The 72,089-nt window shown below is 38.3% G+C and overlaps 3 protein-coding genes across 3 annotated transcripts in view; all 3 read right to left on the bottom strand.

Annotated features, from left to right (window-relative positions):
• Positions 1-103, bottom strand: part of c13h10orf71 (chromosome 13 C10orf71 homolog) — a 10,344-nt gene extending 10,241 nt beyond the window's left edge. The window contains exon 1 of the mRNA XM_088352020.1: positions 1-103. This exon is cut by the window's left edge and continues 10,241 nt beyond it. Coding sequence (XP_088208146.1) covers positions 1-103 — 103 coding nt within the window.
• Positions 104-17,505: 17,402 nt separating this feature from the next.
• drgx (dorsal root ganglia homeobox) lies at positions 17,506-28,288 on the bottom strand. Its single transcript, XM_088351082.1, has 6 exons — positions 28,174-28,288; positions 27,612-27,712; positions 25,779-25,880; positions 21,904-22,079; positions 20,631-20,743; positions 17,506-18,019 (listed from the first exon to the last, which is right to left on the bottom strand). The coding sequence occupies exons 1-6, from the start codon at positions 28,229-28,231 to the stop codon at positions 17,697-17,699; spliced, it is 873 nt and encodes a 290-aa protein (XP_088207208.1). The 5' UTR covers positions 28,232-28,288; the 3' UTR covers positions 17,506-17,696.
• Positions 28,289-42,939: 14,651 nt separating this feature from the next.
• Positions 42,940-68,859, bottom strand: ercc6 (excision repair cross-complementation group 6). Its single transcript, XM_088351524.1, has 22 exons — positions 68,791-68,859; positions 67,473-67,654; positions 67,165-67,393; positions 66,633-66,753; positions 66,453-66,567; positions 65,677-66,379; positions 62,707-62,838; positions 61,279-61,437; positions 60,431-60,566; positions 60,101-60,271; positions 59,813-59,989; positions 57,480-57,596; positions 56,036-56,131; positions 51,833-52,051; positions 50,369-50,479; positions 49,080-49,199; positions 48,901-48,995; positions 47,494-47,639; positions 45,885-46,289; positions 45,646-45,814; positions 45,498-45,576; positions 42,940-43,998 (listed from the first exon to the last, which is right to left on the bottom strand). The coding sequence occupies exons 2-22, from the start codon at positions 67,642-67,644 to the stop codon at positions 43,558-43,560; spliced, it is 4,113 nt and encodes a 1,370-aa protein (XP_088207650.1). The 5' UTR covers positions 67,645-67,654; positions 68,791-68,859; the 3' UTR covers positions 42,940-43,557.
• Positions 68,860-72,089: the final 3,230 nt, after the last annotated feature.

Here is a 72,089-nt window from a genome sequence, read left to right as displayed (position 1 = left end):
CCAGATAGGATCCGCCGCTTGAGGTGTCACTAAAACCTGCATCGCTTTGTTTACGATGTCCGCCGTTTTTTCGGGTCGAGCGGCGTTTCTTCAGAGATGCCATGGTGCAGTCTCGCCTACAGTGAGCTTAGTCATTCAATGAAATAGTCACATCAATGTTTCATTGTACATCCCAAGAACCCGGAGTTTAGGGCCCGAGCTACTATAGAGTCGTCCATCTCAGTTCTTGGAAAGTTCTTGAAAATCTGCAACATTACCTGCAAAATACAAGAAGTAGAAATTACCGTCCTATCCTTTTGGGGTGATTTTTTTCTATCAAGTGTATGGTGCATTTTGAACTCATGGAGCCTTATTATTGAACATAAAAGTTTTTTTTTGTTTTTTTTCAATCTTTAACAATGTCTTTGATTTAAAACAAAAATGATTTGCTAGTACAATGCAATAGGGCAAAACGGCATTTGACTCGTTTCCAGGAACAGACAGGATGACAGTGGAGCTAAAACCGAGCCTTAAAATAAACCTCAGCACATGCTTGAGGTACGTGCACACATGGTCAAGCAGGGCCAACAAGACACACGCCAAAACAACCCGATCCAAGTCGTAAATCACGAAGTGAAATTACTATCACAGCATACACCAAGTCCAAAAATCCTCAAATAAACAGTATAATTGGGAGATGTGCTTCTTTTCGTGCTGCTTTAAGGACAAATAGCAATGTCTTCGTTACAAATCCTGCGTTGTACAGTATAGGATTCCTAAAACAGTCTTGTAAATCCCTGCTCTCAATGAATCTGACCTTGCCGAGTGTGTTTGTGAAAATATTCAACGTTGCCATGTGCACTAAAGACAAACTCACGTGAGTTGGTTTGGGAAATCCAGTTGTTCGTGCCAGCCTTCTACCCTTAAATGACCCAAAGTATACTTTGATTGTCTTCATTCGTATATTTTTTGTTATGTTCTAGGGCAGTGGTCACCAAGCTGAGAACAACTTTTTTTTGGGTTATAATAAAGCTAGGTGCTACCAGTTTTTATATGAATTTTCAAAATAAGTATTGTCATTACTGTTTTGTTACCATGTCATTATATTTTTTCCAGGTTGTAATGATTAAAAGTAGGGTTAAAATTGGCTTTATGAACCATTATGACATCTGCTTTGTATATGGGAACTGATTGATTTACATATATCAATTATAGGCTCATTTTAAAAAACTTATTGGAAAAAGATTCTATATTTAAAGACAATGATCATGTCAACAATTTCGCATGGTAGTCGGAAATCGTTTTTTCTTGAAAATGGTAATGACCCATTCCCGATGAGTTATTTTCACCACCATTATTGGGTAACAGTACCAACGATGTAAACAGTGCATAGTAGTCAAAACAACAAACAATTGTGAGGAATTATGGTCAAAGTAATGAATGAACTGGCATCCCATGCAGTCTCCTTTGCAGGGGCCCAGTATTAAAACAGAAACGAGCAGAATAAACTTATCAATGATTGTAATGGTTTAAACTAGCTTAAGGAATCATTAAAATGATCAATACTAATAGAGCAGCACGGTGGCGCAGTGGCTACCACGTGTGCAACACAGTTCTGAGGTCATGAGATCGAACCTCCTGTGTGGAGTTTACATGTTCTCCCCGTGCTTGCGTGCGTTTCCTCCGGGCATTCCGTTTTTCTCCCACATTCCAAAAACATGCATGTCAGGTTAATTGGCCGTTCCAAATTGTCCCTAGGTGTGAATAAGCGAGCGAGTTGTCTGTCCCTGTGTGCCCTGCGACTGGCTGGCAACCAGTTCAGGGTGTCCCCTGCCCAGTGCCCAAAGATAGCTGGAATGGGCTCCAGCACCCCCACGACCCTACTGGAGATAAGCGGTGCAGATAATGGATGGATGGATCAATACATATTATTTTTAGAGTTTTTTGTGTAATTTCCCAGAGCCTCTTTTCAAGAAAGATTTTTTTGGGTGGTTGACTGGCCCTTTTTAGCCCCACTTCTAATAATTAAAACCTAGTAGTAACATACAGTGCACCCGTAAAGTATTCACAGCGCTTCACTTTTTCCACATTTTGTTATGTTACAGCCTCATTCCAAATTGTATTAATTTAATCTCTTATCTCAAAATTCTAGTTTTCTTGTTGTGTTCGGGTCAAAATGACCTGCCACTGTGTTGTTCTGAACCCAGAAACATCCCCTTAACTTAATGTTTAAACTTTGAATCTGATGACTTTTCCTCAATTGGACCCCACATTAGCAAAATGTCTTAGTTTTTTATTTTTAATAAATTCAAAAAAAAGTAAAAAAAAAAAAAACCTTTTCACATTGTCATAATGGAGTATTTTGTGTAGAATTTTGAGATAAGAGATTAAATTAATACAATTTGGAATGAGGCTGTAACATAACAAAATGTGAAAAAAGTGAAGCGCTGTGAATACTTTCCGGATGCACTGTAGATACATAAAAACAGCATAGTAATAACATGCTAACAGTTACTTCAGGAATGTATATCAAACTAGTTGCCCTTTGCACTAATTGGCTACAAAATAAGTAAGTAGATATTTGATTCAAAAGCTTAGTGATCCCTGATTTAGAAGGTGCAATGACCATTAGTTCCTTAATGTCACATAGGGTACTGTTGAGCTAAATCTCTCTACGTTTCTATGACAAATCTTTGGCATCCCATTTTCAGCAAATGACTTGATAAGTCAATACTTAGTTGTGAAGTGTCAATAATCACTTGTGTAAGATTAAAAATCGGGCGTTTCTTCTTTGATAAATGCTGTACATTCAGTCGCAGCTATCGAGTTTTACTTTCGCTGCCAAACTGGGGGAGAATCACCAGGTTCATTTATATCTTCTTACCTGGAAGCCCACCAGAAGTATTTCAAGCTCATCTAAGCTCTACGTCCCCGCTGCCATGGTGCACCTACATCACAAAGTAGATTTCAGTATTGTTCATGTCCAATCAAATAAATTCAATGGAAACATTCAGTGTAGATATTGATAGTGAGATTTTTTTGGGGGGTTAAATTAGCATACAGAATTATACAGTTCTCCACTTGATTAAGTGTGTTTCAATGATTTCTGACTGTAATCAATCTGTTTACGGCAATTTGCCAATTTGTGTATTAACTTTAGCCGTATATTGATTCTTAACCCTCCTGTTGTCTTCATTTTAAAGGACATCTTTTTTTTTTTCATACAGCTTAAATGCAAATGTGAATGAAAGCATTTGTTTTTTTTCTAATGTGGGGTCCAATTGAGGAAAAGTCATCAGATTCAAAGTTTAAACATTAAGTTAAGGGGATGTTTCTGGGTTCGGAACAACACAGTGGCAGGTCATTTTGACCCGAACACAACAAGAGGGTTAAGTCAAAAAGTGGATTGTCCAAAGAAACACATCAGCACAAGGAGTGGGCTTTCAAAAAATACCTGATAGCAAGTTAAAGATCAAATCATGAAAAACAACCCAGAACTTGCAACAGGGAATAAATACGACCTCAGAAAAGGTATAAAAAGCTTGCTTCACATATCACTTGCCCACCATTGCCAGAATGTAGCCTTTGTCTATACCCCAATGGTGTCCAAAATATCCGGCCATTAAAAATCGTCTCGAGGAGTAGTTCATCTTTAGCCTCGGATTTTAATAACATTCTCGCCACCTTAATTTACATGAACATGCTAAAGAAAATAAATCTCCTGTCTTTCAACAATCGACTATGAATAAGTAAGGATGTTTTCATCTTTAATTGAAAAAAACATCAGAAAAACCTTCTTGGTATTCTTACCTTACTCGATTTTAGTCCATTTTTGCACCATTTAGTGATCCTAAACTCCCCCTCCCAGAAAAGGCCTGATTGATGGGAGGGGGTCCGCTTTATCCACTCACAGTCTTCACCTTTTCTAGCCCACTACAAAGTCCTTTTGGACCCAACCTAGCAAACACGTCCTGGGCCGCCGCACAAACAGAAATAGAGGATCAGTCCCAAAGAGAGTTTCCATCACAGGGGGACAAAACTGGGGGCCCGGAGCTGACCGGTCTACGAGATCGGGGGGTGTCGAGTATCACGTGGATGAAACAAACAGCCCGGCCAGACTATTTTTAAATGAGGACAGCTCGCTCAGGAATGAGCTTTAGGCAGACTGGGAAATATTCACTGTGGATACGTTTATGGGATCTTGTGGTTATTTCTTGGGTGATAGTTCAGAAGGGTTCTAATGTTGTAACCAGTGCTGAAATGCATGATGTCTAGGCGAGTTGCTAGAAATCCGTAAATGCAACTCAATGAGAGCTTCACATTTTCCTGCTTTTTCATTTAATTTTTCCAGTTATCGCTTGCCAATCTAGCTTTCCCACCCCCCCGGCGCTCAGAAGGCCTCGAGGGAGGGAATAAGGTGGGCGTGCTTGTGCCCTCCCACTGCATGCTGCTATAATAGGAGATAGCAGCAGCGGATTGTTCCAAGGGATTTCTTGGCGGGGGCTCGGCGTGATGGACATGCACACATGTGGCCGGGCCACATGAAATCTCTGAACACTTACTCGACCGTTCAAAAGTTTGGGGTCGCTTGGAAATGTCCTTATTTTTTAAGGAAAAGCGCAGTTTTTTTCCAATGAAGTTGACACCAAACTAATAAGATATACACGCCGCACATTGTTAACGTGGTAAATGATAATTTTAGCTTCAAATGTCTGTTTTAATTGCGATATCTGCATAGGTGTATAGAGGCCATTTTCAGGAACCAATTGTGTTCTAATTGTACATTATGTATGCTAATTGCGATAGAAGACTAATGGATGATTAAAATAAAACCTTGTGCAATGATGTTAGCACAGCTGAAAACTGTTTTGCTGGTTACAAAGGCTAAAAAAATCTGACCTTCTGCAGTTTGACATTGACATCCATGTCCTTTGGTTTTTCTTATTATATTATTGATATATGTGTGTAGTGTGTGTTTATATATATATATATATATATATATATATATATATATATGTATATATATGTGAATATATATGTATATATATATGTGTATATATATGTATATACAGTATATGTATCCCCGCGACCCTACTGAGGATAAGCGGTGCAGCTGATGAGATGAGATATATACGTATAATATATATATATATATATATATAAAATCAGTGTCTAAAATAATGTATGCCCGGGGCGTGCATCTTTTACGTCGCGTGTACAACTTACAAAACGTCTCCACCCGGGTAGACAACTTTTTCAAGAAAAAAAAGAAAATCTTTCTTTTTTTTAATTTTTTTTTTCCAAATCAAACGTTTGCTTTATTCCAAAAGCATGCATGTCAATTAATTGGCCGGTCCAAATTGTCCCTAGGTGCGAATGAGAGAGTGAGTTGTCTGCCCCTGTGTGCCCTTCGACTGGCTGGCAACCAGTTCACTCTACTTTTGAACGGTAGAGTGAATTTTGAGAAAAAAATGATTCTTAAAAATGAAAATAATTATATTAAAAAATGTGATATTCTTTTCTATATTGATAATTTAGTATTAGAATAAATATGTCTTTCCCTGGACTCACTCACAAGCAGATAATTTGTATATATAGAGAGAGAGAAATACTAATCTGCTGTAGACTGATACCCAAGATATGCTTTAACGTGTTTGGCAGGAGCTGGGATTACCGACTTGACGTATGCCGTGTCTCAGGCGGTGCGCATATTGAACATTTGTGAAATCGTTCACAAAATCCACATTTGAGTTTCTCGTTTAAAATTGGAAGAATAAATGTGATCATCTTCAACATTCATACTTTTTCAATTTAACTTGCTTTCATCGTGTAATCCCAATTTTGTTGTCACAATATGTTAACCCATTTTTGAAGGTATATTCTATTCTAATCTATTCTAATTTCTTTGATATTTAAATCTCAAAGGATATCATTTTTTTAAACATACTGTATAGTAAAATCTGTCTAATATTACAATATCATAAAAGTTATAGAACTGAATGAAACAAATAAATACACATTAAAATTGTGAAATTAAAATATGAAATTAAGACCCATAAATTCAAATGGAATATATTTTAAAACTATATTCAAGAATTTACCCTATTTATTCATTTTTTTTTGTTTGTTTTAAAAAATAAATACCGTAAATTCCGGACTATAGAGCGCACCTGATTATAAGCCGCACCCACCACATTTTAAGATGTAAACCGATTTTGTACTTACACAAGCCACACCTGAATATAAGCCGCATGCGCCCACATTAAAAAAATGTAACACAAACACAAAATTAACCCAAACCCGACTTTAAGTCCCGCGATTGAAACTAAATGTCCTTCATTAAAGTACTCAGTCCAAAAATCACAGCCGGCAAAATGAACTGAAAATGATACCGGTACTTAAGGTTTAATGCAGACCTGCAGAGTCCAGGTCCCGTTGAAAGTAATCTAAGGAAAAAAGTGTATATTTCCAAAGGTAAGGGTGGGAAGAATACGTATTGTCCGCCGCGTCCACAAACAGGTCTCACCTTTACCCCACTTCCCGTCACCCCGCGTTTGTTCCGCCCCTTCTTTTTCATTCGCCCGTGCAAAACATATCAGAATAAGTGTCTAAAATAAATACATCACCAAAATATACAGTTGCAAATACATATTATACATGGTTACACATATTTACAACGAAAGACGGTAAACTGAGAGAGTGTTCAAAGCTTTAATAATAATAATATACTTTTCATCCCAAACTGTGCCTGTGACAGGGCAGTTAATGGTAGCAACACGCTAGCAACACGCTCGCAACACAGTAAACGGGTCTGTTAAAAAAACATACCGTACTTGTAAAAATCACAGTAAACTGTCCTCATCTTCCTCCTTAGAACTGAAGCCATCAAAGTCGTCTTCCTCAGTGTCGGAAAGAAACTTTGTCATATAGACGTCGTCCCACGCTCCCGCATCCTCACTCGCGCTGTCACTGTCGCTGGAACTCTCATCCACTCCTGATTACGTGCAGTAGCTCTGTTTCCTTCTTTATCGGACTGCTCGATTGCTTTTAGCTTGGAAGCTGCGTCATGTGCCTTTCTTTTTGCATTTTGCATGATGATGGTATCTCATCTCATCTCATCAGCCGTACCGCTTATCCTCATTAGGGTCGCGGGGGGGCTGGAGCCCATCCCAGCCATCTCCGGGCAGTGGGCAGGGGACACCCTGAACTGTTTGCCAGCCAATCGCAGGGCACACAGGGACAGACAACTCATTCACACCTAGGGACAATTTGGACCGGCCAATTAACCTGAAATGCATGTTTTTGGAACGTGGGAGGAAACCGGAGTGCCCGGAGGAAACCCACGCAAGCACGGGGAGAACATACAAACTCCGCACAGGAAGTCCGGAGCTGGATTTGAACTCACGACAGGTTCCCATGACATTAACTGTGCCGCACAAGCGCTAACCACTGCGCCGCCGTGCTGCTTGATGATGGTATGTTTACGCTAATTTATGCACAAGCCAAGAAGTTGCAGTCTTCCTCAGCGCATATATTCCACCGGTCTAAATCTTACCATTTGTATTCGAGCGCCGCTGGCGGCCGTTAGAGAAATTACATAAATTGGCCGCATCACTGAATAAGCCGCAGGGTTGAAAGTTTGGGAAAAAAGTAGCGGCTTATAGTCTGGAATTTACGGTAAAACGGTCTTGGAGGTAAGTCCTTTATTAAGGTAGCTGATACTAAAAATACCTGTTAAAATGATAATATAAGAAATGTGAAAAAATAATTCTAACTTTTATGATATTTCGAATATTAAGTATAATACAAATTTAAACACAAATGAATATGAATTAAAACTGTACAATTTTAATATAAACAAAAGCCCCATAAATTTGAATGGAATGCATCTCTTTAAAATCATAACAAATAATGCTAATTTCTCAATAAATTTTCCATTTGTTTATAACATTGATATTTTGCAAAAAACTTCCCCACATTTCCCCACTCAAAACGGAATTGCTCCATGCTTTCAGTTCCTGATCATTAGGACTCAAGCAAAGCTGTTGATACTAATAACAATATGCGAATATTGATACTTTAAAATATAATGTTAATATTAACAGAAAAAAAAATGTTTTAATCGAATATGAAATCAAATTTTTACACTTCGGTTATGTTGGTTCAAAGGTTTCAAATACTTCCTTAAGTCCACTTAATGTATATTAATTTATATTTAAAAAAGAAAAAGCTGTCTGTTTTTTTAAGTTATTTTAACAACTTGATGGCATTTCATTTTTTTTAGTTTAATTTTAATGCTTATTTTGCAGCTGAATATCAGCTTGATATTTTAGTTTCCTTGACAACTGATTGTCAGTATCAGCTATGCTATAAAATAAACACATTTATTTCTCTATTACTGCAGATTTGAGCTCAAGAATTGCAGAATTGCATAAGTCATGACGCTTAAAGTTGCTCAGTAAAGGGAAGGAAGAATCTTGCACACTAGTTCCCTCTGGTGGAAGTATTACAATCAAAGATCCTCAATTCAAGTGTACAATAGTTCATATCAGTGGTCTCGCCAGACATGAGTCTCAGGGGGCATATCATATGCAAGGTGGGGGGGTAGAACTCTAATTACCCTAAAATATCTTTGCACAGCATCGATGCACGTTACACATACTCAAGAGCACACCCAGCAACAGCTTACCTCAGGCTTCATTATTTAACCAGACGCCTTTTATCCTCTTGTGATTGGTCAATATGCATTTTTCCTTGGATTCTGTATTGTTGACTTTCCATTTGTTGACTATTTAAAAGGGGAATGATTGGGGTTGTTCATCTTTTCTTATCGGTAAACATTTGAATTATGTTTGCTAGTGTTTTTAGGGATGTGTTTATCCATTACCTTTTAAAAAAATTGTAGTTTTTTTCTTGTATTTCGTTGTTTGTTCGTTGTTGCACTGAAGTCGATATTTTAAATTGGCATTATGTTGTGTCATGGCATGGATTCCAGTTGCTTTATTTTAAAGTTGGTTAATATGAAAACAATGAAGGATTAAATAATTAAAAAAGTCACTGGATTGTGAAAAAATAAATGCTATTATAGTTTAGTTGTATGATTTAAAAAAAAAACATTTTATTCGCAACATCAGATAATCATTAGTAGTATACTGACCAAAACACTGCGGTTTTTCTTGCTTTTTCGCTATTTGTTCCTAACTTTTTAGTTGTTTGTATTCTCTTTTTTTCCTTTTGTCTCCTGATTTTCTAGCTTTTCACTTTGTTCCTTGTTTTTTTTCGTCTTTTGTTCTCCATTTTCCTTTTTTGTTTTAGTTTTTCTTCTTTTGTTTATTTTTTTATAGCTTTTTACTTCTTTATTGTTGCTTTAAAAAAATCATTTTCTTATTTTAATTTCTGTATTTTGTTTACTTTTCCTAGCCTTTTACTTATTTTTTACTGCTTCATTATGTTTTTCTCCTACCTAGCTTTTTACATTTTTTGCATGCTATCAAGCTAAGATTTGAATTTATTTCTTACTATTTTAGCTAGTTATCTAGCTCCAATTTAGTTTTTTACCTGAGTATGAACTTTACAATATTATTATACACTTAATTCTTTTCATATTTTGCTGAACATATTTTATGTAACTGATGTTATATTTTACTACTTATTTTGTGGTTTTGCTCTGTACAGCCCTTTGAGACTTTTTGTGATAAAGGGCTATACAAATAATTATGACTTGACTTGACATAATAATTGGTAATATATGAATTAAAGCAACAAAAACAATCTGAAAAGCCGCTTGAGAGCCAAAAGAGACGGATGTTTTTAGTCGGCTCAGTCAAGTCATGTTTATTTGTATAGCCTTTAATTACAAGAGCCGCTTCTCTAAAAAGAGATGGAACTTCCATCACTGCGACAAATGGTTTATGCTGAGAGTGGTTTCTCCGTGATCCACACAGTGTTTTGCAAGGGGCAGGATAGCCCACACTAGTGTCCACTGACATAAACAATATTGCATAAATAGGATAGCATACGCGCTGCCCTCACTGCCATCAGTACTACATCCACTTTTCTTTGGATTGGCAGAGCGTGTCCATGAGTAGGCTGTGTAACTACTCTTTTGACTTTGTATTAAGTGTAGTGATCATTGATCTGAAATGTTGAAACCTTCAGTCATGTTGCTGAGTAAGGAAGGTCCACGACGAAGGAGCTAAAGTGGCGGGAGGCCCACCTGCACATTAGTCTTCAAAATTTGCTTCGTTTGGAATTTTGCCATCCGGAGATGAGCCTAATTGATCCTAATTGATTGGGTTATTGATTGGGTCTGTTGCAAGAATTAAAAGCGGGCATCGTTACACAGAGCAAGCTGTTTTGTGAACTCGGGTGATTTCAGGTGTACTGCAGCAGTTTTTGTATGTGCGCTTGTGATTTCACATCGGACCACATGTCTGCAAAAAATATTTCATTACTGTAACAAAAGAAGGCCATTAACTGGAACGTAAGCCGCATTCTGCTCATGTTTGTCTGCTTTTCTGGCTCCTCTCCAGCTAATTTGATATAACAATGCAAGACACAACGAGTTGCGCAATCATCAATGACGCCACATGCTGCAGACAAATGTCAACACCAACTTGACTTGTTTATGAAATATTAAAGTCGGGATTTACGGGCCGATGTTAATGATGATCGGAGTCATTAGAACCGGGGCCGGCTTTGTTTCGGATTGTAATGATTCAATTCTGAAACGGCTGTATTCAATTTCGAGAAGCCGTAATGTGTTTTTTTCTCCGCATCTTTTGTGGGCATGGGATTTTGTTGGAAACATTGGTGTTTTTTTAATTTATTTATTTGTGCTAGCATGTAGGCTTCCAGCCATTCTCCTTGATGCTTCAGGCTTATGTTTTAGTTAACATAATGTGTGTGAGGAACTGTCAACAGTGGAGAAAGCTGTCCAGAGTTGCGTCTTCATTGATGCCCCGATGACCCGGGAGGTTAATGGATCCATGAACCGTGAATGTGTGTGTATGTTTAATTCACTCCACTTGAATCACTGCATTTAAATTATCGGTATTTGTAGTGCAATTTAAACCTGATTTCCACAATGCACTTTAATTTTCTTTTTTTTTCTTTTTTTTTCAAACAATGGTGATACAAATCTGATTTTTCCAGGGAATTGATTTTGCTAATTAATGCGGACTAAAAATGTTATAAAATGATGTTTCTGTAACAGTCCAACGCACCAACATAAAATAAAAATAGGCCCTATCACTTGGGGCTATTCTATTATATACAGTATACTATATTCTTATGATATTCCCTTTTTAGGGACATGTTTTTATATTATGATATTCTCTTTTCAGGGATATATTATCCAAAGTTCAAAAATTTAGTTGTAAGTGTAAGATAAATATACATACATCGAGATAACAATAATATGTATTGTCATAATGATATAGTGCAGGGGTGGCGAACATGCGGCTCTTGGCCAATAAGAATGCGGCTCTTTGCCTCATCATATTTTCTATATACTGTGGCTCTTTGCCTCGTTTTATGTTTAGTTTTTTTTCCTCTCGTAAAAACACACTTGAATCCATCAGAGTTAATACAGATAATGAATAATATTTTGAAATTAATTTGGCAGATTTGTTGTTTTTATGCTGCTCCGAACACATAACTGACTGCCAATCATCTGCGTAGGTTTCGTCTAATGCCGGTCTGTGCGTAGTGTGGCTCTTTGACTCTCACAGTTAAAAATGTCGGCTCTTTGTGTTAAATTTGTTCGCCACCCCTGATATAGTGTATTGTACACACAGTACTTAAACTAAGCAAAACGGTTCTCGTGTTTTACATTTTTATCTTTCTGATTTTCCTACTCAATAAGGGGGAAAAATGCTCGATATATAACCCGGTAGATGTTAAGACCATTTTTGATAAAAGAAAAGAAGAATTCATCCGGCATGGAATGAGTATGCCAATTTTAAGGATTATTTTCACATTTTATTACAATATAACCCAATTTTATACTTAAATAAAATAATACACAGAATGTTTTTTGTGTGTTTAGGGTGTAGTATAACAATTTTTTAATCATATTTAGTGAAAAATAATTGTATTAATTATTTATGGTAATATTGTATTGCACTGTTAAAATGTATTTGTAAGTATGCAGTTCCTTATTTTTATATTTTAGGTTCTTATATTTAAGATTTTCTTAGTTAAGTAAGAAAAATAATGAGGTAATCAAAATATAATGTATGTATATATGTTAGATAATTTTGCCAATTTCAATGACTTTTTCTTGTTTTATCCTTAGTATTATTATTATTATTTGTCAATGATATGAATTATTAAACAAACTTAACAAAAAAGTAAATACTTAATTTGATTCCTTTTTGTACTGTATAGCGTGTAATATAAAAAAAATGTTTACAGAAAAAAATAAAATGTATCATGCATGTTGGTAATTATACTTTGGAAAAAACAATTATATATACTGAATTTTGATTGTTAATATTATTACTGTATTGTACTACTAACATACCTTTGTGAAATGAAGAAAGATTCTATTTTTTTATATTTCTACAGTTCTGATTTTCCTAGTAAAATAAGAAATAATTATATAACATAGTAGATGTTGGATTATCTTTGCAAATGTGACATTTTTCATCATTGTAAGGATTGTTTTAATTAGAAAATAACCCAACCTCAAAGTAATTTTAGAAATAAATGTTTACGTTTAAATTTTATAACTTAGTAAAAAAAAATAGTTCCTTGCAGTGTATAGTATGTAGTATAACAAAAAATGTTAATGGAAGAAAAAAACGTCAGTGATGCATTCCTAGTCATTTTAATTTGAGCAATATAATGACATATTTATTGATTATATATATTATTAATATATTGTAAAAATTACATTCTTAAAATAAGCAGAAAAAAAAACCTCAATTTTGCATTTTTGATGTCAAATAAAAAAGAATGTTAGATTAACTTGTTAATGAGGCAATTTAGCTCATTTTAAGGATTATCTTCAAATTTTATTAGAAAATAATTAAATTTAAAGGCATAATAAAATTAAATAAGAATTATATATACATTTTTTTACAGGGTATAGGGCATAGTATAACAATAAATGTTGACAGGGTAAAAGAACTGTTATTATGCATCCCTATTCTCTAGTAATTTTTAATTCATGAATTTTAATGATACATAAAATCTAAATTACAAAAATTTGCATCTTCTCCTTTTAGACGTTTGTAATTAGTAGTATGATAGTAATACCGACATAAACGAACGGTAGTCTACAAACGTGACTTTCCTCTTTTGACATGATCTCTCAGCAGGGTGTCACCTCATTAAATATTAAAACTCCACTTCACCGTAATACATAATTTGCCATCAATTATTCACCATAATGCCTGCGCAGTTGACTTAATTGTGTTATCGACTTATCAAAAGTCATTTCCTGAAAATCCTCCAGGATCGCCTTTGTCAGTCGATCACAGCAGGAAAGAAGCCATCAAACAATAATAATAATGAAAACGGTAATGAGAGCCCGTGTTTTTTTTTTTTTTTTGCTCCAAACAGACCATGAATGCATCACACGCAATCACATTTAATGGGCTTTATTAAGAGGCAAGGACAAGATTCCTCAAAGTAAATGAATGATAAACATCAAGCGAGATGCTCTCTGGGCTTGAGCTGCTAAATAATAGATAAGAACAGATGGCCTCGACCGCGGCAACATGAGCGGCTACACGTTTAATTGTTTTAAGGAACATGTCCCTTTGCTAGCCGCGCCGTGTTCGCTGTCTGTCGCTAATCTCGCTAACAAAAGAGGAGTGATTTTCGCTGTCCCCCCCACCGCTGACACATTCCCACTGATTTTTTTTAGATTTTTCGGTTGGAAGTGCACTTTCACTCCAAGGTCGACCGTGATTGATTGGTGGGGAAAAAATGCAGCAAGGCAAAAAAAAACGCGGCAGTTCAGTTATATTTGACATGCATCAACATTCAAAAGAAGTATCGAATATCCTGGACTGTAGGCGCACCTAAAAACACCAAATTTGCCAGAAACTTGAAATCCGGTGCGCCTTATATACCGCAAAATACGGTGGATCCGATTGGAAATGCATACAGTATTTGTACGTGTGTACACGGCATACTTCGCTAGCCGCTCAGGAAGTAGAGCGCTCGTCTTGGGATCAAGAGATCGCAGGTTTGAATCCCGGCTCCTCCGTGTTACATGTGGAAGTGTCCTTGGGTAAGACACTGAACCCCTAATGCCCCCAATAAGCAGGTTGGCGCCTTGCATGGCTGCACGGCCGCTATTGGTGTGTGAGTGTGTGTGAATGGGTAAATGTGAAGCACATTGTAAAGCGCTTTGGGAAGTTTTCATTGACTTGAAAAGCGCTATATAAAATGCAGATCATTTCATATCATAGCCAAAACCGCATACATCATGGTGAGAATGCAAGCACCTAATTACCTGTGAAAAACGTGACATATGAAAAGGCATCAGATGTTATCTCATCATCACACTATTTTACTCACAGTGCCAGAAGCACTGATTTGTGCAGTGTATTGTGTTCTGCATCCTGATAGGTTAATCAGTCAGATACTCAACAAAAAGAGCGTGTACATGTTAAACCGCAACGTTGACGCGCAGTAGAATTGGAGTGACCTATCAGAATGCACTAAGTAAATCGGTGTTTAAAATTGTGAGCATGTAATAAAAAATAATGCCTTTTTGTACGCCACCCGTATCACTGGTGCTAACGCTCTCACCGCCATGGGTTCGATTCCCATTGCATACAATTTTATGCAACTTTGGTCTGTGACTCCTATCAACTGATGAATTAGTGCACTTGACATTATTCATACCATGAGTGCATCATGAACATTTATACACAAAAAAAAAGGTAGCTCTTACTATAGGCTCAATTGCATGCACCCTATAGTCCAGTGCGCCTTATGTTTTAAAATTGAATGACAAAAGGCTAATTTTTAGTGGTGCCCCTTATTGTGTGGAAAATACGGTAAGCAGAGGAAGTTACATATTCACATTATCTACTGCCGGTATTAGTGATAGAAAAAGTCTACACACTCCAGTTTAAAGGCCAGATTTCTGCAACATACAAAATGCTACTTAAAGATTTTTTGCTTCCATTACCATGAAATGGAATCTAGTTTTCCCTTAGTTAGAATAAAGGGACAGTGTGTATTATTTAGCTATGGGTACCCAGAAAAACTCAATAAGGCCAAGCAAAAAAAAAAAGAGAAGGAAATGGGCACGTTTTGAGTCTCTGTAGTTAGTATTCTTCCTTGTGGTTTTAAGCACTGGATTTCGGTTGCACTACATAACATACCAGCAACATCTAGTGTTTAAATATTACCCAGTGTCCCTTTAAGAAATTTGCAGGAACTCCAAAACATTGTATATCCAGCCATTTACACATTTCGCCAACTGCATCTCCCTATGTTGTACTCAAAGAATCTAGTTAGGACTGGGGGTCTCAAATATAAAAAAAAAAAACAGCATTGATGTGTTTAGACTTTAGCACTATGTTAGGCTCTGGAAAATCTGACCAGACCTGGGCATGAAGGTATTAAAGACCGACGCTGCCCAAGCCTGACCAATGAGCTTGATTTAAGGGCCAAGCCCGAAGCAATCTCGAATTTTTATATTTTATTTCTGAAGACTCGGAAGGAAGAGAGATATTGGCTGACTCCGCCCCTCCCCAGCAACACGCCTCTAAGGCCGGGCTGCGCTGTGTCAGAAGGGGTTGGAATCCGTTGTGCGGATCCTCCCCCAAAAAAAGAAATAAAAACAATGAGGGGTGGATAATCAATGAAAAAAAAGTCAAGAAGAGCAACGCCCGGCCCAAACCCATTTGTAATGATTAACATTTCCAACCTGAATTTCGGGTCAGGCCAGGCTCGGGCTTTAGATTTTACTTCTAGTAGATTTTTATATCTGCTGTACAGTTGAGCCCCAAAACATTCATTCAGTACATGCTTACATTTTTATTTGTTCAGGTAAATATAAAATATGTGTATTTTAATGGGAAAAGTTGCATGTATCAAAAGCAGTAATGATATTGGTACATTGTGTTGGTATCGGTGACAACACTGAGATGATACTAAAAAGCTAAGATAATTATTATTGTTGTTAATTATCATAATGCTTTTTTTAAACCTAAAAATCCAAAATTGATTCAGTTTGTCAATCAGGGCTTTACTCCAAAAAAAAACTACAGCAAATTAATTAACTATCGTGAATTTTATACTGTTATTATTTTGGGGCCTTTACATTTTCTATATCAACTAAACATTTCTAATTAATTGTGCAGTAGAAATGATAGTGAAAGGGAAAGAAAGCGCCATAAATCATAAAACAGCAAATGAATTATCTCGATTGTGAATTTAAGACAATAATTATCCACGGCCTTAAAAGGTTCTGTTTCTCCAAAAAGTATTTGTAAATAACTGAAGTGCAAATAAAAGTGAAGGGAAAAAAGTGCTGTAAATCATAATTACCATTACGATTATTATCAATTTTAATACGTCCTTTATGGAATTAATTACCGGTAGTCAATCAGGGCTTCACCACAGAGGCAAATTTATTAACTCTATCGGGAATGTTATAGTGCTCTTATTAAGGAGACTTAAATTTTTCTGGATAAATTAAACATTTGTAAATTTTGATGTCTAATAGAGAAGTAAAAAGAATGCTTCATAAATTATAAAACAGCAAATGAATTAACCCTATTGTGAATTTTATACCGCAATTATTGAGGGTCCTTCAATTTTTTCTGATGAATTAAACATTTTAAATCATGTTACAGCGTAAATAATAGAGAAGGAAAAAGAAAGTACCCTCAATCATAAAACAGAAATTAATTGACTCTCGTGTTTTGTAATTGTAATTATTGAATTCTCCGGATAAAGTAAACATCTGTAAATAATTATGTTGCAGAAATAAAAGAGAAGGAAAAACAAAGCGCCATGAATCATAAAACAGCAAATTCATTACTCTCTTGTGAATTTTAAAACGTAATTATTGTGGGGCTTTAAACATTTTCTGGATAAACTAAACATTTACGAGGTAGAAATTATGAAAGAAACTGCCATAAATCATCAATTTTGTATTATTTTATTATTATTATTATTATTATGATTACTTTTTTAAAGTCCAAAAAATTCTTGAATTGATCAATCGGGACATCACTCCATAGTGACACGCAGAAAAATAATTCACTTTAACACTCATTTTAGACTATAATCACTATCTTGAACTTATTTTTACCAATTCATCATAACATCATTGTAAGTAATGCTCATTCCATTGTTATAAATGGCAATTCTAATTATATGATTACCGAACGACCTCAAAATTACATATTAAAAATTGAACCTTTTTTAAAAAAAAAGTATAAATAATAGTGAAGGAAAAGGGTTTAAAAGTCAAAATGATAAATAATATCAGACATGCACAAAATGAATAATAAATAATCACATGTTTGTTTCAGAATGGGTCCAGTTTATGAGTCAGATTGGATTGAACTGCAATTAGTCCATGAGGCAAAAAAATGGATCCAAAGGTGTGCATTGGTGAGGTCCAAAAATCCCTGTGTGTTTGTCACAAACGATAACAATGATAATTCCAAATCCTCCACTAAATAGTTCAATCTCGCTCCGTCGTTGCAAGAAATGTCTGTGGAGCATCTGCATGCTCACTTCTTCTCCCCTCCGTCCTTGTCCCCGCAGTGAGAGTGCTTCTCAGTGGCGCCCCCCGGCCCCTTGGAGGTCACATTGCCGGGTGCATCCCCGGTCGCACCCACTTCTGCAAGAGCCGGAGCACCCGCGGGTGCCGCCCTTGCCAGGACGCCGGACGCGGTTCCTAGCAAGTTTGCCGACTGCAGAACGGCCTCGGAATGCTCTCGGGCCTTCATGCGAAGGGCGGCCACGCTAGCCGTGCGATTGCCCTGGCAACCGTAAGGAGGCAGGAAGGACAAGCCCATGGGGTCCGAAACGCAACACGAGCACAAAGGGTTACCTGCAAGACAACATACAGTAAATTACAGGACAGATTTATTCCTCAAACCAGCATGCGCAAATGTAAGGAAGAAATTTAGCTTTTGATTTTGTACAAGCCGCACTGGATTTTAAGCCGCAGGCGTAAACAGCCATCAAAATCAACTCATTTATATTCGTTCCTTTCATTTAAGAAAAATCAATGTCGAAATGTCTAGTGCAGTTAACAGGGTTACTGCAGATTCTTGAAAAGTCTTTAAAGGCATGCAATTAATTCTTGTAAAAATAAGGCCTTAATTTGCATTGAATTAATCTTAAATCTGGGTTCCTCCGGATTCTGAAATCTTAAAAGGCATTGACTTCATAATTCTAAAAATAAGGCCTGCATCTGCATTAAAATGTCTTGAATCCAATTTTGAAAGTCTCAAAAATGTGAACACATTAATAAGATTTAAATTTGTTTGAACTAAAAAGGTTTAGTAAAAAGTTCATGAATGTAACACGAGAGGTCTTTGGAATTAGGGGTTAACTGCCAGTTTTGACTGAGGATCCATAACCTAATGTAAACATCCTCTTCATTTATTGTTTTCCATGACTAAAACTATGGAGAGTGATATATTTTCAAAAGTTTTCAACTGGACCAAAATTTGATTTAAAATGTGTTTTTTTGTTGTTTTTTTAAAACGTTTCTTTGAAATTGCCTCTAATTATTGTTTTTGCTTGTTGTTTCAATTGTGTTGTTTTGTTGACTTGGTCTTAAATTATTCAAAAGGCATTAAAAAACTATTTAAAAGTCTTGAATTTAACTTGCCTTAAGCTGTAGGAACAGTAACAAATTTTGCCACAATCAAGACACTGTTCGTGGTCCGTGTCCTCAGCTCTCACTCTTCATTAACAAGAGCTGCAGTCAATATTACTGTATTTTTCAGCACTATAAAAACCACAAATTTTGAAAAGTGCGCCTTATATACCGCAAAATACAATGGATACACAATTGAAAATGCATACAGTATTTTTATACGCGTGTTTTACGACCTGAGGCTTTACGACCTGAGGCTTTACGATAAACTGGCGTTTGTGTGCAATGATTGATCAATCACAAAACATTATTGACCTAAATCGCGAATTTATTGCATGCAACAGGATTAGAACCCGGCTCGCTGTGGTGGAAGACCCGACACTTAACCACTGGACACTCAGTGATACGAATGAAATATGAAAAGACTTTGGATTTGATCTCTTTATCATACAACAAATGTTAAGACCATCATAAGATATACCAAAGAGTTCTTTCCCTCGTCGCGTTTCTTTTTTAAATTTTATTTTAGGACGACTTTCTGTTTTTTTCCGTACTCGAGCAATCGTTTTTGGCACAGTGAGTAATACTAGTGTCATAATGAGATAAAGCTGAATCCCTTTTTATATGTCACCTGTATCCCTAGTGGTTAGGTAAAAGTGCTCTCCCACCCGCGACCCGGGTTTGATTCCTGTGTATATAATGTTTTGCAGATTTGATCAGTAAAATTTATTGACATACGCCCTAAGTGTATAAAATGAATATAATTTTTTGTATAATACAGTAGTAACAAAACTTCCTCTATCACTTTGTCGTGTGTGCAAGGGATAGGAAAGCTTAAGTGAAATTATAATTCATGCGTTTGTTACCTCCTGTCTCGATTATTGAAATGTACTACTCTCCGGTCTCCCGAAGTCTAGTATCAAGAGCCTGCAGCTAGTACAAAATGCTACAGTGAGGCTTTTAACTAAGATAATATAGTTTGATCACACAACTCTGATTTTGGCTGACCTGCATTGGCTCTCTGTCAGTTTAAAATGACATTTTAAGGTTCTGTTGGTATTATAGAAAATAATGCACAGACTTGCATATCTTTCAGATTTAATTTTCCACTATGTTCCTGCTCGAAGCGTGCCCTGGAAAATGCTGGTCTACTAGTGATCCCAAGAGCCAAGAAGAAATCCGTAGGTTGGAAAATCTTCTCCATCCAGTCCCCTGTGCCTTGGAATACTCTACCCTCTGAGATACGATCTGCAACTTCAGTGGAACTCTTCAAATCTAGGCTTAAAACACACTTCTATTCTATAGTTAATGAATGACCTATATTTCTTTTTGACAATATTTGTGTATTCATTGGTATTACAACATCCATTACAGCCTGGTCATCCTTAAGGGGGATGACCTCATGTGCAGCCACCTTCTCGAGCTTTCCTAATTTCCTCATACTGAGTTTTTGAGTTTTCCCATGCCCTCACGTAGGTTTTAGATCAGGTGATGGTGTTTTAATAATCTGTAGTCTGTACAGCCCTTTGAGACGTCTTGTGACTAAGGGTTATACAAATAAACATGACTTGACTTCACAAGATCAGCCGCATAGCTCAGAATGTGTTCAGGCTCTTAATATAGTACTAGCATTTGAATTTTAGTTAGTACAGTACATTCGGTTTTGCTTGTGGATCCTTTGGTCGCACACCTGCGAACCAATGCCATCCACTTCGCATAAGAAGGAAAGAATAAGCTGCAGTGTTTAAAATGTAGAATAAAAGTAGTCCGGAATTAACACTAGTTGGATGGTGAAAACAAAAGATTTCGGTTTAGGAGGAGTGATGCAGCTTACCTTTCAAAGTGGCCACCTGGGAAAGGGCTTGAGCGTAAGTGGCCGAGTTGAGGAGGGTCCCTGGTAGACACGATGGGAAGAAGGGACCACCTGGACCCACCGACCTGTTCATACTAACCAAAACAATGATGCATCAATTTTCAGGTACGTTTTCAAAATAATGTGTTACTTTGTAGTTGTTTTTTGTAATGGTTTTGGTGTTTATCAGCAGCAGGTTTTGCCATCGGCTGAGGATACGTTCCACTCTAGATGGGTAGTATGTCGTAGTTTTTGTTCTGGTACACCCACAGTTACTTCTTTTTATCAGTTTTTCCTTCACATTTTGTGATCATTTTCTAAAACCCTTTTGAAGCTGATAGCTACTTTTTTGTCACTGATTAATGTTACGTCTTTTACCTTACATTTCTGAATAAAACACAAAATAAGAAAGACAACGACACCAATTCTCACGAGGAGAGGCTTCACAGTCAAAGCCTGAATCATATTTGACCAGAACAGCGACCAATTTTTTTGCAAACAGTTGAGTCACAGGGTCGATGTGGGAGGAGAGTTTTAACATGGCCAGAGTACACCATAAAACATCCAACAGACCATCGTAAAATAAAAAACATCAAACAGGACAGAGGAAAATAAACATGACAATGCAGCAGCCTCTGCTTTCAGGCGAATGGTTGAGTGATGAAAACTCTTTGAAGCAAGGAAAACATTTTATTCTACTGTTGGAACCCTATGAGATTAAGGGAATTCTAAGACTAACATTGCAGTAAATGAATAATGAATGTGTTTACAATTATCCCATCAGTTGGCATGAAGGGTTACCGGTTTGGTATACATTTGTAAAATAACAGTTCACCACTGCTTGATTATGGCAATAATGATCAAATAAGAGCTGTATCTGCGAAAACCTTTTGAATTATGATATTTTTTCTCAGATACAGGATCTTGAATCAAGAGTAGTATTTTGTATACAGCTGCTCCATTTCGAAGCAAGGCAAAGTCTTTCTGCGTTTATGAAGCACTCCAACAAAGCATTAGATTTCTGTTTTGGTAAAGGTTTCCCACTTCTGGTTTCAAACAAGCATGTGTTGTTGTTTTTTTTTTAATATTATTGAGACTGATTGTGTTTAGTGTGTAAAAGAAAGGTGCACAATAACATCTAACGCTTTGTAATGTCAAAATGGTTGGCATTTATGTTCTTTCACCATTGTTTTCTAGATGAACTGCGCTGATCCAGTTGGAGTAGCGATCCTTGGTATCGGGTTGCTTTTCTCACCTCTGCTGCATGTCCAGCGCCTCTTTGTGCTTCCTGCTGGGTTCAACAGGTGACTGAGAGTTGTTGATGCTGCGAGTCGGCGCAGCGGCCTCGCTCAGTTGCTCTTTGCCACCTTCGGAGTCGCCGCTGCCTCGCTCCGTCTTCCTCCATTTAGCGCGGCGGTTTTGGAACCAGACCTGAGGTGATGTCAAACACAATCGGTGACGTTAGGACGAAAACCTGGGAAGAGGTAGGTTAAATAGTAGAGGTAAGATCTTGAGGCCCAAACCGAACCAGGCCTAAAATTCCTTTCAATCTTAAATCAGGTTCTGGCCATGCCGGGCTTGTCTCTTGCTGACTTTTATTTTGGATTATATACCTGGCGTCATTTGTTCTATGTTTTTTTTTTCTTTATGGAGGATCGGCGCAGCACAGACGCTCATCGGCGCATGCGCTCGTGGGAGATGAGGGTGCGTGGCAGGGGGCGGAATCAGCCAAAATCATCCTTCCTTCCTCCTCCCAAGTCCTCACAAATAGGATATGAAAATTTGGGTTTGCTCCGGGCTCAGTCCCTCAAATCAAGTAATTTTTGTTTGGCTCGGGCTGGTGAATTTTTTTAGGCCCGATCTTACCTCTAGTAGGAAGGTATTTTATGAGTCAGATTAGCCTATATCACATCCAACCGAGGACTTGATATATCAGTTTTGTTTCGTTTTTTAATCGAAAAACAATCACACTGGGATGTTCTAAACCACTTTTTTTCCAGAATTATATAACGCGGTTTGCTTTTCATGGTCTTGTTACTTCACTTCAGGCATTGCATTCTACATCCTGATTAGTAAAACTATCTTCCTGCTTTCAGTTCACATTGATTATTTCAATAATTTTTTTCACAGTAATTATCTAAAAATGCGTTTATACAGTAAATTTGTTTTTCTTTAAAAATACTTGAACCTGTAAAAGGTTTTTTTTGTTGGTTTTAATATATATTGTACAGTAATAAAGTATTTTATTGTATGATTACTAAAAAAAGGTAGAGGTTTCAGTTTCACGGATTTCGCCCATCACGGGTTCTTCTTGAAAAGCCAACCCTTGCGATAGACGAGTTTTCACTGTATATGAAATTCAGTGATCCCGATGGTAAAGGGAAAGTGTGTATTGAATGCCTTCTAGTAGAGAAAAACTTAATGCATTAAAAAAACAACGTGGATTTAAAAAATAAGCAAAAATATGTGAGCTATCCTATAAACATGCATTTTAAATGCTTGTAGGTTGAGAATTTCAATTTTACTTTGCATAAGCCTCACCTAGAGGGAGCTGACACATGTCTGCCATCTTGCTGCTACCGATGACCAGAAAACCAAAAACCTCGGGGGGGAAAGTTGTGCAGTTTGGTCACTTTGGTCTGTGTAGTTTGTATTCTTCCTTGTTCTTTCTAGCACTTATTTTTGGTTGCTCTACACAATACAGCAACATCTAGTGGTCACGTAATGCATACTTTCCCTTTGAGTAGGTAGTCTTTCAAGATTACCCAAAATTGGACACATAACCAAATGCAGCGTCTTTCCTAAAAATCGCTTTATAATAAGGGGGATTCTTCTATTTCAACAAATTCACTGCAAACCTTTTAAGATGGAAAATTGATCATCGATGGTACTGAATGTATGTTTGTTACTGATAGTTCCTTATTGTAAAATTGCCACAAGAAGGCGAGAAAACTATCTCTAGAGCAGTGCCTGCACTTGAAAATAAAACTTGAACTGGCATCGACACCAAAAAGTAGTATTTGTAGCCACCAAATGCTAAAAAAATAACAAATAAAAGTCTTCAACTCCTGCCTAAATATTGCAAGAATGCTCGTGCAGTTGACAACACCCAGCACAAGATGGCCAAAATAGCTTATTTTATGTCTTATTCTAGTAATCCAAATTTAGAATTTACAACATGACTTCTTGTATGAGTGTAGCGCACCTAAAAAATTGCAAGTTGTGGGAGTGGACAACAGTCGAAGCGCTAAAGTTGCATTGAACAAGTAGCTTTACTATCTTAATCGAATGAAGGTCAGAGCCTATAAGAACGTTTAATTGAGCCATTTTTCATTATCATATTTTAATGACTTCCCGCTGACAGCCCGGGTAAAGCCGACTCGTTTATTTGCCCGTTTAGGGATTGTTTGACAACATCACATTCGATTAGGAGCACATCGGAGGCGGGCATTAATCAGGCGGCGCCTATGAATGGAGGGTTACCTCTCCATTGTGTCGTGTCAACAAGGCCCACGAAAAACACCACAATGCAGACAGAGGACTTATCTCACCCTTGCACCTTCCCGCTACGAGTCAAGCCCCCCCGTCCCGGCCATGTCGCACCCCGCTCCCCTCACCTCCTTCTCTCAATGGCCTATAATTGCTCCATTCATCTCCATTTGCTACGAGCTCTTAATGCGGGGGGAGCCCCATTGACACTCTACAAAAAAACGGGAGGTTGGTGCACGGGACCGCCGCAACAGAAATGACATTATTTCCAAATAATAATGCAACTTTAATAACCCTGCTCGCACAGATTGAATAATGGCAATGTGATAATCGGATTAGGGGGAATAATTTGTTGTGGCTTCCAGACTTACAACGGCGGACTCTGTTATCAAACCTTAAGCTATAAGGGACATCTGTCAAACTCACGGCCCGTGGGCCAAATGTAGCCCGCCACATCATTTCATGCGGCCCGCGAGAAGATAGAGAGAGAAGCATAAGAAAAAATTAGCATCAAACAATGACCTGCTGTTTTAAGAATGTCTAGTAGATGTCGCCAAAGTCAGGCCCCACTTGCAAAGCACCCCCTGTAAGTATATTTTCTGATTATCATTAATCTACCAGAGAACATTGGGGAAACCTATCCTGCTGTTATTATACTTAAAATAAAAGTTTAAAAATAGCACCTGGGTGTCTTTGCAGGCGTTTAAAGGAGCTTTAGCTGCTTTCTACAACAGATATGAAATCCAACAGCGAATTTACCATCCTTACATTATCTGCACTGCTTAGGGTTGCCGGGGTGCTGGAGCCCATCCCAGCTATCTTCGGGCAGTGGCCAGTTGCAGGGCACACAGAGACAGACAACTCACTCGCTTGCTTATTCGCACCTAGGGACAATTTCGGACCGGCCTATTCATTTGAAATGCATGTTTTTGGAATGTGGGAGGAAACCCGCGCAAGCACAGGGAGAACATGCAAACTCCACACAGGAAGGTTCGCAAATTGACGATATACAGGTAAAAAAAATCAGTAAAAAGTAAAAGCAGAAAGACTCTTAAATCTCTAAATCAATCATCTATATGAGTGTTTTATGCTATTCTTGTCTTTTTCCAGTCAGCAAGTTAATTACACTGTACTGGAAAGTAATTAAATTGTTATTCTGCCATTTTTCTTTTACAAATCACAGTTGATAAATACTGCATGAGAATGAATGTTAGTGAGGGAAAATATTAATGTAAAAAAAAAAACAGTCAATGGTCATGTTATAATTTTATCTTACATCCCTGAATCATAATTTAATTGTGAGCCTCCAAAAGGTCCACAACCCTACAACGAAATTATCCTTTTTTTGCCATTTATTTCCTAGCCCGGCCCCCGTGACAATGTGTTATCTATCAAACTAAAATGAGTAAGACACCCCTACTAAAAGGGGAGACACTCAACAATTTTGTCCTTCAATTATGAGCCAAAAAATCCACAGCACATTTTTTAACACTCTCATTTTCTTGACGTCTGTCTCAGAAACCTGACAAATTATAAAAGCACGCAAATGCATGATGAATTACGGTCGTCTTGTGTCATGATGTAGTCGCATATTAGATGTTTGGTGTGTTTCTAAAGAAGCGGAGGAGTTATTTGACCCACCTGCACTCTGGCTTCGGTCAGGTTGATCTTCATGGCTAGCTCTTCGCGTGTGAATACGTCCGGGTAGTGAGTCTGAGCGAAAACCGCCTCCAAGGCTTCCAGCTTCACACACACAAAATATATTTTGCATATAATACTTATTTTATATAAATTTATATATATATATATATATATATATATATATATATATATATATATACACAGACAGGGTGTCCTACCTGTCAATCTCAGCCAATTGCAATCCCCCTTATGATAAACACAATATGGCACCTATTTACTCAGAGCAAGACAGACTATGTAGAATATTGCGACAATATTAGCAATCTATGATTCCGTTGTCACCAGCTCTTGGAGACTTTTTGTGATTATACTAATAAACATGACTTGACTTGCTACCAGTGACCAAGACGATCCGGATCAGAGCTTAAAACAGCAAGACAAGATCACTCTTAACAAATAAAATATGTTTTTTTACTGTCTAAAAATTGTTATTCGGCCTGCACAATTTAAAATGATCGAAAAACATAAAATACAGGGAAAACATATGAGTTGACATGTGCGGGGGTCCCCAAAGTAGTATACACACTTGCCAATGTTTCAAATTAGGTTTAAGAGTACCAATGGTGAATAAAGGGCTTACATTTGTGCAAGTACAGCTTAAGTGCTGAAATGTGTCCGGGCATCTGTGTCCCCAACTCCTTACATCTAACCTTTATACTCACATTTCCAATATGTTTTCGTAACCTTTTTTAATTGTACAAACGTTAACCCTAGTATCTGCTATAGTCTTACTCCAAAATTAAATATGAAATTAAAAAAAGGTTTATTTAGTTCTAATTCAATGTCAAAATATGTATACATTTTTAACACAATATATGCATACACACACGCGCGCGCACACACACAAAGATAAATATAATCTCTTGTATATATATTTATTCTATTCTGATTATAGAAAAAAGTTTTAATCATTCAATGTACTAAACTAAGAAACATCATAATTACTGTATACTGTATACATTTTGAGCAATTGCTGACTGGACAAAAAAAGATGAAAATATCATGAAAAACATGCATATATCCATAATGTATGAAACCGTATTATATACACACTTTGATATGAAAAACACATCTTCATTTTGTTTGATTTGCATTTGTGGGACAGTCCTTATATACAAAAAATTACAATAAAATAATTATAATAAAAAAACAATAATTGGAAATAGGTGTTTTTCACGTCAGCAACCACAATATATATATATATATATATATAATATGTTTCTTTTTTTCACATGACAGCGACGATACGTACAATACAGTATGCAAACAGTATATATGAATACGTTAAGTATGAGATTAATTTGTTGGTGTTTAGGTGTGCTTTTGGAAGTATTGTTGGTAGAAAAGAATAGTGAAAATTTTGATACATTTAATTATAATTTCATTTATTTATATATGATACAGTATTACAACATACAATATCAAATTAATACAGAGTTAGTGGTTTAATATAGGTCTGTGGATGCCACCATGTAATTGGGATATTTTTTCCTTTGGAGTTGACTTCTACTTCTAGATCATTTGTCTCATTATTAGGATCTTAAATGAGATTTTCTTCAGAAATCTACGGTTTGAATATTTATATGGGAAACAAATCATGTCATCTAGTAACGTTTATCATCCATTAAAGATACAAATTATTTCCATTAGGTCGTTTTTATTTTAAAGTAATTAATTGTGAAATTTATAAAAAAGGTTGCGTGGCTTCTTTCCAGATGATTTTTTAAAAAGGGGATGTATGTGTGTGAGTTTTGGAAGCGTGCATGAATGTACCTGTTGCAAGGTGAAGGTGGTCCTGTTCCTGCGCTGTTTCCTGCGCAGGAAGCCATCGTCAAAGTCGGCCTGGGCGTGGTTGGCAAAAGTGCTCGAATTCACTGCAAAGAAACATCGTTGACACACAATTTGATCATTGCTTAAAATGAATACATCGCTAGGGGTGGTTAGTTTATTTTCTTTCGAGGTAAAACTCTGCAAACTTAATTGAAAAATGCCCTCTGGCCTCTCGGAAAACAAGACACCTTGTACTTAGAGAATACAATAGAATTATATTTATTATCATTGATATCAACACGTTGAATGCAACGAGATTAGTCATGGCACGCCAGTGTAAACAAGTCTTTTAAGAGTAAAATAAAAGACCGTCAGAATTGATAGGCAAAAGTATTTACAACGTCGTGCATATTGACTGCTTTAAGTCATTTGTAGCCTTCGGCGCGCATACGTCCGAACAGTAAACAAATATCCCACTCACACGCGTGCAGCAGATCTCTAAAAACGCCCCGTGTTCCTTATAGCGATCATTTTTTTATACCCGCAAAAAACATGCACAACTTACACGTGTTGGAGCGACAACACTCGGCGTCGAGTTGCGGAGGGCAGTGGAAGTAAAACATCCTGCAAGAGTTTTGCAAACCTACCAGAAACCCCCCAAAATCCCTTTTTGCACTAAAAAACTAACAAACTAAAGTTGCGAAGTCTGCATACTCGGAAAGATGCGCTGCAGGAGTCCAGGATTGCGCGAGTGTGTGAGAGTGTGTGTTTTATGTGAGAGAGTGAAAGAGAGGGAGGTGATGCTCAGGAGGGAAGAAGGTTTTGACTCCGATTATGGGAGGCTCCGGTTGTCCTCACCTCTCTCTCTCTCTTTCTTTCTCTCTTCCTCACACGCGAACGCAACGCGAGATTCCAGATGTCAACCTTCGAAAGACGTTAAAAGTTCCCGGGGGGGTTGAGACGTACTAAAATGATGACTAATAATAATGATTATCTTCATAGTCACTAATAATCATGAATATCAGGGGTGTTGCCAGGGGGGCAGTGCCCACCCACGAACACGCTCTGCCCACCCAAAGAAAACTGGATGTAGTGGTGAGAGTCGTCAGGAAATAATAAAAACAAAAAGAGGTAACAAACAAAATAGGAAGGGAAAGAGAATAAAGAACAAAATAAAAAAGCATGAAAAAAAATAAGTAAAAAGTTTGGGGGAATATAGAAGGAAAAGGAAATAAAGAAGAAGAAAAAGCAAGGGAAAATAAAAGAAAAAGCAAGAAAAAGGGGAAAGTGAGATAAACCAACAAAGTAAAAAAAATAAAAGGATAGAAAAAATAATAAAGCCAGAAAAAGAAGCTTTGGGGAAAAAAACAAAAAAAAGGAGTGAAATAAAGAAAAATGTAAGCAAGCAGGAAAACAGATTTGAAAATATAAGGAAAAAAGAAATAAATAAAAGGAAAAACATCAAAAGAAGAAGAAAAAAGTAGGAAAGAATAAGAAAAAGAGAAAAAAGCAAGAAAAAGGGAAAGTGAGATAAAACAACAACAAAAAAAGATAAAAGGAGAAAAAACTTATAAAGCAAGAAAAAAGAAGCCATTTAAAAAGGGAGCAAGTCAGAAAACTAATAAGATGAAAAATAAGATAAAGCTAGAAAACAGAATTGAAAAGCTAAGAAAAATTAAACAGAAGAAAAAATACATAAAAGGAAAAAATAAATTTAAAAAAAATAGTTCGGGGGGGTCTCTCTCTCTTCAGTATATTACTAATAATAATAATGTTATATTTTGCACAAAATAAATTAATACATTTTCGATAAATATAGGATTCCACTAAAATTATCACAATATTTTTTAACACAATTCACATTTATTTGTATAGCCCTCATCACCAAATGTCACAAAGGACTGCACAGGATTACAATGACACCATCCCCTGATCTGAAACCAACATGCGGGCAAGGGGAAACTCAAAAACCTCAGCATGAGGAAAATAAGAAACCTTGAGGGGCCTCACAAGTGGTAATCCTTCTAGGAGAACTAAGGTGCAATAGATTTAGCATTGGGTTACAGTACAAAATACATAGTGAACATCAAAAAAAGAATATAGGTAATATGAAGAAAACTGGGATCCCTGCATGACTCAACAAAATGTCTATTAAAAACATTCACTTTTCAGTGCAACAACAATTAAACTACAAAATCCAAGAATGAAACTGCACATTTTTTAAAACACCGCCCTCCAAAAAACTGGAACCAGTGCTGTGCTAACAAATTTTGGGGGTAACAAAAGTTGGGCCCCCTACCCCGAGAATTTCATATGAGACTCCTGCCTGGCAACCGCCCTGATAAATCGGAATAATCGTGTCATCGCTGAAAGTCTGTCGCTATATTTTGGAGTATTTTTTTCGAAAGAAACGTTTCAAAACAGAAAAACACTTATTTCCACTGCTGCCACAAATGAAGTGATTAAAAGAAGTACGGGAGCTCTCCTATAGGAATACATTCTCATAATAATCACGGTTTTCACCAAGAACGTAAGGCGCGGGATGATGACATCAGAGGTACAACGAAAAGCATATGGTACGAGAAATTTAGCTCCAAAATAAAAGAACTTTATGCAACCCCAGTTTACTATGTAGATGTTAAAGGGACAGTGTGTAATAATTAGTGGTACCAGAAAACTCATTCAATTAAAAAAGCTAATCATGGATTTGAATACAAGGCAAAAATATATGAAGTATAAAAAACAATAAATCATAGTTCGAGGAATTTGTATTTCTTGGAATCGCTTTGATGCTTCCTGTGACACTGGTTTTTGTTCCCATTACACAACAGTGCCACCTAGTGGTCAAATATTCCATGCTAAGGCTTTAAAGGAAGTATCAGAGCCCTTCGCATACAAAATTAAATACATAAAAATACACTTCCGAATGGTGTATGTTTGAAATAGTCTGCCCTGTTAATTACCACATAAACAATGAGAGTCCAGATTTTTAGAGACCCTGGGTGGGCTTCCTTAAAGGTGGTGTCTGTAATTTCGAGTTATTCTACTCGCTGACACCATCTTCTGGCTGAAATCATCTTGCAGCTTGAAGCTCCCTGTGTCGCACGTGTAAATATGTGAAATTCTTAGACGTGCTCGACTAAACTCTTCATTTTTCATAATTTTCTGGGGTTGAGTTAACATTTGGATTGGATTTCCTACTTTCACCATTTTCATCTTAGAGTAAAAGAAAAGCACCAGCATGCGCGTGAAATAATCCCCACCACCCAATCTTATTTTTTTTGAGCGTAATGCGCTCCCTGGCCGTAACATTGAGAGGAAAAGTAAGAAGCGGAAAAATAGATAAAGGCTCTTTGAACTCAGTCAGGCATTTGTAACTACTACCCAGTTATAAAAATATTTAATTTGAATCTTTTTAAGGTCACCTCACACTACGGACCACATTTTGAAATTACTATTGATAATGATGTTAATCGTTTTAAGTTATTTTTAATAATATGGATGATCATAAACCAAGGAATGATGGCGCGGAGTGATGATGTAAGAATTTTCGAAAAGCGGTAATTTCTCCAAGGAATAATAAACCGCGTTTTTGTGAGGGTCAAGATGTTAAACCTTTTAAAGTCCTCAGGGGAACCTGCTAAAAAATGACTAATAATGATTTTTGTTCTGACCCTGTTGAGATGCCCGACCGAAGGCATTTCAAACCACTGGCTCCTTGTTGGTGGAGAGCTTTAAAGAGTCGTCTCATCAAGCCGTTTCGTTCCCGAACGCCTCGCCACTCGGAGGCGAGGCGTGTGGACTGCGCATGCGCCCAAGCGGCCTCCTATTCCCCAACCATAAACAGGCGCACATGCCAATGGAACTTTTTGATTTCTTTCATATATTAAAAACGGGGGAAAAAACCAAGCGCGGAGTTTTTTTGGGGTGTTAATTGCACGTCGGGGGTGTGTTAAGGCTCCACTTTACAAGGGCTCGCGCTTCCTCAACACTCGCAAGGCCCAATTTTTGATTTTGTTCACAGCATGAGGTCGTGCGATTTATTGTGCGGGCCGAGATGAATGACGTGCTGCGGGAGCCTTTCAATTAGTTTTAAAGCTCAATCGGGACCGGGAAACGCCCGCGCGCGCGGTGCCGGTTGCGCCGGGCGCGCGCGGAAATCAGCCGGCAGGCGTTTGTGAGGGGAGATCGTTCGCGAACCCAACGGCTCTATGAGACGGCTCTTTCGAGTGACCGAACGAGAGCCTGCTACCTTCTCTCTCATCCTCTCTCTTTGTCCCTATTTTTCTCTCCCTCTTACTCTCTCTTTAGCTTTCTCTCTCTTCCTCCTTAATTTTCTCTCTCCCTTTCTCTATCTCTTTTTCTTTTCTCAGTTTGTCTCTATATTCCCTTTTCTTTCTCTTTTGCTCTCTACCTTTCTCTCTTTGTGTTTCCTTTTTCTGCTCTCTCCTCTCTTGCTAATTCTCTCACTGTTCCTTTCTCTGTATTTCCTTTTCTTTCTCCCTCTCATCTATCTTTCTCTCTATTTTCTCTACCTCTGTCTCTCTATTTTCCACGTTTTCCCTGCCTCATTTTGTCCTTCGCATTCTTTCTCTCCCTGACTCTCTCTTTCTCTCCCTCTTTTGCTCTTGCTCACTCTCTTCATCTCTTTTCACTCAGTCTTTTTTGTCTCTCTCTCTCTCTCTTTAACTTTTTCTCTTCCCCCTCTTTCCTTTTCCCTCTCCCTCTCCATTTATTTTTCTCTTGTTCTCTTTATCTCTGTCTCACTGTCTTTATCTATTTCTACGTTTTCCCTCCCCCATTTTGCCTGTTTCATTCTTTCTCTCCCTGACTCTCTTTCTCTCCCTCTTTTGCTCTCGCTCACTCTCTCCTCATCTCTTTATTTTTCACTCAGTCTTTCTTTTTGTCTATCTTTCTCTCTTTTACTTTCTTTCTCCACCCCTTTCATTTTCTCTCTCCCTCTCTATCTTTCCCCCATTCTCTCTACTTCTCTCTCACTGTCTTTCTCTATTTACTACATTTTCCCTGTCATTTTGTCTGTCTCATTCTTTCTCTCCCTTACTCTCTCTTTCCCTCTTTTACTGTTCTTTTTCCTTTTGCTCACTATCTCTTCATCTCTTTCTTTTTCTTTACATAATTCTCTTTTTTTCTCTGTGTCACTTTTTGTCTTTTTTTGTCTCGTTTCTTTCGCCTTCTTCCTCTATTTCTTTCTCTCTCACCCTCTTTCTCTTCACCTCCCCCCCCAGTTCTTTTTTCCCCACCTCTGCCACTCTCTGTGTCTTTCTCTTTCTCCCTCCTTTTTTTCTTTAATAATGTTTTATTGTTATTTGTAAGAAATTAAAAAGCAGGAAACCGGCTCTTTTGAGTGAGCCGAGCCGAAAGGGCCACTTCTCCCAAAAGAGCAGGAAATCCCATCACCGGCTCAAAAGGCATCAAGTGCACCAAATCCCTTCTAATGGCGCGTAATTGGTTCTGTAATATCATTACAGGCGGATAATGGCCAGTTACAAAGCCCCGCGCTATTAAGGCTTTCCCCGGCGTGCGGCGTTTAGGTTATTAAAGGGGGAATATAATGATATTTTAGTTATTAAATGCGCGTAATTAATTTATGCACCGCTGAAAATAAAGTTGTTATTATGACCTGCGTGGCGAGCTGCGTGCAGAAAATTGAAATCAAATAACTTTAGCCCAATATTTGCCGCAGAAGATCTTAACGCTCTCGCGAGACTTGAAAAGAAATGGGGAAAAAATAGTCCCGGTGTTTAAAAGAATCGCAAACGTGGATTTTGACCTGAGGACGACAGGAGAGTTTAACATAAACGATGGGTAATCAAGGTTGGGTAGGGTTACTTTAACTGGATTACTCTCAATTACTTTTGGATTACTCCAATACCAAATATGCTAATAAATGACAAAAGAAACTCAATATGAATAAAATTACTAAATTTTGTGCAGGCTTGGTGAGTAACGGAACACATGGAACGGCAAAAATGATGTTGACAAGCTGTTTGGATTTATTTTCATTTGGTTTCTGTCGCATTTTATGTTAGTTTTGCCTTAGATCAAAGAGATCAAAGCCAGGAGAGAAAGCATACCACGTGTTGTGAGTCATCATTTTATTCATATTTAGTTTCTTTTGTCTTTTATTAGCATATTTGGTATTGGAGTAATCCAAAAGTAATTGAAAGTAATCCAGTTAAAGTAACCCTACCCAACCCGGTTGATCATCGAGCAAAATCATATATTACGTCCCTGCATTAAGCACTTCGTTTGTTATTTAGTTTTGAAGTATTACTGTAATTTTTTTTAATTTTCTGAAGTCTGATTTTTATTGAAGTTCTGTAGTTTTTTGTAGTGTTTTATTTTTGTAGCGTTTCTGAAGTATTTTTATTGAGTATTTCCATAGTATTTTTTAGCATTTTTGTAATACCTTTGTTGTATTTCAAATGTAGATTTTTTTTCGTTGTATATCCGGAGTATTTTTGACGTATTTTTGTATTATTACAGTAGTTTTATGAATATTTTGTGTAGTATTAATGTATTATTTTTTTAGTATTTATGTTGTATTTTGTAGTATTTTCATATAAGTGCGTTGTTGTATATCTGTAGTATTTTTGTAGTACAGTGTTACTGTAGTTTTATTTTTGTAGTATTTCTTGAAGTATTTTTATTGAGTATTTCCATAGTATTTTTTTAGTATTTTTGTTGTATTTTGAAAGTAGAATTTTGTTGTTGTATATCCGTAGCATTTTTGACGTATTTTTGTCTTATTACAGTAGTTTTATGATTACAGTATTTTTGTCGTATTACTGTAGTATTGTTTTTTTTAGTATTTTTGTACTATGTTGTATTCTGTAGTAATTCCATATGAATGTGTTTGTTATATATTTGTAGAACAGTGTTGCTGTAGTTTTATTTTTGTAGTATTTCTGAAGTATTTTATATTGAGTATTTCCATAGTGGTATTTATTTTAGTATTTCTGTAGTACTTTTATTGTATTCAGAAAGTAGATTTTTTTTGTTCTATATCTGTAGTATTTTTGGCGTATTTTCTCTTATAACAGTAGTTTTATGATTACAGTATTTTTGTAGTAGTACTGTAGTATTATTTTTCTAGTACTTTCGTGCTATGTTGTATTTTGTAGTATTTCCATATAAGAGTGTTTGTTGTATATCGGTATTACCGTATTTCTGTAGTACAGTGTTACTGAAGTTTTATTTTTGTGATATTTCCATAGAATTTTTGTTGTATTGCTATATGTGTAATTTTCAGTATTTCTGTTATAACCCTCTTGTAGTAGTATTTTTGTAGTAATACTTCTCTAATAGTTTTTTTATATTATAGTATTCTGTATATATATGATTTTAGCATTTCAGTAGAAGTATAATTGAGGTATTTCCATAGCAGTATTTTAGTAGTATTTTGTAGTACTTTACTATAGTAGTATTTTTGTAATATTACTGTAATTGTCTTTTTGTAGTATTTTTGTTGTAAATAATTCTGCAGTAGTATTTTGTAATATAGTATTACTGTAATAGTATTTTTGTAGTAATTCTATACTTTTTCGTTTTCAGAATGAAAGCAAACTCATATATGGGGTCCCTGTTTTCAAACACTATATTTGATCTTTGGTTTTGTAGTATTTTTGTTGTATTTCCGGAGAAGTATTTCTGAGTGGACACCCAAAGTGACAATGGGGACAATGTTGGCAGCAAAAACGTTAACCACTTTTGGGGGGCCCCTAGTGGTTACGGGGCCCTACACAGCCAAGTAGCTCGCTTATGCCTTGAGCCGGCCGGCTCTGTTTGGTGTATTGTGTATTCCTAAAATATTTGGAGGTCCACGAATAGCTCTTGTGCCGTAGTTAGAACACTTATTAGTTAGACCTGGGGGTAAAAACGTGGAAACAAAAACTGACACTTAAAAACACGCCCAAGTTATTTATTGAACACTAATAAATTGGCACTCAACAAATAGCCACTGCGTTGTAGTTTGGACACTCCTGCCTTGGTCGAATATTGATAAAAATAATAACTTCTGGGGTGAATTGTGTAGACCACCCAAAAAATTGGAAGTTCACAAACAGCCCCTGTGCCATAATCTGGACACCACAGCGTTAATCGAAAAAAAAAAAGAAAGAAAAATAGCTTTTGGGTTTTATTTTGGGGTCAACACCCAAAATAAAAATGGGCCACCAATAGCACCTGTGCCCCAATCTGGACACCACAGCGTTAATCCAAAAAAGAAAAACGACATACAAACGACTTTTGGGTTTTATTGTGTGGTCGACCCCCAAAATAAAGCTGGTCCACAAAAAGCCCCTGCGCCATAGTTTGGACTGTAGGAGGGAGCCGGAGTGCCCATAGGAAACAAACACAAGCACAGGGAGAACATGCAAACTCTGCACAGGTTAATTGGATTTGAACCCATGACCTCAGAATTGTGCTGCAGACATGCCAACCACTCACCTGCCGTCTATTTGGGTCAATTGGAACCATTTGTCTGGGTCGTTTTTCCACAATAATTTGGGTTACTTTGAACAAAAGAACCCAGACTCTTAAGTATAAAATGAACCAATTTTGGTGGCGAGTGTCATCTTAAACCAAACAACACAATTGATTGGTTGGTTGGTCTAAACAAAATCACCCAGACTATTTTATATATTTGTATGGGTGTTTCTGCAAATAACACTAAAATGTTGACGCTCATCTGCCGAAATGTCTGTGTTACATTCATAGACCAGCTCGGTGGCCTTGGGGGTAGGGCGCCCGCCCCGAGACTGGGAGGTCGCTGGTTCAGGCCTCGGCCGGGTCATACCTAAGACTTACAACATTGGTACTAATTGCCTCCCTGCTTGGCGCTCGGTATTAGGGGTTGGAATTGGGGGGTTTGGTCACCTAATGACTCCCAACACATCAGTTGGGTTGAGCGAGGGGGCTGGGAACCCCCTCCTCTGTATCAATCTCCCAGAAAGAGTCAGAAAAGACTCTAGCCACCTCCCACTAGGGGGATATGGCTCCGGTATATATACACATTCATAGGAGTCTGGGTTCAATCCCCAGTCAAGACAGTACACATTTCAGGAGGAGACCTTTTTGGAAGCTAGAATAGTTGTATTGGTTTTAATTAGGGTTATAGTTTTTGGTTTAATTCTGGACTCCATGGGTAACTCAACTGGTAAGCAGCCTAAATTTTTTACTCACAGGGTTATGAGTTCAATCTCCAGTCGAGTCAGTACAAATTCTAAATTTTCTGCGGCTTTTGGTTGGAGCTAGTGTGTTTTGATTGGAGCTTGAGTTAGGGTCTTCGTTGAAATTGGGGTAAGGTTTATGATTGTTCACCAGAACTCAGCTGATAAGCTGCATGATTTCTGTTAACAGTTTTCTGGATTTTATACCCAGTGCAAATCTTTGGGTTAGGGGCCTTGTGGTGAAGCAAATGTTTTGTTTGGAGCCGTGGATAGGGGTTTTGGTCATTATCAGAAGATGTACTATTAGCATTACACTACAGGGTTGTGGAGTCAATCCGCAATCAAGCTAGGACAAAGTTTGGGTTTTGGTTGAAGCTAAGGTTCAGATTTTGCCCCAGTGTAGGAACTGTAGTGGTAAAATTCCTGTACTATACTTGCAGGGTCACGGGTTCAATCCACAGTCTCAATAGTATAAAGTTTGGGTTTTGGTTGGAGGTAGGGTTTTGGTTTTGGTTAAAAGTTGGTCTTCACCAGTAGCTTAACTGGTAAACTGTCTCAGGTTCCACTCGGAGGCTTGAGTTAAATCCCCAGTTAAGTCAGTACAAATTCTAGGTTATCATTGTTGGTGTTGGACCCAGGGTCCGGGTTTTGGCTATAACTAGGCTTTTGGTTTTGGTTGGTGTTAGAGTTCCGTGGCAGAACTGGTAGCTCAAATGGTAAGATCCCTGTATTACGCGTACAAGGGTGTAAGTTCGATTTCTATTCAAGTCAGTGCAAATCTATGGTTACGGTTTTGCTCTGAGCTATGATTAGAGTTCTGGTTGCTCCAACAAAAAAAAAAACAATTTTTCTGCCAAAACTGGGGATTGAACCCATAACCCTGAACGTAATACAGGAATATTAGCAGTCATGCTAACAGTGCTGTTTCTATTTCTAATCAAAACTCCAACCCTTTTCATAGCTCATACCAAAACCATAACTAGGGTTATGGTCTGCAAGTTTGGAATCGAATGTGTAATCGCACTGGTAGCTCAAATGGCAAAATTACTCTAGGACACTCACAAGGATGTGGGATTGATTCTCTGTCAAGGTAGTACACATACTAAAATTGGGATCTTCATTGAAGCTAGAGTTAGGGTTTTGTTGCTCCAACAAAAACTCTAACCCTAGATTTTGTATTGCCTTGATCAGGGATCGAAACCAGAACCTTGAGAATGTAAAGCAGGTATCTTACCATTTTAGCTACCTGTGTTGTAACCAAATCTAACCCAAACCAAAACCCTAGATTTTCTTTTGCCATGACTAGGGATCAAAACCAGAACCATGAGAATGTAAAGCAGGTATCTTACCATTTGAGCTACCAGTGTTGTAACCAAATCCAACCCAAACCAAAACCATTCTGCATGGACCCACAACCCAGTGTGTGGAAGCCAAGCGTCTTGCCAGTTGAGAAACCAGTGATGTCCTTATTACTCAAAACTCTCAGCATAACCCTCAGAATAAAAAGAACTGAGGTATGGACATCAAGCACATGTGAAAATATCCAAGTATATTTAATGAAGACACATATTGCACATTCCTTTTTTGACATAAATGACATGATAAAAGCACCTTTTCGAAAACATTTCAGAAGTTGGAGGTAACCATGGTAGCAGACATGTAAACTATGCACTCTGAAACACTTGGGTCAGAAAATGGGACCAAACCCAATATTTGGGTTAATTTGACCCAATTTTCTGGGTTGTTTCCACAAAACTACCCAGACTGTTTCTTATATAATAAACAAATTTTAAAAGGTGTTACTTCAAACTAAAATATTTTTGGGGCAGAATTTGCCCGCAAAAAAACCCAAAAACATAACATCAGCAAAACAACACAGGACATTGGGTGAAATTGACCCAAGTATTAGGTAGGTCCAATTTGGACCTAGACTTGGGTTGTCTTTGACCTAACTTATTTTACATTCTTAAAATACCTGGGTCAAATGTGGGACATGCCCAATACTTGGCTCAATTTGAATTTGATTTTTGAGGGTTGATTTTACACAAAACAACACAATTCTTTGGGTTATTCTTAACATGATGACTTAGACCTCTAACAGGGATGTGATTTGACCAAAGTGAAATTATCTGAAAATTAGCGGGGGGGGGGGGGGGGGGGTGATTGCTAGCTGGGGGGGGGGGGGGAAACCAGGTAGGACCAGGGCAGTGCCCTGGTGGGGGGAAAAGTGGGGCGAAGCCCCCCCCCGGAGCTCATGGGTTTTTTTAAGTACTTTCAATGCACTCAGATGACAAAGAAATAGACAAGACAACAGCATAAATTTTCAATGTATATTGAACTATCCCATATAAAATTACAGTTTAAGTCAACTCAAAATCAGTCACATTAAAAAACATTTCCCCAACGCCACTATCTTAATTGTAAAGAAGATGGTTCCAGTGGCAAGGGAGACCCTAGACGACCGGCATCTTTCTACAACTGCAGGCGGCTAACGGGATCCAGGTCTGTAGGAAACCGCCTCAAAGCGTGCCGCCACCAGCTTTTGGGATCACTCTTAGTCTGAACTCTACCCTTCGACCTGTTCGGCTTGGGTAACCCTACCAGGAGTACGAGACTCCCGCCGACATAGCTCTGGGGGTCATGGAGACGCGCAAAGTGCCCCACCACGATAAGGTGGTGATCCGTCGGGACACAGCTAAATCCATTCACATGACCCAAACACTACTTCCTCCTAGACTTCATTGCTTTGGAATGGGTCTTTCTAGCCTGCTTCTGTGCAGCTTTGATGGTTCTTCTTGAGGCAGCCTTGCTCATTTGGGTGTCCTGTTTCACAGCAAGTTCTGTTCGTTTTGCAGACAACATAGCTGCTTCTGCATCCTTCTCCTCCCTGTACCTTTTGGAGGATGTCCTCAGATTTAGGCACAGTATGGACTGCACAGGATCCATCAGAATGTCTTTCCTTCCAAAATGGCTGACAGAGGTGGTATTTCTTGCTCTTAGGGCATATTTTACAGTCTGGATAGAACTGTATGTGGCTATGTCCATTCTGCATGCTTTGGGGTTCAGGACATCACCCATGACACTAAAAGCCCCCTCTACTTGCGGCCCATGGAAGCAACTCATGAGAGCCTTCACCATCTTGGCCAGGGTTGGGTATCTTCCAACAGCAAAGACTTGGGCCCACCAACGATCCAGTGCAATTGCCTTCCCCTCTGAGTCCAAAGGTGTTGGCAACTCACTGTCCAACTATGTACCATAATAATATCGTGGCCATTAAGAAAATCAATGGTAGAATATCATACAAGTACTTAATTTAAAAAATATAAATACTGACAATAGTTTTGATTACTATTAGGCTTAATAATATTTTTAAATTTCCTAAATCATATTTTAAATGTAATAATTTATTTCTTTAATAGCAGCGTATCCAAGTATTTGATAAATGAAAGTACAATAAGTATAGGCCCTACAGTAAAGTGTTGGTGTAATGTACACATGAAAATCTATTATTGTAATTGTTAAATATTTATGGCCATTTTTATTACGTTATAATATTTTCGAAAAAAATGGGAAAACTGTCAAATAAATTTGAAAAGTTTACCACCTACCTCAAAATTCACGACTCTATCAGCAACTGGTACAGGTTGTTGGGGTGGATCACGTCTCTTTATTACCGCTTCCGATTGTGATGTCAATAAGGGATGGAGGCCGTAAAGTTTTGGAGTTTTCGTTTGGGCACCGAAACTTCCAGCGATGGAATAATTTGTCGTTCTTGACTGGAGTTCTTTCACGTGTTTTTTGCTCTTTGCGTGACTTTCAAGAGCTTTGAAACCTCTCCCACCATAGTCGATGGTATCATGACACCAAATGCAAAGTGCTTTCCCGGCACGATCGATCTTCCGAATAAAGTCATTGAACAAATTCGTCACAGTCTTCTTTCCAACATTCGTAGATAATTCCTTCTCCAACCAGTCCCATCGAAACTTGTTTTTTACAATCTTATCAATTTCTTTAGCTCGCGGAGCATCTTTGCGTTCGATCACGGACATCTTTCTTTAAACACCCGGCAAAAACGTGTGAGAAATGAACAATGGCACACTCCTATAACAAGCGCGTTTATTGGTCAACACGAGACTTCAACCAATCGCAAGTACGTTTCATTTCAGTTACGGAAACACTCAAATGGCATGCTGTCGAGACGAAATCGTTTTTTTTTACCAATTAAAACACCGGAAATTTTAAAATTTTATTTTTGGAGATAAAAAAAGCGGAATTCCGCGAATTAGCGGAAAAATCACATCCCTGCTCTAAGTATGTAATTACAAATTTTCTAACCATAAAACAACAAAAACTATAAATATTTTTTCTAGGGATGTTACTGCAAAACAACATAGGATATTGGGTAACATGAATTCACGTATTGGGTTGATCCATTTTTGAACCAACTGTTTTTATAAAAAGTGGGATCTGGCCAATTTGAGCCCCTTTTTTCCAGGGTTGTTTTATAAACATCTGCCGATCTAAACAAGATTATCCAGACTTGGGTCATTAGTGGAAATAACTCAATATTTGTTTCAATTTAAAACATTTTCTTGGGTACCTTTCAAACTAATCAGTTTGGGTCATTTTGTTTGGAACAACCCAATTATATTTTCTTTGTTTTGTAAACAAAAATATATTTTTTTGAAGAAATCTTTTGAACAACAAAAAAAAAACTTATTTTGGGCTTTTCCCCCTGCATAACAACAAATGGTGTTGGGTCAAATAAACCCAAGTATTCAGTTAGTCTATTTTCGACCCAATTGTTTTACATTCTAGAACAATTGGGTCAAAAGTAGGACCAACCCAACACTTGGTACTATTCGAAACATATTTCGGGGCTGTTTTAGCAAAAGCAAACCAATCATTTAGATCATTTTGTTTAAAACAGCCCAATAAAGTTTTTTTTATATTTTTATTTCATGATTTTATTTATCAAACAAAATACAATGTACTTCGCAGAATGCTTTCGTACAAAAATCATAACACCATTTTTATATTTTTCCTCCTGCAAAACAACACACTATGTTTGGTCAAATCAACCCAAGTATTGGGCTGGTCCATTTTTGACCTAATTGTTGTTAAAGTGGGTCAAACGTATCAAAACCAGTAGAACCAGATGATAAATAAGAGCTTAGAGAGTGGCTGAAGTGCTAAAACGGATATTTCACTTGTTACAGTTGCCCCCCAAAAAATCTTTGATAAAAAGCTGGAGAATTGAGGTAACAGTTCCTCAAACTTGGAATGTTGCAGAGAATTTGGAGAACTTCAAACATCTCAGAACAAAACGTGTTCAACTTTAGAGGTAGGACGTACCGTATTTTCTGTACTATAAGGTGCACCTAAAAACCCCAACTTGGCCCCAAACTTGAAAGTGCGCCTTATATCCCGGTGCACCTTATATACCGTATAATATGATGGATAAGAATAGAAACGCATACATTAAAATTGAATTGTGTGTTACTACTCGAGGTTTTACAGTAGTATACGACTATATGTGCAATGACTGATCAATCCAAAAATATCCCTGACCGAAATTGCTAAACATTGTATGCAACAGGAATTGAACCTGGGTCGCGGCTATGTGAGCGCCGACCCTTTACCACGAGACTACCAGTGATAAAAATGTCATGAGAAAAAACATGACTTTATCTCATGATCACACTATTTTTTCTTTGGTGCCACAAACTGATTTGCATAGTGCACACTAATAGATTAGACAGTCCCTCCACTTTATCTATGCGTCAATAACCTCTCGGTTTAATAAGTAGAGCTTGTCTTTTCTTGAAAGAATTAACATTTGTAAGTGAAGAAGCGGACTGTATAACGGAATACACTATGCAAATCAATGTTCCTGGCACTGTGAGTAAAAAATAGTGTGATAATGAGACAAGATCTTTTGCAGGGGTGTCAAACATGCGGCTTGCCACCTGGATCAGACCCGCCAAGAGATTGAATTTGGCCCGCGAGACAACGGCTGAGAGAAGCACAAGAGAAAACGAGCTTCAGGTTAAAATATGTCCACTTGAAGGAGTCTGGTGACAAAGACCCTGTAGTTGGAATTGTTTCTATCTCTTTTCTTTGTTCTCTTTCTTTTCTCGCTCTTTCTTTTAATGCCTTTCCTTTTCCATGTTTCTCAATTTTGTTTTGTGTCTCTTTGTCTCATTTTCTCTCTTTTCATTCTTGCTCCTTTTCTCTTTTTTTCTCTCATTATCTCTTTCACTGTCTTTTTTCTCTCTCGCTCCCTCCCTCTCTCTCCCGCTTTCATTTTCAGTCTCTCTTTCTTTCTCTTGTTCTTTCTTTCTCTCTAGTCATCCATTCCAGTCCCTGAGAGAATGCTTTGTCTACCGTCTGGTCCGAGAGCCAAAATGAGTGTGTCACCCCTGGTCTAGTGCCTTGTCGTATGTTATCCATAGCACCGTTGGTCTTGTGGAAAAGTGTCTGCACTCTTAGTGTTCGGGTTCGATTCCCGCAATTGAGGTCAGACATGTATATTGATTTGATCAATCCGTGTTTCATCGTTGCTCAAAAATTGGGCAATCTTGTATGGTAACGGTGGAGTAAAGATTAAGGGGTTAGTGTTAGTAGGGTTAGGGGTGGTAAAGTTCATGTTATAGGGCGCACTTATCTTGAGAAATTAGGGTTTTTAGGTGCACCTCATAGTCCGGAAAACACGGTATATATTGGTGGTGCGCCGTATACTATGTAAAATACGGTAGTTACCGAAAGTCCTCCTTAAGCCTCCAGAGTCCTTCCTGCCCCGATCGGCGTTGGAAATCGCAAATGCTCCTGAGAAGTTCCCTGAAAACGGGCGCCTGCTGGGCGCTCAGTCTGGGTTTGAAGTAATCGAGTACTTCCTGCGTGCTGGCTTGCCCGTCGACTCGCGCTTGGAAGGCCACGAAATTGCGAAGGTCCGCCAGGAGTTCGTCGTGCTCCGTGGACGGAGCCTCGCGAGAAACGTCCGATGGGTCGTCGTCCTCCTCTTCCCGATTCGGGTCTCTCCCGCTCCCGGACGGGAGGCTGACGCGGTTTCGCTCTTTCATGCGGGCCAAAAGAGCGGAAGAGGAGAGAGCGGCCGGCCCGGATTCGGTTTCGGCGGGTTCCCCGTTGAAATGAATCGCCGAGTCTGTTTTTTTGGACTCGCTTACGATAACGGCATCCTGACGGAAGAGCGTTGTTAATGTCAAATGCCAGACCACACGATGAAACCCCGAAATGAATCGAGTTATAGCAGCGGTTCGTAAACATACTTTTGTTTTGTGTGCACGATATTAGCATTCGTCTGAGCTTAAAGGCCATTTTGCATCGTACACAGGGGTTCCCAATAAACTGGACTTCCAAAGAAAAATGAGCAGAATATTTGGCCAATATCAGGTGTTATTTTTTTAATTTCCTTTTTTGAATGTTATTGATTGAAGGGTTATTTTTAAGTAAGAAATTTGATAAAATTATTTTAATGATAAAATATGTTCTTATTGTATAAGACAAATAAAGAAAACACATATCGTAAAAGTTTCTGTATAAAAAAATAACATTTTACAAGAAACATTTTCCCCAATTATAAGATTAATTAAAAAAAGACCAAAACAAGAAATAAGTTTAAAAAAATATAAATATAATTATTCTGAAAATACATATTTATACAAATAATTTTAGACTATAGTTTAAACTATTCGAAAAACTATCAAATTAATTTGTAACAGTTAAAATATAGTAAATATAAAGGTTTATAGAAGTAATTTAAAGGTTTGTTAAAATATATTAAGTATAAAAATTAATTATTTAGAAAAATATAAGTAAATGTTTATTAAAGTATTTTGAAATATAATTGAAACATATTGTAAAATAACTTTAAAAATATAAAAACAATATAAAATTACATGTGAAAATAAAAAATATTCAGACAAATACGAAAAATAAATGTGTATAAAAATTATTAAAAATATAATCAAAATATGAAATGTATATATTGAATAATTATTTTGAAACATGAAAAAAAAATGTCTGGAAATAATTGAAAGTAGGATTGTAAATAAGAAAATTGCATTGAAAAATGTTTCTAACATGTTTTAAACTATCGTAAAATGTGAAAAAGATTTTGGGAAAACCATGAAAAATATTATTTAGAAATAATATAAAATATAATTAAATATAATACATATAAAAATATTTAGACAAATGTGAAAAATAAATGTGGGTAAAAATAATAAATAAAAATACAAACAACGAACAATTACAAACAAACAAAATACGAACAATTATCCTATTCGTAAAAATGTGAACAAAATAATTGTTTTTTTTTTTTCATTTAGTAGGAAGTTTATGTATTGAAAAATCAGAAACCGCGAGAATATATAGTAGGAACAATTTTCTTATACTGGGAATATAATTTAAAATACAGTCAAAATCAAAATTATATTGAATCATTTGAAAAATAAGTTTCCCTCGTAAAATTTGAAAACCAAAATATTTTTCACATTTTACTACATTAATAAGTTAAAGTATTCCAAAATAGAACCAAAAATATGAAAAAGAATGGCTTAAAAAACATTGGAAATGTAAATTCACCAACTCCGATCGCCAATTATGGTTCAAAACGAATAGACCGCAAACCCTTCAAAATAAAACCTGCAAAACGTTCTTTATCAAACTCTGTTACCTTGCATTTGTTGGAATCGGGTATCGTGGACACAGATGGCCCAAGCAGAAGAGAATTCTTCTTTTGCCCAAAGCGCTTCCTGCAGAGACTAAAGTCAGCCGATTGGCTCGTAAAACGCTAAGAATCCCAAACGGGGGACGGAGGGTACCTCGCGGGTGGGGCCGGGGCCCGACTGAGGGCCGTCCTGCACCGCTGCCGGGACACTCGGAGGGCCTTGAGGGCGTCCTTGGCCACTTTGTCGGCTTCGGCCTCCACCAGGACGTAATCCGGGTTGGAGGAGTCCACGATGGAGTCGTGCTGCATCACGCTATGGATTCCTGAGAAGATACGGACCGAGTCAGGGAAAAATGAAACGAGAAAAACTCTAAAAATAAAGCCGATTCGTACCCGATTTTTTGAACAGCTTCGCCAGAACATAATCGTCAGATTTCTTCTGCTCTTCGGCGTCCGACCTCTTGTAATCTCTTTTCTTCACCAAGTGCGAGATGCGCTGGCCTTCGAAACGAGCGCCCTTCTCTCTTTTGCGTTCTTCCGTTTTCTCCGAATCGCAGTGTTTACGTTTCTCCCGGCGCTTCAGACCCGAGTCGTTCTTTAATCTAGAGCGCGGCGAATTTGCATTTTCTCGTTTGGCCTCCGTGGCCCCGTTTATGGGGCCGGCAGATGAATTGTCGCACGGACTATTAAATAAAGAATGTTTATCGTTTGCATTAATTTCATTCTTCTGGGATTTGGAGTGTTTTCTATGATGTGTCCTCTCAGCTTTTTTAGGCGCCTTTACGTCGGAGCCAGTACCTGGAAAGAAAACAGAAGAGATGCATTCGGGGGAAGTTCTTTTCGAGGTCGATCGACTATCGGCGCCGATATTTGAGCTTTTGACGGCATATTTTAATTTGACGCTTCATTTATTCACCCCTTAACGTCCTTGTATAATTGTAATTCAAGACATACCCAAAGTAAATTGAATGCTGTTCTTGAACCATTTGGAGAATATGGACAGTTTGGGTCTCTTTTGAAAGGTAAGACTCTGAAGTTTTGTCCCAAAGTAGAGTAATCCCTGCAAGTGCTACTAACATTTAGTAACCTGAGTTGCAGATGAGTGTAGCCTGGGCATCTTAGCTGGAAAACAGTTGAGACAATACTTGAAGCCTTACCTGGTACCTTGTTGAAATTGATCTCAATCTGAAAACTAAATATTGTATTTTATACATTTTTCTAAAGGTAGGTTTAGGTTTTTCCAAAAGTGGGCATTTGGAGACGACTACTTTACTACACTAAAACGTTTGCTAATTTCTAGTTTACTTCTCCAATCTTTTAGACATTGTGAAAGAGTTGTAACTGTTTGACTTCTCTGTACAGAAGTCAAATCAATGATTGTGCCCACTTGCGCTTTATAATGGTGGGTAAAAATGAATCAGATTTCCTTGCGCATGTTATTTTCGGCTGTGTTTTGAATACACCCCTGGAAATGGGTGGCCTGCTGGCGAGTCTTAGTAATTTTAAGGGGTTAAGCACAACACAGAGCAACAGCCGAGCCGAGCTTTTCTCTTCCTCTCACGCTACCCACCCAGCGGGGCTTCTGATTAGATAAGTAACTGGGGGCGGAGCCACTGACGCAAAACGCTGTCCTCATTTCGCACAGTCTGTTTTTTCCTGTATTTCTCAGCGCTGCGCTTCGGATAGAACGAGTAACATGATCCTATTCTATATAATTAAGAAAATATTCATTGGCGTGATTAAAACAAAGGCATTTGTTGTCTGTATAAGTTTATTAAGACACTTTCATTCGAACGTCACCAACAATGGAGGCGACTCAATGCAGCTAAATGCTATAATATTCACGACCACGAGTAAAAAAGTAAGCTTTATGTAGCGTACTGTACTAGCGTCGTTTCAATGTATATTTATAGTATGCTATGGTACCCTTATTGTAATGCATGTTTATTTTACACCCATATCGACCAATCCTTCGTTTTTTAGAACATGACGCGGCACGTACCGGCAAATATGGCGCTGGTCTCCGTGCTCTGCTTTTCATCTGGATCAGCCAAGGTGAACAGTTCATAAATGTCGTTAGATTTGAAGAAGCGACGTTGTTTGGGATCCTTCAGGACACGGTTGGTCAGAAATTGTTTAAAAATTTGCCTGAAATGGGGAAACAAAACAGTTTGGATTCAGTTTGTGTAGGCAACTGAGCAACTTTCAACATTGTCTCCAGCACCTTTTTAATGGCCAAATTCAAGCACTTTTTAAGCACTTTCGTAGCCATTTTTCCAATTTCTCCAGTACTCAACATCTTGGTCTCTTCACCTGTCCTCTATGGTGCGACGCATAGGGGGCGATAACGCTTCACATAACAACGCCATACAAACTAATTCCAGCTGCCGTAAATCGCAAGGGTAAGAAAAATGTAGTGGCAAAGCGAAGCCACTACAGCGCTTTAAGCAAACTTGATTTGTCTTTCTTCATTTAATGTGTGTTCTATTGAGTCAGACTGCCAGGAAACATGGCATCACTTTCAAGCACTTCACCCAAAAGGCATGCCTTTTTTTAAAACCTTGAAAACACAACATTAAAATCAAGCATTTTTAAGAAGATCCTGTATGAACCTTGTGCTTCGTTTTCTCCCCTCGCCCGCTGGATTCCGGAGGACACAAGAATGACAGAAATGTAATAAAGTAATGTTTTAAGCCTGGTCTGTTTTTCCATCAAAACGAAAAATGATGTCAAAAGATTTGTCTTCAGAATTGTGCCTAATGATTGAATTTTAATTGTTTATTCTAACTAGACAATTAACCCTGATCAGATCAATTGTATTTGCCAAAGCAGCCTCAAATTATTATTGACCACTTCCTCCTCCCTCACCACACATAGGTGAGGTACGGCAATGCCCAGCTGGATATGGAGAGAAAGAAGGAAGAGTTTCTTGTTCTCAGTTTCTGTTTGGGTGCCCAAAATGACAAAGGCTTTTCAGGGCACATGCTTCCTTTTTCCAAGACCTTTCGCTTCTTTTGATTTTGTTTGATTTTTGCTTACGTCGTTCCCTTGGGCCAGATTTTAGTTTGAAACGCTAACTCATGCTGCCAGAAAGTGCCCTGCAAAACTCGCCATGAATGTCTACTATAAATGTGGACCACCATTGATTTTGTCCAACAGACGGTGGCATTATGCTGCTAATCTGTGTTCTAGAGTGTAGCGAGTAAGCCAGGGTTTATGTGGATCATGCATCTCTGTGGTACAAGTCCAGAGTACTCAAAATATACAGAATGAGGTAAACTGCGTGTTAGCAGAAATACTCATATGGTATCTACTAAACAGAAATTCACTTAATTCTGGTAGTTGTGGAACGGATTAACTGTGAGAATTAAGAGAATACTTTATCATAAAAATAGCATTGCCATCTGACCTGTGGTAAATTTTCTCCTCAATAGTCCCTGCAGTGAGGAGCCTGTAGACGGTCACTTGCTGCTTTTGACCGATCCTCCAAGCCCGCTCTCTTGCCTGTGGGGCACAATAAATGTCACATCTTCAAATATTTGAGCAATAGAGTTTGTTTTATGAAAAAGTAAATAGTATGTGACAAACCTGAGTGTCGGTGCTAGGGTTCCAGTCCGGGTCATATATGATGACTCTGTTGGCTCCGGTCAAGTTGACACCCAGGCCTCCCACTTTGGTCGTCAGCAGAAAGACAAAAATAGAATTGTCCTGGAGAGAGAACCCCCCCAAAAAATAATATATTTATAGTTATAATTGTCACAATAGTGACGAACATAACACTCAAGGGCCACTAGGAACAATTTTAACTGATATTGTAACTATACTAAATCATTAAAAACCACTTCTTTGGAGAAAAACTCAATATGTGAAGCAAAGTTCCATCCCCGTCTCATGCGAAGCGATGATTTGGTGATCTTAAGATGAAGCTCGATGCGTGAAGGTTTCAGGAAAAATACATAAGCAACCAACTAAAACTCACCAGCCACAATGCTAGCTACATCCAGAATCTGATCATTACAAACGCTCCCCTACTTACGAACATTCGAGTTACGAACAACGGTACATACTATCCGGACATTGCTGTAAGTTAGATTGGTATTGTGCACCTTTATCCAAGTACAGGACAATACTTTAGTGCTTCTTTCTGCCGCTACCGGCGTGTGGCACTGTGAGAGATCACCCAGCATCCACCCCAAAGAAGAAATCCGGCTTCCTCTTCCTGTCACAGTCCCAGTTTGTGTGTGAACATACTGTACTGTATCTCCAGCGCGCTAAGAATGTTGACATTTTTTATTTTTTAATATCTCGTGCATCTATTCAATACAGTTAGTGCAAAGTGGAAAGAAGAAGAGAGCCATTTCATTTGAAATGAAAGTGGAATAAGAAAGATTGATGCGGTTGAGAGCATAGTTTGATCGTTTTTTTTTCGCCCACCTTCTACCATGGAGGAGGAAGTCGCCTAACTTTTGAAGCCCATCTTCGAAAATTAAGTTACACTTAACTTTATTTATCGTTATAAAGCACATTACTTTATGAAATGCTTATTTTTCAGTACAAAACATTACAGGTTACTTAAACAAGCCTTAAACATACTAATATAAACCTTAAACATACATTCTATAAAAAATATAGCACTGAAACAACTTACAAACAAATTAAACTTACCTAAACTGTCAGTTAAATCAAAACAGCAGTTGGTTATAACAAACGGCAATAAAAAGATTTGCCATGTGGACTTTCACGGCAAAACAAAAGCTTGCTGTCAATTGGCGCTTTCGCCTCAGGGTGGGTGCGCATCCACAGAAGCCTTTATGTCCCTCGGGAGGGGATTTTCCAAAGAGAACCGATCAGCTCCATTAAGGACGTCTAATCCTTACCCCGTTGAAGCGGGCGATAAGCGGCTGTCTGGAAGCGATCGGGGTGGTGCCGTCCATTTTCAGGTAGGTGTAGAGGTTCTCCCTCACAAACACCTCCAGGATGTCCAACATCTGCAAGGGACAAGAACAGGGAACGTTTTGGATTAGGCCTAAAAGGATTAAAGGAGATTAATATGACATGGAAACAGATACCAGCAAGGAGGGTCTCAAGTTTCCTCTGAAGTCTAATCTTGTTGATATTGATTATGACAACAGATGTTTTGAATTCCCCCTTGTATTTACTCCCTGAAATTTTACAACATCGTAAACTGGCAATAGATTATGAATTAATTTTATACATTTAAGGATGTTTTTGAGACCGATTCCAGTAGTACTTTTCGTGTCAGAAATTGTCCATAACGTGACTGTCTTGTAATGATCCACCACTAAAGTTTGTTGTAGCTTAAAATGGACCTGAAGCCTGTGCATTCGAAGTTGGTCAAAGCGGGTGTAATTGGCTAACTTTAGCGGCTAACATGAGAACCCCAGTAAAATATTGCAAGAGGAAAACAGAATTTGTCAAGTGTTGGGATGCACAAAAACAAAACTCATCTGTGAAAGACGATTGACGCTAATGGACGAAGCAAGCTTTTTTTACACGGAGTTGCGAAAAGTAGTAGCTAACAGAAAACCTTAGCCTGCTGCCAAGTGGAAACGATGGGAAAAAAGCGCCAGATGCCTGAATCATGGCACTCTGCAAACTGAAGTTTGTGGTAGATAAGAATGGAGCTGAAGCGTGTGCATTCAAAGTTGATCAGAACTTAACTTTAGTGGCTAGCGTGACAAAATACCTAAAAGACCAGAAAAAAATAGTAAGACGAAAGCAGAATTTGTTAATGTCAGGACCCTGAATCATGGAACTCAACTATTGAAGGCGAAGGACATTAAAGAACGAAGCAAGCCTTATTGAAATGGAGCCGCTAACAATAGCGACGAGCCATAACCTACAGCCAAACGCTAATGTGGGTGGCTAAGGAAGGAAACAGTGGGGAAAAAAGATGAAAAGGCCTGAATCACAGTGACCATCACATGCAAGGCTCAGCTGTGGAAGTGGCCTTTAAATGATAAATACACCAATGGGACAAGCTACATTCACAAAATGGTCATGCGGGCTTTCGTAGTGGCTAAAGATGTGAGCTTCTTCAAAAGGCAGATCAAGTTGTGTGATATAAGAACAAAATGAGAGACGTTTGAGTCTTTAGAGAAAAAATCATGTTATGAGCTAGCACATGTGTTTTCCATTGCTTGACTGATTTTAGACTCTATTATCCTCTATTGTGTGTACATTAAGGAGTACCACTAAATAGCAACTTCTACCAACTTATAAAGTTACTACACAAACTTCTTTCACTCAACTGTATTTATATCCCACATAGCATTCTGTTACCGATCCTGGTAGCAGTCACTCCTCAGTTTTGGCCTCACCTGTCGAGACTGGGTGAAGAGCAGGACTCTGTGGCCTTGCTTGAACCAAAGACGCAACAGAGACTCCACCACGATGAGCTTGCCCGAGCGTTTCCAGTAGCCAAAGTGCTCCTCTTCCGTCAAATCCTCCTCGGGGATCCCCCTCAGCAGCCGGGGCCCGCCGGAAAAAAGGTCCGGGTGGTTGCAAATCTTCCGCAGCGCTATCAACCCGGAGAAAACCTGAATGGGAATATTACAAAATTGAAACAGCATTTTAGTTTAGGTCTAAGTTTGTTAATCCAGAAAAAATGCAAATTATAAATGTGTCCAATAAATGACTAATAGGAAATAGGAACAGTAAATTCCGGACTAAAAGTCGCTACTTTTTTCGTACATTTTAAACATGACTGGTTTAATCAAGGTGTGGTTTCCCGTGGCTAGTCCCCAGCAATTTGCCTCGTCCAGCATCGAGCAGTTTGCTTAAAACTGGTCCAGACCAAGGATTAGCCTTTAATTAAAACAAAGCACCACAATTTCTGCCAAGTGCTCTAAATATCAAAGTGAAGAAATTCATTGAAGTGTGGGGAAAAGGCGCATTCATCTATAACTTCCTTCGGTAGCCAAACACCTTGTCATCTAATTAGTGCGCATAAATGGATGAACAAAATTCCAGTAGTGTCTGTGGAGTAAGATTGCGGTCTTGGCAGAATCATTGGGGAAATGTCTAACAACACATTGTGCTACGTCACACGTTTTTGCCTACTTTGTCAATCTTAATCAACTAGCGCATCTTTCAATGTTAATTAAATTGGCACGTGTGCAGACAACAACCCTTTTAGATAAATGCTTGCAATCTTTTGAACAAGTAGTGTTGGCCGTTTGAATATTTTAGTGTGGCGGCAAGTGACCGATTACAGGGTATATTTTTCCCAACATGACGTCACAGTATTAAGCCCGATAGGGACAGAGTCCGGAAAGAATTGTCGTAATTACGGCAGAATGTGTAACCCTTCAAAAAAAAAAAAAAATATAAGAAATGGACATCAATTAGTTTAATTATATGGATATTTAAGCCTCTGGCTTAAAGTTGAGTTTCTTCCTTAAATTTGCGTATGCATCTTATAATCTGGAGTGGCTCTGTAGTCCAGAATTTATGGTAATTTTGCAGGGCATGATTGAAGTTAGTATGAGCAAAAACAAGTTAAACTTTTCAAGAAAATGAGCAATTGTCCTACAGTTCCTTATTTATGCTTTCATGTAATATTTTACCACACAACATTGCACGAGGTCTATTGCTACCTTTATTAATCTCAGAGACAGATTTTGTGTTTTGGAGCTAATGGGCTTAGCATGAGACTATTTAATATCAAGTTGTGAATAAAGAACAATCTGAGGTAATTACACTTATTATATAGAATTTTTATTCCCCCAATGGAAACAGGAAGGCATTTATCTGTCTTAGCAGACCTGGAGAACTAATTGGCGCATTGCGGCTATTAGCGAAACATACAATTATTTGATTTTAGAATGTATTTTCATTGTTTGTAACGTTTAGTTTCTTATTGGCGCTATTGGATGCTTGTCAAACCTTCCAAAAGATGCCAAGATATTAAAAACCTTATGCAAACGTCACTACACGCTGTACCTTTAACCAGACAAACGCAAGTTGCATAACTTATTTACGGACAATTAGGGCCATGTTTTTTGATGAAGGCGCGGCGGTCACTGCATTAGTAATGGTGGTTAATGGACTCGGGAGTGACCGGCCAATAAGTGTGTGCGTGCAATCTGCTGTGGTCACCCTGGACTCTCCAACCACGTCCATTTGGTTAGTGGTGATAAATGGGTGGGAGGTTCTCTCCAGGGTATGACTAATGTGAGAACGACATCTGCACAACCTCCAAGACGACTGAAGGAAGCTTGTTATGGAGCTGACCGAAACGTGCGTTACAAAAACACGTCTCTTTTGGTGTCTAACCTTAAAAATAAAAAAAGACGAGAAGGCTTTGAAGTGAAAGTGTGTAAAAAAAATCACCACATGAGAGAGGTCTTTGTAGCTTAGAATAAAGCTAAAGTGTGTGCATTGGAAGAAGACACACTATGGAAAGATAACACTTCGCAAGCTTACAATAGTTACTACCAAAGAATACATTTTAGGCAAAGACAGGACACGAAAGTCGGTGTTAATCCCGGAAGCGACAACAAAAAAGATTGATTAAATCGCATACACAGTGGAACCTCGGTTCTCGACCATAATCCGTTCCAGAACCCTGTTAGAAAACCGATTTGGTCGATTACCGAAAATCGTTTTTGCCATTAAAAGTAATGTAAAATCGTTTTAATCCGTTCCAACACCCTGAATGTTTAACATGAACGTAAACATGAAGCTAACGCAGGCTAATCGTACGTTCGCGTTAGCGTAATCTTCCGTACGAAAGATTACGCTAACATGAACGTGTAAAAATAAAAAAAGGATTATGAATAGGATTTCTTACCTTTGTGGTGGACGGAGGGGAGAGAAAAATCCTCAAAAGTTTTTCAACCTCTGCCAAAACTTGCGGCAGTTGCTTGCTTATAGCGCTAACTTCCTTAGCCGCATCACTCGATTTCACAGCCTCCTTATTCTTTACTATCGTACTGATAGTAGATTTAGCCATGCTGTATTCACTAGCAAGATCGGAAATTCGTACACCTCTTTCATATTTAGCTATTATGTCTTTCTTAGGGGCAATATACGAACAACTTGTCTTTTTTCACCTGTCCTGCTTGCACCGACCTTCTTCGGAGGCATAATTAGGGGCTAAAACACCCGTACGCCGCTCAGCATCGCACCCTAGCGTACCGGCGTTCGAACTCCGATTTTTTGACCAAACAGCGAAGCAAGAATTTCTCGAAATATTTGGTCGAACACCGATTTGTCCTAACTGAGAGGCGTTCGAAAACCGAGGTTCCACTGTATTGTACCAGAAATGGCTGAAAAGACAGAATAACTGGAGTTGGTCAGAGCTGGTATAAGTGGCTAACGTTAGCGGCAAGTGGGAGAAACTACCATAAAGGACAGTAAAAGAGAAAAGCAAAGCAGAATTTATCATCATGACTCGGAGTTGCAGAACTAAAAGGTGAAAGTTGAGTGACACTGAGAGGCAAAGCAAACTTCATTTACACGGAGAAGCTAATAATACCAATGTGGGCTAGCAGCCAGCCATAGCCCACAATTAAGTAGCTAACATGAGAGGATACAGGAAAAACAGTGAGGAAAAAGTCAAAGATGACTAAATCGCTAGACTCTGCTGTGCAGTCGTGGTCTTAGGCACGGGCGAGGCAGGCACGAGAACGTTCCAAAAAATAAAAATAATAAAAGATTTGGGCCACAAATTGGTTTTGTATCATTTAACAACATATGACTTTGCCTCTTGTCAAATGGGCGCTCCTTCATTGCAGCTGCTTGCTACACAGGTGTGCATAAAGACTGACACTGAGGCTGTATAAGACAAGGAAAAGCGTAGGTGAGGGGCGGCGCAACCGGGGACAGTTCACCTTTGACTGGGTCCCTCAAAATAAACTGCCGGAAGGGAGGATTCAATGTATTACTATTCATAAAATGATTAGTTGGCCGGTCCGGTCATCCAAACAACGAACGTTATTCATAACTTGGAAAATACAGGCCAACTGCTGTGCATTTTTCTGAATTGTGTAAAATGGATAAAAAGATGTGATGCAAAATTGATTATGAGGTCACTGAATTTAGCTTTGACCGCTTGTCATGAAAGACGGTTGGGGGACGGGCATCTGTTTAGATTCAAGGGGTCTCTCCCAGAGAGTAATTTAGTGTAGAACCGCCAATGCCGCTGGGGAAGCGAGTAACCTTGAAGGAGTAGCCAACGATAACGATAGGGACTGCTGAGCCATAACATGCACCCAATTGGCTAACATGAGTGGCTAGAGGAGGAAACATTGGGGGAAAAAGTAAGATGACCTAATCATGTGGAAGCAAGTGACACTGAAAAAACTAAGCAAACTTTACACTAAGTAGCTAACAACTATAAAGGCTAATGGCGAGCCATAGTTAGCAGCTAAGCGGCTAACATGAGTGGCGGGAGAAGAAAATAGTGGTAAGAAAAGTAAAGAAAATGCCGGCACTTGGCAACCATCACATGCGAGGCGTAGCTGTGGAAGGTAAGTGTCCGTTAAGTGCTATAAGCACCAGTGGGACCTGCATATCACCTGCATATCCCCGTTGAGTATCTGGTAAACTTCTTTGGAGTCCAAGAAGCTCTGATAAACCTGCCGCTGCTCCTGCGTTAACCTGCAAAACAAAACCTGCACATACCAAGTGCAAAAAAAAGCGTAATGAGCAACCAAACATTCTCTTGAAAGCATTTTGTATAAAGTTACACGTGCTACAAGAGAAATTACGAGGGCAAAATAGAGTTTTGGAGCGGGCGACATCCCAGGGGAGCAACTTAATGAGCTGAAGTGAACTGAAGAGTCAAGCGGCGTCAGACTCAACGACAGACCTGAGACTAGATAGGTTTAATGAATCCTTACTCTTTTTACTTTAGCAGGACTTTTTTTTAGGAAAAGCACAACACTTAACACTTGTGGTACCTTCCAAAGATAAATCACTAGCAAACATACTACACTGCAAAAAGTCTAGTTGGAAAATTGAGAAAAGAATAACGTATATAAATACATTTCAGAAGCCATGTCCCTGAGCGTAAAACGTAAAAATACTTTTTGGGGTTTTATTTTAAAAAACGATTACAAACAGTTTTGGCGCATGTTATTGGTAAGTATCAAGTCTCTGGGAATAATTTCAGAATGAAAAAACACCCTTATATGACAGGTTTGGCTTTGATCAGATCTTTGTCTACACATCAAGGCAGCCCCCACATCCTAGTCTTGCTTGCAGCGACGCACAACGGAGCAAACTAAACTGGTGTTTCACTCCCCTACACGTGAACGCCAACTTTTTCCAGCTTCTCAGTGCTGCTCTTTCTATAGAATGAAGAAACATTTATTAACGTGATTACAAAAAAAACGATATTTGTCTATGAAATGACTTTGTAAAATATATTCCTGCGAACGTCACCAACACTCGAGGCCACCCAATGTAGCTAAACGCTATCATATTTATGACCACGATCAGTTGTACACAGGTAGGCTTTATATAGCATGCAAAAGTAGCCTTATTGTATCGTTTAATCAGTTATCATTTTATTTTCAATATTTTGGGGGGTAAAATAAGAAAAATATATTAAAAAATTTGGGAGTTCTTTTTTCATTTTAGGAAAATATATTTTGGGTAACACAAGTCAAAAAAGAATGAACTTTTTTTGAAAAAGGATCTGCCAGAGCAACATCAATTTATTTTTTGCAGTCTTTACAACTGAATACTTTAAGGCAACTTTTTACCAAGTGTGATAGATAACTAAATTGCATTTTTTTAGGAAATTGACAAGTTTATTCTGTTTAATATTGGACAAATAGGACAAAACTTTGAAGATTTAATAAAGAGAGGAGGCTCAGAAAAGGGCGGCAGCGCGGGGAATGGAAGTATCTTATCTGAAGGTTTCGCTCCCAGTTTCTCCTTGCAAGTTCACTCTTGTGATGTCTTCAGTCTTTATTCTGAGCGTCTATTAAAGTTTAAACTTTGAATGTCATCTACCTGCTCATTTTTGTCAGGTAAAGCGAGGTTAGCCTTGACATCCGCCTTCATCCTTCGAAGAAGATAAGGATTGATGGTGTCCCTCAGAACGCACGCACACTTGAACGCCGTCTGGACCTGAATGTGGACAAATGACTTGTCTCATTCAAGAAGAAACAGCTAAAAGAAGAGAATCAGATCCTGTCAGCTGTCACACACGTCAAGGCAGCTATTTCCTGAAGGCAGGATTGCCCTTTATCCCCACCCCAACTCTCTCATCACCTCTAAGGCATTGACCACTGAGTGCTGTGAGTCTCTGGGGATACAAGAGAAGAACCTCCTTCACCTTATGCTAAAGGCCAGTTAGTTTTTAAACATTAACTCAGGTGGCGTACGCAAAGGGATCAAAAACAATGCCGTCACAGCAGGAGAGGGGCAACAATAGGGTGAGGTGAGAAAGAGCAGCAGGCGAAGAGCGAGTTCGTTCGGGGGTGTAGAAGCCGAGCATCCGTAATGGAAGGGAGCCATATCCGCATGTTTTGATGCATACACAACTCACGGTGCTCAGAGAATTTCCGAGGAGAGGACAAAGTACTCCAGCGTAGCCATTTAATAACATTAATAATTAGTAAAGGTTTTTATTATCGACAACGGAAGAAGCTTCGATAGCCGTCTTTAATAATTAAATCCGTTCAGTCAGAGGGTTATTAACGAGTGGACACTAATGACGATGGGATACAATTTAGCTCTTCACTCAGTCTCCTCCCTCACTCATAGAAACATGCACAACACAAACAAAGACGGATGATCTAAAAGTTCTTAGCGTATTATTTTGCTCTTTTTGCCGTCCCATTTGAAATCAGTGTGTACAGACAATTACCGTATATCAAACACGCACCTAAAAATTCCAAATTGGCCAGAAATTTCAAAAGGCACTTTATATATAAGATAGGAAATGCACACAGTATTTATACAAGCGCGTTTACAGAAGTACAAAATTTGTGCAACAATTGATTAATCGAAAAAAAAACACAGACCAATATTGCTGACATTGCATGCAACGGGAATCGAACGTGGGTCGCAGCGGTGAGAGTACCGGAACCTAACCAATAGACCACTAGTGATATAGATGACATACAAAAATGCATTAGATTTTATCTCATGATGCCAGAAACAAATGTTAGAGAATGGAAAAAAAACATTGGTCTCAGATAGATGTAATCACATCTAAGTCCGTGGTGGTCAGTTTACAGCCCACAGGCAACATGTAGCCCATCAAGCTTTTTCATCCGACCAACCAAACAAAAATGTTAAAAATATGATGATAATATGTAAAAAAATATATTTAAAAGTCCTGCCAATGAAAATGTATCGATTTGTTGCCACTCTTGTCCATAATGTACCCTACATTCAAAAAGCTTGCTACATTTTTCTTATTATTTGTATCACATTTTCATTTTATTTTTTTAAATATTTATATAACTTCATTAAAAAAAACTAGCCATCTTGTATTTTTAGTAATTTTGGGTATATTATTGCATTAGGTACTTTAAAAATGAACATAATTTAGTACTTTCAGCCCGGAGCCTTCGCTCTGAAAATGCTGGTCTACTAGTGATCCCAAGAGCCAAGAAGAGATCTGCAGGTTCGAGAGCGTTCGCCATCTGGGCCCCGGTGCTGTGGAATGCTCTTCCCCCTGAGATTCGATCTGCAACCTCAGTGGAAATGTTTAAATCTAAGCATAAAACACACTTCTATTCTATAGCATATGAATAACCTATATTTTATGTTGACAATATCTGTGTTTTTTTGCCTACATGTAGGTTTTAGATCAAGGGACGGTGTCATAATAGTCTGTGCTTTGCAATAATCTGTGGTCTGCTCAGCCCTTTGAAACTATATGTGATTAAGGGCTACACAAATAAACATGACTTGATTTGACTTGACTTTGCTTTGCTTTAATTCTGAGAATTTCAAAAGCAATTTGTTTAAATGGGTTATTCATGGACCATATAATATATATATATATATATATATATATATATATATATGTATATATATATATATATATATAACATGTACATTACTTGTAAGTCTCAACATGTTCTAAAAAGATTCATCTAATTGTTTTTACCTTTTTTTCTGTAATGGTATGTGCAAAAAATGCATTTTTTTTAAAAGCACAAAAATAAAGATCCGTCTTTTTGAAATGGCAACGACGATATGAACAAACTGGACAGCCCTTCATTATTTTTTTCTCTCACTTATTGTTGAATTCTTCACTCCAAAAGTTTGGCCATCCCTGATCTAAGTCATCTAAATTGTTTTCATGGTACTTATTAATAGTTGTGTACCTGTACAGGTGAGGCATTGCTGTATCCTCCCATGGTGATAGGCACTGAGAACTGCTCCATAAAGACAGGTAATGTGCCCAATTTGCCAGGATAAACAAAATCAAACAAAGACCACAGCTCCTTCAGATTGTTCTGCATAGGGGAGCCCGACAGGATGAATCTGTGGGGGGTGCGGAACTGGCCATAGGGAAAATCAAAATGAAAGATTACAATGAGAGCATAACAAACATCTTCTATGACATGTGTAATGCACAAAAAATAGCCAACCACAGAGTTTATGTTACGCACCTGTTTGCAGGCTGTGGTGACTCCAGCGTTTGGATTTCGTATCTTGTGGCCCTCGTCCAAGATCACATAGTGCCAGTCGTAACGTTGCAGGTTCTCCTGCAAGTTCCTCACCGCTGAGTACGAGGTTATCAGGATGCCGTGACATGATGCAATCTCTGGAATCAGCTTTTCCTACAACAGAAAAAACATTAGTGGGGCTTCCTCCCCCAGGCACCACGTTGGGGACTCCTGTCGGGTGCTTTAGTGCCCCCCAGAGGATAAAACCACCATTGAAAACTTGATATCCCAAATAGGACCAGTGAAAACGTTATTACATTTCAGGCAAAACACCTTGTTACTGCTGAAAGATCCGGTTTCATGAAGAACGGCAACTCTAAACGGTGGCCACCAGGTGTGGAACTCCTTCACCCACTGGTGCATAACCGTAGCAGGACACACGATGACGGTAGGACCCAGACCGGCATACCTGCAAAAATGCGAACTCTGTGTCAGCAAAGGGGAACAAACGCTTTAGTGCTGCACAAAAATATCAGCAAATTTCTTTGGCAAATTAAAGCAATAATTCCTAAACCAAATTAAACTATATAAAGGCAATTCCCAGTGAGTCAAAATAAAGTGCTTGCGTGAGGCAGAAAAAGAATGCGGCAACAGAATGTTTACTTGAATGATCGCTTTACAAATTTACTCCTGTGAAAATCTACAGGAAACATATAAACACACACACACACATCCTTGAAAATGCACTAATGGCCTGGTATGAACCTCAGCATTCGTGAAAGCTATTGATATTGGACCATAATTGAGTTTGCAAGCAATCAATTTGTGGACTTCTACAGCAGACAGAATATTGACCAAGGGGGAAGCTCCGCCCAGCAAAGGCACGTCTGTTATTTGTGCAGTGAAACCGGATTATCACCACCCCTGCGTCATGTATTATACATTTGATTTACGACCCCGGCTCCCGCTGCGTAGCCGTTTCAGGGCTCCGAGATTCCTCTTAAGTGTTCATGAAAAGGCTCACTCAAACGGTGTCGGCGTATTCTCTGTTGTCTGCAGGACCCAAGTCAAGAGTCCGATAATTGAAACACGTTAAATAATTCAGAGCGGCACACTCAAGCAGAAATCCTCCTGATCAAATATTCATATCGTATAGACACAGAGTCTCGGGCCGAGCGCACCTGTAGTTGGATCCTCGGGTACGCAGTTTGCTGTAGCTCAGTCCGGCCAGGAAGCAGATGATCTGGATGGTTTTGCCCAGGCCCATCTCGTCCCCCAGGATGCCCCCTGCCTGCTGGCAATGGAGCTCCCACAGCCATCGCACTCCAGTCTGCTGGTACCTGACCGCAAAAATTGCTAGATTTGAAACCTTTGCGTACTTATTGCAAATTGGGACTGGGGTCACTTTGAAACAAAAACAAGATGATGAAAATCAACGTAACACCAAAGGTGTACCCGTAACTAAGAACACCTAAGTAGCCCGCAGACTGGTTCTAACAGTAACTCACTATTGTCGGGCCCCTCGTGATTTGATTTCTAACTGGCATGATGTTTTAGTGGTTGACTGGGGATATTTCAACCGTATTTCTAATAACTATAACTTAACGTAACAACACAATAACAACATAGTAGTAACATGATAAGTTCTAATTTTAGAAACGCATATCAAACTGTGCTAATCAATTTCAAAGAATTTGCTCTCAGCTTAAAAAAAGTTGGTTATCCCGAAATTTAAGTAACACTGACTTATATACATTTTTACCAGCCTTTTATGAACAACCGGTGAATGTTTTAGGATCATTTTTCTATGGTTGAAAATAAAACAAGCACATTAGTACAAGAAAAACAAATATAAAAAAATGATGTCAGTCACTGACTTGATAAGTTAAAAAATGACAGATAACAGCCAACATTACCTTTCATAGTTGACTACGCTGCACAAAAATACCACAAACATACAGACACAAAAATAATGAAACTGTCAGGTTTTTTAAAAACAGTGATCCTTGTTTTTCACATGGACACGTTTTTATTATTTTTGTTTGAGAATTATTATTCTTATTAGCAAAACGTTTAATTAACATATTATTTATTATCATTATTATTAAATCTGTTTTTAAAAAAATCTAAGAAGAAAAGGACTACTATAGGCCAAAGCAATTCTTTAACAATTTAAACTATACTTATTGACTTAAAAGAAAATCTTTCACCAAATAACTGCTCTTTTCTGCGACTGTTTAACCTATCAGAATGCAAAACACAATGCAAACCAGTAAGGCAATGAAACCGTGAAAAGTGAACAGTGATATAGCGAGGAATTACTTTAACTGGCAAAAGTAAATACATGCATACATTTTTAAATACACATTTCTTACCCCAGTGAAAAAAATGTTGTTTTAGATCAAAAAGAAAAAAACAGATCAAAACATTTGACACTTAACTGACTAATGATTAAGTTAATTTGGGGAAAAGAAGCCCACTTTTTGTGATGTGATTAAATGCAGATTCAAGAAACTCCCTTGACATCCTTCAACACTTAAATAACTAATAATCAAAATAATGAGAAAGAAATCCACTGTTGTGATTTTATGCACCTTCCGGCAACTCACTTGTAAAGTTTCTTCCATAGAAAACCAGGCACTTTAAAGCCTTCATCAAACTCAGCATCGCTGACATCTGTCAGCTCCTCCCCTAGTTCTCGTCTCTCCTCCTTTTCTAGGAGACGCTGTCGCTTCCACCTCCTGGCAGAAAAAATGAAGTACACGTGAAGCTGCAGTACAAAAACAAACACAGCAGTTAATGAGCTGTCTTGAAGCATTAATGACGTTATTAAGTTGAACGGAGGCTGAGGCAGATTCATAACACCTTTAAGAGCTCATAAACAGACGGATTCGCCGCAAAAGTTGTTCGGAAGAGTCCCTCGAGATCTGGGCCCAAAAAAAGGTAAATATAAAGAAGAAAGACTTTAATAGCAGCGCAGCAAAAAAGGCAGTAAGAAGCAAAGTCGTCACGCAGCAAATGAAGATTGATCCAGACAATTAGTAGTGTGAGTTCCCCAGAAAGGTGTGAGGTGGAGAGGATAAGAATCCATCTTCATTTGGGCCTGGTCCTGTCACCCTGCCACAAAACTGCTTCTTTAGCTGGGCCTGCGAGACCATGTGCTCTAATTAAGTCAGGACTAAGCATTGGTTCAGTTAATTACACTTTTCTGCCCCCTGTGCAGCAACACCGTCTCCACTTTGCCCTCTCCGACCATCTACAAACTGTATCGTCACCGCTCGTTCGACATGCATTGTACCGAGGAAAAAAAGGAAACATGCCAACGCAATTTATTTGGCGGCTATAAATATGAAATCTCATTAGGGCTGCCCTTCCCGTAATTTGAGCGTGAGAGGGAGTGAGTGAGTGAGTGAGTGCGCTTATAAAAAAAATGTGCAGCAGGATAATTAGGGCAGCCCAAGTAAGGGGGAAAAGAGATGGGAGTAAATTTGCTTCGTCAAATACAGCTGCCAATCTCATCTGGGATTAACTCTGCTTTGGCGAAATGCACCCACAGAAAAACCGACTAAGGCACGCGAAAAACAATAGCACATTTTTGCCATCAACTCAAGAGACTCAATCTTGCCAATTGTCCACTTTTCTAAAAAGACTTGCTGAATAAACTTTGTTATATAGAACAACAGTAGAACCTCTACAACCGCGGTTTTAGTTCACCAAGGCCTTTTTTTTTTTTTTTTTTTTTTACACATTTCAAAGATGCATGTCGTCATCGCCATTTGAAAGAAAACATATCTCTGAAAATGGTTTGGGTCATTATTTAAATCAGGGGTCACCAACCTTTTTGAAGCTGAGAGCTACTTTTTTGTTACCGATCATGGCAAAGGGCTACGAGTTTGATCTGCATTCCTAAAATAGCTCTACATAACAATGTTGTTATTATGTTATTGTTCTGTTTTAATTACTACAGTTAAGGTTAAAATAGGCGAAGTCAACCATTGAAATGTCTGCCTGAGTGATTGACATATATAAACTGAAGGCTAATTCTAAATACATATATTTTTCAAAAAGAATTGATCATATATTTCAAAAGATCATGTCAACGAATTCTCATGTCAGTTAAAATCATATTTTCAAGCAAATCACAATGACCCGGGTGTTCTCCACGTTGGTGAGTCCTGATCTAAACTGTCCCTCATTTGTTTATTTAAGAGTTGTTCAAAGAATACTTACATTTTAATCCGTCAATAGTAAATGTATCCTTGCTTTTATGTAAAAAACATGTTTCTAAAATTCCTTTTTATGGTCTTAATAGCGTTTTTCATCCTCTGTTGGGTTGTTTATTTTTCACATGAAAATATATTATTTAAAAAATAAATTACAATTTTAATTAAAACATACGACAGATACATTTTTGAGGCAACATATGACCGATACAAACGTTTTAGTTAAAATGCACAAGTGACAATTATTGTCATTATACAATCGTATAACAACATTGGAATGCTTCTCCTTTCAGTGCAAGTAAAACAAATTAAAATGATAAAAATGTGTAAAAGGATAAAAATTGTAAAAAAAAAACAATATAATAACAACAGATAATAAATATGTGCATATTTAGTATAACATTTATTAGATACAGCTAGTAATTTGAAAACATTCATCATCCATCCATTATCTGCACTGCTTATCCTCAGTAGGGTCGCGGGGATGCTGGAGCCCACCCAAACCAACTTCCGGCACTGGGCAGAGGAAACCTTGAACTGGTTGCCCGCCAGCGACAGACAATTCACTAGCTCATTCACCCCTAGGGACAATTTGGACCGGCCAATTAACCTGACATGCATGTTTTTGGCATGTGGGAGGAAACCTGAGTGCCCGCAGGAAACAAAGGCACATAAAAAAACTCCACATAGGAAGGCTGGTAGCTTGATTTGACCCTCTGACTTCAGAACTGTACCTCAGACGCGCTAACCATTCAGCTACTGTGTCACCCTTTGAAAACATTATATATATATTATATACATATATATATATACAAACACACACACACCGGAGCCATATCCCCCTAGTGGCTAGAGTAAAGTACACACACATTTTCGACTCTTCTGTTAAATTGATAAAGAGGAGAGGATTCCCAGCCCCCTCCCTCAACCCAACTGATGTGTTGCAACATCACGTTGGGAGTCATTATGTGACCAAACCCCCCCAATTTCAACCGCTAATGCCCAGCGCCAAGCAGGGAGGTAATTGGTACCGATGTTGTAAGTCTTAGGTATGTCCCGGCCGAGGCTCGAACCAGCAACCTCCCAGTCTTGGGGCGGGCGCCCTACCCCCAAGGCCAAATATAAAAAATACTTAGTCAGAGATCTGCCAATTGCTTGTGTTACAAAAGCAAAATGGCACATTAAAGAAACTTTCACAACCTTGATTACTTTTTGTTTTACATTTGTTTTGAGTGAAAAACTATGCCCATTTTAGCGTATTGTTTTTGGGCAATATTATTACAGTTAAAGAAATGTGCGTCTCCTTTGATGACTATTTGATAAGTGAGATTGTGTATTTATAAGTGAATGTTTTACCGTATCCGCTGTCTGTAATAGTCCACATTGCCATCATCTTTGCATTTATTGTCTTTACTTTTGGTTTCCTCCTCGTCTTCGGAACTGTTGGGAGAATATTCGTCATTGCTCTGTTGTTTGTTGATCTTCTTCCTTCGTTTTGCCTCAGTTTTCCTCTTGTACGGTTTCAATTTATAATCGTCATTCAGTCCATCTTCCCCAAAGCCTTCTTCAATGGCGTCTTGCTCCTCTTGCTCGGGATCGAAACCTTCATCGCTGGGAAGGTACTCAGAGCCGTCACTTTCCTCCTCGTCGCCTTCAATGTGAGGTTTTCTTTTCGGTTTTGGTGCTTGTGGCTCCGACTTTGGTCGAGCCTTAGGATGAGCCTTCAGAGCGGTTATCTGGAGCTTTCGCATGCGCTTACGCATTTTCTTGTCTTTCGGCGAGGAAGCGGTTCCTGCGGATCCCTGTCGAAGTGTGGCAGAACTTTTCTTCTTCTTCTTGCTAGGAGTCATTTTCCTTTCAGTTGCCAGCTTGGCTTGGTCGGACAGGTACTGATCGAACGCAGAGTTTTCGGCCAGCATTAGTTTTCGGGGTTCTTTTTTCTCGTCTTTCTGTGGGATTCGAGTACCAAAAGGTGTCATGTGACCTGTGCGAATAAGCTCCTCCCACTCTGTTTCCTGTGCTGGCATGAGCATGCTGCCCAGAGTGGAAGGGCAAGGCTCTGGTAAAACACACAAATAGTGGCTTAAGAAAACATTTGAGTTTCCAGACATTATTTGTTGTAGTGCACCTACCAGTGTCTTCTTCACCCTCCGCCAAGAGTTCATCTTCAAGTCTTTGTGTAAAGTCCCCTCCCAAAACAGCTTGAAGCCTCTTCTGTTTGGCCTGGACCTTCTTAAGCTGTTTCTCCTGAATAACACAAAACTCTTTTCAGAATGACAGTCACTTATTTAATCAATTTTCTTTAAACTTACTTTATTTTCTTTCTGCCTTTTGACGGATTCAATCTTCCTGCTGATGTCTTTACTCGACAATGCATACGGGGTTAGCTGCTCGATGATCTTGTTGATTTGTTTCAGAGATATGGTCGCAGATCTAAAAGACAGATGTAAACAATAACTCCAATTTTCATAAAACAATAGTGAAAATAGTGAAACAAAATTATCTAAACAAAAGACAGTCTGATGAGTCATCATTCAGTCAAGGCACTATTTATTACTAATAATGTAAATATGATTGTGGTTGCAGATTTAACAGTGCAATATTTAATAATTAAGCTGTGTAAAATATTATGAGTAATAAAGAGCAAAGTACAAGAACTATTAAGCTCTGCTTTTATTACTAATAAGATTGTGCATCGGTGTGGACTGTAGTGTAAGCATATTTACTTACAAGTTAACTAAACGCCTACTTCCACTATTACTATTCGTTATTTCAGGTTGAACTCTTGTTTAAAATTCCAGGAAAATATATATCAACTAGGTTTGAGTTTTTTCATTGTTTTACCTGACATCATCCAGCACTGACTCATATTCTTTTTCTGCCTCAGCCTTTGCAGCAGCCTGACTGGCCACCTGGATGGCTTCGTCCACCTGTTGCAGGACGCCTTGCTCAAGGACATCCTGGTCATAGACAGCCACACCGAGGCCGAGTAACTCGTCGGCCCCGGAGCTGGCGGACGCTGCTTGGATGCGTTGTCGGTCGATATGCAGCAAAGCTCCGGATCTCTTACCGCCTGAACACAACAATGACAATTTAAAACTTGATAAATGACTTTAATGCAAGTACCAAAGCTTTAAGTTGTTAGTACTCACCACTGTTACCTTCCCCAGCCTCGTTGACAGCCGTGCAGGGAGATGCTGATTCTGGGCCCTGAGAAAAGACTGCTGAGCCTCCATTGTCCTCTAAGTTTATCCTGGTGAGAGCAGCACTCGCCGGTCCAGATTGGGAGGAGGGAGCCTGGTCTTCTGACCCATCTACTGGCATGTTAACGTGGCTGGAAAAACGATAGGCGGTCACATTAACATTTTGCAATTACTATCAATAAAGACAAATACTTTAACCGTTATATTGACATCCATCAAAATGTATACGACAGCATTCAATTCCTGTCATGCACAGCCAATTATAATTCCACTTATTACGCAACACTGATTTACTCTCAGTAAAACACACTATGAAGAATAAAAACAAAGATCATTTGTGTCAACAAGTGTATTTTATTCAACAAATAAAACACAATTATTTCAACATTCGTTCCCCCGTGCAGTAAATTTGGTGTTGCTTAAAATACATAAGTGTATTCTAAAAGTAAAAATCCCATACAACAATGGTTAGTTATATAGGGTCTATAATAGGAAATGATCAAAAAAACGTATAAATACGAGGTAAACGTACGAGTTTACATCTATGGCATTCTAAACACAGAGCAAGCTAGAGACCAGGATTGGGTAGGGTTACTTTAACTTGATTACTTTCAATTACTTTTGGATTACTCCAAAACCAAATATGCTAATAAAAGACAAAAGAAACTAAATATAAACACAATTATGACTCACAACACGTGGTAAGCTTTCTCTCCTGGCTTTGATCTCTTTCATCTCCGGCAAAACTAACATAAAACGTGACAGAAAAAAAATGAAAATAAATCCAAACAGCTTGCCAACATCATTTTTGCCATTCCATGTGTTCCGTTACTCCCCAAGCCTGCACAAAAATTAGTAATTTTATTCATATTTAGTTTCTTTTGTCTTTTATTAGCATATTTGGTATTGGAGTAATCCAAAAGTAATGAAAGTAATCCAGTTAAAGTAACCCTACCCAACCCAGCTAGAGACTTATGACTATTACTTGTGTACGCAGCAACAATTTGGTCCTTACATATGTAAATTACTGTATATGTTTAAATAACACACCGAAAACGGCAATGAAATAATGTGTGTACACGTCCACAACAGTCCTTTGTTTACATGACTAGCCTAGCATGCTATGCTACTTCTCAGCTGTCCTGTCAAGCAGGCAAACGCCTTCTAAGCCATACACCACATAAACGAAATGAATTCACCGATAATTTGTGGATAATGTTTAGAAAATAAGCCAAAACAAGAGGAAGACAGGAGCACAGCTACTTACGAAAGGTGAGGTTATTCAACATCAGCGTGCTGGAAGCATCTTCCGGTGTTGGAGACTCTCGAGTAAAAATCCTTGAATTGTGCGTTAGCGCCCTCTGCTGGAATTGCAGGTTCTGTTTATTTTTGTCCAGTAGATAGCGCCATACAAACGTTTTTATATGCGTTTGACGTACTGTTTCTATCTTTCCTTGCTTTTAGTACGTCAAAATGGAAGTCATATTGTAAAAGTAAATACCCTTCTGTCAATTAGTGTCACATCTTATTTTTGTTCAATGTTGCTTTTAGTTGCATTTTTTATGATGTACTTGCAACATGGGTCGGTCTGCAAACATTACATTGTAAATATTTCTTATCTTTCCTTTTATCAAACCTGTCAACCTCAGCCAATTGCTCTCCCAATTCCCCTTATTAAACGATAGTAAACCTCATAAACGGGTGATTATTTTTTGTGGTCAAGCGCAGGGATGTTTACAATTATAATTATATCATTTTTTTGAATTCCAGAATCATGATATTTATTGATAATAAAAATTAGATCTTATTTCGATTTGTCAAACAATACATTTCTTAAGCAACCTTCGTCATTGTGTTGTTTTCACATCATGACATCACCCCCAATTTCCAGAAATGTAAGCTATTCTTTGGAATATTTAAGTTCCCAGTTAATGTGTCGTATGGCACTTAAAAGACAGAAAAATAAATCAAAAACCCAGGAAGAAATAATGTTATTATAAATAAAAGTTATAAAATGTGTCTTTGCTGTATTCAAATCCGGCAATGAGAATGAAAATGACATTTCTGGCTTTTAAATAAAGAGAAGAGACGATTGATTGTTGATATAAATGTGAACGGCTCCAAATATTTGTGTAGTTCGGAGGGAGTTTCTCTCCAATGTTTTGCAATAATAAATTGTGGGTTTAATTAAAACATCTTCTTGGCAAAGAAGAAAAATAGGTTATTTTAGCAATACTTGGTTTGAAAACTTCTGCAAAATTTAACATCAATCGTTTTGAGACAGGGGTCTCAAACTCGATTTACTTAGGGGCCGCCACAGCTAGGGTCTGAGTGATGTTGGGGCACATAGGGTTTTCCACTAGAAAAGGTCAGATAAAAGCACTGTTTTCAAATATCTTTTTTTAAAAATTTTATTCACAAAATTAGATTTAACAATGCAAAAAGAATAGGAATTAACATGAAACAAATCCAGAGTGTTTAGCGTGTCGGCGGCACAGTTCTGAGGTCATGGGATCGAATCCTCCGGTGTGGAGTTTGTATGTTCTCCTCCGGGGACTCTGGTTTCCTCCCACATTCCAACAACAAGCATGTCAGGTTAATTGGCCAAATTGTTTCTAGGTGTGAATGATTGATTAAGTTGTCCGTCCATGCGACTGGCTGGCAACCAGTTCAGGGTGTCCCCTGCCCACTGCCCAGAGATTAATGGGATGGGCAGTACCCCCATGACCCTACTGAGGACAAGCGGTGCAGATAATGGATGGATGGATGAAAATTCTGTAATAAATAAATTAAATAATGAAACATGTTTAAACAAACTTGTCTCAAAGCCAGAAACCCAAGGAAAGTTATGTGCCAGGTGCATCCACTGTCCTTTAAACTTCAGTTCAACAGCGGTGACCATCCTCCATTGCCCCTTCCTTTGCAGCCCCTCAATTAAAGTCTAATATTTTTTTGACTACAATGCCAAAAAGAAACTCGTCGAAAGTTACTTGCAAGGTGCAGCTACTAAGCTTTGAAATTTAGAACAACAGCCATGACCTTCTTATTCAGCTGGCAGCTCCTAGTTCCGAGTTTAAATTCAAACGAAACAGTTCACAATTACATTGCAAAGGGTGACGAATTGAATCAGCTAATTTGTTGAACCTTCTAGTCCGTGATATGTACACAATGCCGTTTGTCAAATCAGGAAGCAGTAGCAGACATACAGTATATTACATTCAAACTTGCCCTTCATATCTTTCTGATTTAATTTCCCTCTATTATCATGCTCAGAGTCTTCTCTCAGAAATCACTGGTCTACTAGTGGTTCCAAGAGCCAAGAAGAAATCCGCAGATTCAAGAGTATTCTCGATTCAGGCCCTGGTACTGTGGAATGCTCCGTCGTCTGAGATCTGCAACCTCAGTGGAAGTGTGAAAATCTAGGCTAAAGACAACCAGCTCGGTAGCCTAGATGGTAGGGCGCCCGCTCTGAGACTGCGAGGTCGCTGGTTCAAGCCTCGGCCGAGTCATACCTAAGACTTACAACATTGGTACTCATTGCCTCCCTGCTTGGCGCTCAGCATTAAGGGTTGGAATTGGGGGGTTTGGTCACCTAATGACTAAAATGGCTGCGCCCTGTTTGGCTGCGGCTGCATCGGCTCGCTACAGTTTAACTGTACGGGTCAGGTGTATCGACATTTCGTTTTGTGTGCATTGTTACAAAGAATGACAATAAAAGTAAATTCTATTCTATTCTATTCTATGTTCAATTGCTTATGAGCGATGTTGCCCACATACTCTTGTATGAGGAGAAGGGTAAGCCTGGTTGTTGCTGCATGCATTTTGAGCCATGGTACCGATACTTAGGCCTGATCTACAACCTCATCTAGAACATGCTGCATTGGTCAAGATTTTAGGACAGGAAGTTGTCCCCTGGACATTCTGTTGTTACCTATATTTCATTTAGATGACGTTTGTGTATTATCTTGCAACATCCATTACATTGCGGAGGGGGGATTACCTTCTCAAGGTTTCTTCCTGTTCCTCATGCTCAGATTTTTGAGTTTGTCCTTGCCCTCATGTAGGTTTAAGATCATGGGATGGTGGAATTGTGGTCTGTGCAGCCCTTTGAGACCTTTGATGATACAGGTAAACATGACGACTTGAATTTTGAGCCCTGGTAAGTAATAAGCATGTAAGTAGCATCCACTTCAAGCTTTGGCAGGTTGTACTAACATTAAGAATTCATATTTGGCAGGGGGCACAAAATATCATCTTGAAGATCTCATATGGCCCGCGGATCACAAGTTTGAGAAGCCCTGCTTTAAGCGGTGTTGCTTTATCACACCAAGATATTCAATGCGCCGACCATGTTTTCGTTTTAGGTGATTGTTTTTACAAAGCCACCCACTCAGAAGTCAGAACGGGTCAAAATAAATGTCTGATGAATCACTCATGTTGTGAAAAAAGTGATACACGCTCACGATGTTGTGACTGCATGGTCGAAATGCAGCGGGGAATGTAAACTAATCGTCTTTAGGGTAAATTTGGACTTTCCAAAGAAAGGGAAGGAGTCAAAATTTTGCA

The sequence above is a fragment of the Urocampus carinirostris genome, chromosome 13 (assembly GCF_059441175.1).
Source record: "Urocampus carinirostris isolate Australia breed hairy pipefish chromosome 13, RoL_Ucar_1.0, whole genome shotgun sequence".
NCBI lineage: Eukaryota > Metazoa > Chordata > Actinopteri > Syngnathiformes > Syngnathidae > Urocampus > Urocampus carinirostris.
The sequence above is the reverse complement of the archived record's forward strand: the minus strand, read 5'-3'. Positions and strand labels throughout refer to the sequence as shown.

Coding starts and splice junctions, on each gene's coding strand:
- ercc6 (XM_088351524.1), bottom strand. CDS start 67,644: ATGCCAGTAGATGGGTCAGAAGACCAGGCTCCCTCCTCCCAATCTGGA. Junction 59,990..60,100: donor TCACCACAGCCTGCAAACAG/GTGCGTAACATA, acceptor CCCTATGGCCAG/TTCCGCACCCCCCACAGATT. Junction 47,640..48,900: donor GAGGAGAAAATTTACCACAG/GTCAGATGGCAA, acceptor TCCCCATTTCAG/GCAAATTTTTAAACAATTTC.
- drgx (XM_088351082.1), bottom strand. CDS start 28,231: ATGTTTTACTTCCACTGCCCTCCGCAACTCGACGCCGAGTGTTGTCGC. Junction 25,881..27,611: donor CCACCTTCACCTTGCAACAG/GTACATTCATGC, acceptor GTGTGTGTGAAG/CTGGAAGCCTTGGAGGCGGT. Junction 20,744..21,903: donor GCGCTGGACATGCAGCAGAG/GTGAGAAAAGCA, acceptor TGTTTTGGTTAG/TATGAACAGGTCGGTGGGTC.